The 72,089-nt window shown below is 33.1% G+C and overlaps 5 protein-coding genes and 1 pseudogene across 7 annotated transcripts; 2 read left to right on the plus strand and 4 right to left on the minus strand.

The window, feature by feature from the left end:
* Positions 1 to 1,838: 1,838 nt before the first annotated feature.
* Positions 1,839 to 4,918, plus strand: LOC137834992 (uncharacterized). Of its 2 annotated transcripts, XM_068643284.1 has the most exons (4): positions 1,898 to 2,286; positions 3,011 to 3,048; positions 3,177 to 3,365; positions 3,860 to 4,918. In XM_068643284.1, exons 2-4 carry the CDS (start codon positions 3,037 to 3,039, stop codon positions 4,337 to 4,339), a joined length of 681 nt encoding a protein of 226 aa, XP_068499385.1. In that variant the 5' UTR covers positions 1,898 to 2,286; positions 3,011 to 3,036; the 3' UTR covers positions 4,340 to 4,918. The 2 variants fall into 2 exon arrangements, with proteins under 2 accessions (XP_068499384.1, XP_068499385.1); XM_068643283.1 differs by lacking the exon at positions 3,011 to 3,048 and having other exon boundaries at positions 1,839 to 2,286.
* Positions 4,919 to 21,407: 16,489 nt separating this feature from the next.
* On the plus strand, positions 21,408 to 25,575 carry LOC137834993 (phosphoglycerate kinase 3, cytosolic-like). Its single transcript, XM_068643285.1, has 6 exons — positions 21,408 to 22,116; positions 23,490 to 23,567; positions 23,682 to 23,942; positions 24,228 to 24,545; positions 24,705 to 24,863; positions 25,163 to 25,575. Exons 1-6 carry the CDS (start codon positions 21,709 to 21,711, stop codon positions 25,370 to 25,372), a joined length of 1,434 nt encoding a protein of 477 aa, XP_068499386.1. The 5' UTR covers positions 21,408 to 21,708; the 3' UTR covers positions 25,373 to 25,575.
* A 10,194-nt stretch (positions 25,576 to 35,769) lies between these two features.
* Positions 35,770 to 39,314, minus strand: LOC137834994 (phosphoglycerate kinase, cytosolic). Its single transcript, XM_068643286.1, has 7 exons — positions 38,901 to 39,314; positions 38,606 to 38,811; positions 38,101 to 38,178; positions 37,738 to 37,998; positions 37,325 to 37,642; positions 36,934 to 37,092; positions 35,770 to 36,214 (listed from the first exon to the last, which is right to left on the minus strand). The coding sequence occupies exons 2-7, from the start codon at positions 38,798 to 38,800 to the stop codon at positions 36,020 to 36,022; spliced, it is 1,206 nt and encodes a 401-aa protein (XP_068499387.1). The 5' UTR covers positions 38,801 to 38,811; positions 38,901 to 39,314; the 3' UTR covers positions 35,770 to 36,019.
* Positions 39,315 to 58,401: 19,087 nt separating this feature from the next.
* On the minus strand, positions 58,402 to 67,064 carry LOC137834995 (uncharacterized). 2 transcript variants are annotated; one of them, XR_011084992.1, is made up of 4 exons: positions 66,161 to 66,996; positions 65,500 to 65,745; positions 62,869 to 63,166; positions 58,402 to 58,706 (listed from the first exon to the last, which is right to left on the minus strand). XR_011084992.1 is itself a non-coding variant. In XM_068643287.1 (3 exons), the coding sequence occupies exons 1-3, from the start codon at positions 66,869 to 66,871 to the stop codon at positions 58,575 to 58,577; spliced, it is 1,089 nt and encodes a 362-aa protein (XP_068499388.1). In that variant the 5' UTR covers positions 66,872 to 67,064; the 3' UTR covers positions 58,402 to 58,574. The 2 variants fall into 2 exon arrangements, 1 of the variants encoding a protein (XP_068499388.1); XM_068643287.1 differs by lacking the exon at positions 62,869 to 63,166 and having other exon boundaries at positions 66,161 to 67,064.
* Positions 67,065 to 67,872: 808 nt separating this feature from the next.
* LOC137836177 (G-type lectin S-receptor-like serine/threonine-protein kinase At1g67520) lies at positions 67,873 to 69,323 on the minus strand (annotated as a pseudogene).
* A 996-nt stretch (positions 69,324 to 70,319) lies between these two features.
* On the minus strand, positions 70,320 to 71,132 carry LOC137836178 (uncharacterized). The gene is made up of 3 exons (XM_068645031.1): positions 70,865 to 71,132; positions 70,699 to 70,817; positions 70,320 to 70,601 (listed from the first exon to the last, which is right to left on the minus strand). The coding sequence occupies exons 1-3, from the start codon at positions 71,130 to 71,132 to the stop codon at positions 70,320 to 70,322; spliced, it is 669 nt and encodes a 222-aa protein (XP_068501132.1).
* Between the last annotated feature and the right edge of the window lie 957 nt (positions 71,133 to 72,089).

Consider the following 72,089-nt stretch of genomic DNA (forward strand, 5'->3'; position numbering starts at 1 on the left):
TGCACATGTGCATCATTAGTTAGGTTGGCCTTGTCTATAAATGGGGACTTATATTGTCACTTAAATGTCTAATTGTATGCTTAACTGCCAGTTAGTTAAATTGTTACAGATTACAAATTGATAACTTAAGAGCGAGAGTTGGCTAAGAGAAATTTTTTGAGTTGTAATGTCTATTTTTATGGTGAATTTTATCGTGAATGTAGGCTCAAGTTTGTTCAAATTGAACCATATTATCTTCTTCGTGTGATATTCTATCTTTTTTCACACTCTCATCTTATTATTTTGTATTCACTTGCGAATAATTTTGTTATTGAGAAATTTATTTAATTTTGTTATTGAGAAGTTTATTTACGTGGTAGAAGATCTCACAATGAACTTGTGCATTGATATTCACAATCTTGAATATACAATTTTTCTAGGTTAATTTTCCAATTTGATTCTTGATTCAGTGAATGAGAGTTGATATTTTATGGTACAAAATTCAAAATGTTCTTGAAAATGAGAATTGATATTTTATGGTACAAAATTCAAAATGTTCTTGAAGTGTAATTGATTTTGTAATGCCAAACTCTTTCAATTACATATGGAATTGAATTTAGGATTCTCATTGTTTTTTCTTGAATTGAATTTATAACTTAAATTTATTAAATATAGTTTATTAATTCTTATTACCTACTTGAAATTTGAATTTTAAAAGTTCATATATATATATATATTGTTTTGTGGTTAGAAAATTAGAGAATTAACCATTATTTTTCATACTCCTAAACTTTAGAATAATTAAAACCACATAAAACTCTCGAACCTAATTTGAAATTGAAATAAACCTAATTTTAAAATTGAAATTAAAAGTAAAATTAAACGTGAATGCCTTTTGTAAATTAGATATAACTTAATCCATAACACTATATATTAATTGTAAGATATTATTTGATGTATTTATACAACTATAGTATTTTTTTTATCAACAAAGAATTAAATTAATTAAAGAGATATTAAGGAGTATCCAACCCATTTAAAGAATAAAAAAAATATACCTATTTATATTTCAAACAGATACCACTACCCTTCCTAAAGCTGCCTAACAGAGGAAAGAGTGTTTAATTATTAATCTTCTAATGTGTTTTATTGAAATTCTTCTAGTAGTTTATAGATTTTTCACATTCCAAAAATTACCACATACTATGAAGAACTTTAGTTGCAACTCAACTCATATTAACCTCATAACATTCTTAAAGATCAAAGAGTAAGGATTTTTTTGCACTAACTTTAATACTAGCAGTCATAGCAAACAACTCCAAAACTAGCTTCACCAATCATCAACAAAAAACGAATGGAAACCTTAGATCTAGAAGGAGAAACTACGATACAGTGCCATTGATAACCATTGATATTCTCTTAGAATGAGAAGAACATGTTTTTTTCATACAAAACACAAAACGTAAGATCTCTGTCTCCAAGAAGTAAAATCTTCAAGCATTTTGCTGTTCCACTTGAAGGACAAGGAGTTTTGGTAAGTGAGACTCATAATCAAATGGATAATGGTTGGAGAAAATCCAAAATCACTTAGTTAATTTTAAGAATCTTCAATCAATCTATCGTTGTCGTACGATAACCTATTTTATTTATCTTATATATATATATATATATATATATATATATATATGAGAGATTTATAAAAAAATAATCATATGCAAAGTATATAAAAAATAAAATTACAAAATGTTTGATACAACCATAAATAATAAAAAACTAGGAGATTAAAAAAAATAACTATTTATCTATTTTCTAGTTATTTTTACCCAACAAGCCAACTTAAATCCAATAACTGTTTCAACGCCGCAAAACTAAACAAAGCTGGAAAAATAAGAAAGAGGGAAACGCGCTTTTCAATAATTGGGGAAGCGCGTCCAATTCAAGCATCGTCTTGTTCTTTGTCCCTTTTCTCTCTCTCTCCATTTTTGAGCTGTCACTAAGGTCACCTATAAATTTCAAACTCTTGAAAATTCAATTTTCGTTGCACAGTACAATCCTAGTACATATAGGTTTAAACCGTTTCGTGATTTGAATATTGGTTTTTGTTTTGAATTTTGCAATCGAATTTGGAGGGAGATGGCGGCGCCGAATAGAATCGAACGCGCTCACCAGATGTACCGTGAAGGACGATACGAGGAGGCGTTAGGGTTCTACACAGAGGCAATCGCCTTGGCCAAGACTAACCCACAGAAGATCGCGTTGCATAGCAATCGAGCGGCCTGCTTTCTGAAGCTTCACGATTTCAAAAAGGTTACCTTTCTTTCTCGTTCTCTTTTGAATTTGTTACTGGTGTTTTGGTTCGGGAAGTGGTTTTCTATGTTGTGTAAAGTGAGTGAATTGCTCCAATTCCAGTTTTTATTTTGTTTAATTTCATGTAATTGGAAGTTGTTGAGTTTTGTAATAATTATGGAAGTTCTAAACAATCTTCGTTACGACTCCTGTACTAGGGAGTAACTGTTTGATTGATAAAAAGTGAAGTTGTGTATAAACAGGGTTTGATTATGTAGATGTTTCAGTTTATTAGGTTTGGCTGGGAAAATTGCTTGCGAATTTTAGCAAAAATTATTGGGGGTGTGAATGAAAATTTGTGTAGTTGAATTTGAATATGTTCATTTCATTCTCTTATGTCTCTGTAAAGGATATGCGGTTATTTGTAATTGTAAATCCATTGAATTAAAACGAAATATAGTTTAATTTTGATTTACACTGAAGACTAAGTAGAAATCATTCTAGATGTGATTTTAATGTAATTTTTTAAAAATTAATGAATTTCAACTATATGACACTTCATGACGGAATAACAGTGTGAAAAAAATTACAGCATATTCATTTAGATTTTAACAAATACTGGTTGCTTTGTTGATGTTTATTTTTTGGCCTGAGATTGTACAATCTCATTCTATAGTTGTTGTCCACTTGTTAAAAGTTTTGTAATACATTGGTTTGAATTATTTCTTTTTTAATCTCTGTTTAGGTTCCACCTAATCCTAGTTGAGTCAAATGAAGACATTGGTTATGATTTCAACCTTCTAAAACGACGCCCTTGCTTACCATTTTCCTTCCATTTCCAAGCTTATGCTGCATGCATTCCTGTCTAATACTTTTTCTTTTCGGGATGCAATCAATCCTTGTTATTTCAGGCAGCAGAAGAGTGTACCTCGGTGCTTGAGCTTGATCAAAAGCACAGTGGGGCATTGATGCTGCGGGCTCAAACGCTAGTCACCCTGAAGGAGTACCATTCAGCTCTTTTTGATGTCAACAGACTGTTAGAGTTGAATCCATCTTCAGAGGTTTATCAAAATCTTCAAGCTCGCTTGAAGACACAGTTGGTAGGCACTGTTATCTCTTCTCTTTTTTTTGCAATTTCACTTGCATGGGTAACATGGTTTTGTGGTACCAGGAGAATTACTAATTATGGCTATGGGCATATGGTTCCAACTTCATAATAATAATAATAATGTTAATATGGCTGTTATTGCTGTTATTCTTTTTTTTTTTATACTTTTCTGCTTAGGATTTTCCCTTTTTTTTTCTACACACGCCTTTTTCTACATATGCATTGCACTGTGGTAACATGGTTAGGATTTTCCTAGTTGGAGGGACACTCATGAAGTGTATGTGCAAGTTAAGATTATAGCAGAGTTAGAAAGTGTTCATTTTATGAATGTTGCAAGAGAAAGTGGAAGTAGAGTAAAAAGGAGTAGAGAAAGATGAGTTAGACTAATCTAGTATATTTGGCCTAGAATTTTATTGTTGTATAGACGAAGTATTTTATCAGCTGGTAGTAAGATTTTCTTTTCTCTATATTCTTGCTCAAGGAAAGTCACTTGCTCCAATACCAGAATCAGAAGAGGAGTTTGAAGAACAAGAAGACGAGGAGCCTGAACTGATAATTGAAGGGGAGAAGGAAAATGAAGAGATAGGAGAGAAATATTCTTCGATTTCTAATATTAGGACAGAACAGAAGGATGAACTTGGTAAAGGTATTCTTAGTACTGAATGCGCTGCTCATGAAGCAGACCTCAAGTTTTCAATGAAGCAAGGGAGAAACCAAAACCATGACTCTAAGAAGTTCACAGCCGATGTTATAGCTCCTAAAGCACCAAGCAGGGAATCAAATGAGCGACATTCAAAAGGATGGCAAACAATTCCAAAACCAAAAGGACATTCAGCTCTAGACTATGCTCGGTGGGATAGTGTTGAAGATGATTCTAGTGATGATAATAGTGACAATGAAGAAGAAGAATCTTTGCCTCAATACCGCTTTCGTGTAAGAACAGTTGGTGTCCGTCCTGTAAAGTGACATGTTTCCACTCTCTACATTACCTATAAATGACTGTTTTGATCCCTTGAACATAACAATGGTATTTGACGGGAAAGAATCAGTGGGTTGCAATGGCTCTATCATGTTGTACGCCAGGAAGATCTATGAATCCTATAGAAGTACTGATCTATACTATGAGTTGGTTTGAATGTCAGTGATGATGGGCTATTTGAACTCTGAATTTTACACGGAACCCTCCTTTTGAAGCTGCTAACGTCCTGTTGTGATAGCAAGTTTAAAGGTTCGTGTTTCCATATTGGACGAAAAGTGTGCGGAGTGTTTTTCTGCTGTTGAGGCTCATACAGTGAGTAAAATCCATTCCAGCTGGAGCAGGCTGATTACTTTTCTTGGTGATACTATTTCCACATCTATAAATAATATTCAAATTTCCTGATAATTAATTATTGTACCATTTCGCTATTCTGTAATTTAATACCAAAATAAAGTCATTCTAGGGGGCTCGAACCTGTGCTTTATGCTCTGCCTTTTGTTTTATTGTGTAATATGATTAATTTGTTTCACCAATAGTTTTATATTCATGTCTTCTTATACACTAAATTTTCTGCAAATTCCACACCCCATATACATTTATTTCCTTAGATTTCTCTGTTTCTAGAGTGCAATTTGATTTTATATTCAGTTTGAGCTCGATAATTTTGAGCTGATGATAGAATTTGTTTAAGCATTCTGCAGGACCTTTCCAAGTTTCCACTAACCGTTGGCGAATCTAATTTGGGGCAAAAGGCAGCCTATAAATTCATTATTGTAGTTTTGACCGTTTATGTAGTTGCCTCCTAATGGATTTCACCGATCATGTATTTCTTATCATCGAACGCATGAACGTGAACATGATATGAAAATACTGTTTTGTTTGTTTTGTTCTACATAGATAGCTGTCAGTTCCTACCTACCTATATATATATATATAGGAGAGCCGTACGACCAAGATCATATATCGGACTTGGTCATTAGACCGACCGACACCATATAGCCAATTACACTTAAGCAGAATTAGTGAAGTTAATCAACAATCAAGAGTTAGGTAATACACTTCTAAACATAATCCAACTCTCTAATCTGACCTAATAAGAAAGACCCACCAAAATAATATAAATAGCACAGATCTAAAAACCAGTTACATCATTGTACAGTACTAAACTTACTGAGTACCAAATACTAAATCTGACTAGAGTATCAGAGTGCCTTCTGCAGGTACCATCTGATTCAGGACTACATGGGGATCGAGGAGTGGAATGAGTAGAGGGAAGGAAGGAGATTGTTTGAGTTAATATTTATGGAGGAGGTAAGAAAACAGAGTTCAATATTTTCATGCATTGTATTACAATAGCAGTTTATATATATATTATTTTCGAAGGCGATTGAGATCGAGAGAACTATTGCTCTTCTATTTTCTTGGTTGGTTCGTTTCCCCTTATTCTGCTTGAACCATATCAGAAAACAGAACACGTGTACACAAACACATAAAATTGGGTGACTGTAGTAACACTCAGGTCCTCACTATCAATACGCTCTAATTTTTGTTGGCAGTTACTCAAATTCGAACGTAAATCTATTTGATACAAATCATTCCTATTGTGGATAAATTTTTAAACTACAAGCACATTGCATTGGAATTCAATTATCTGTTTGGTACTAAAGTAAATGTGCCGTTCCTATTTTATACACAGAATAATTCAATAAAACTCCAGTGTCTATGAAACTCTGCTTTGATCTTATATATTTATGTTTGTCGAAATCATATTTGCTTTTCACATGTACTAGTTGTATATGGCGTATTTGGTAGTTTCATTCCATTTTATTAAATTCCTGTATACATCTTGAAAGATTGACGCTTTCAACATGACAATTACTAAGAACCTGAGAATCATAGTACAAAGAGATACCCACCTAAGATTTAAACTTGAAAAAAATAATAAACTGGCTAAAGTATGGTTAGGAAAAAGAAATATATTGCGTACCAAGTTAATGCTCGTTTGAGTAACGCAAGCTTTTATCCATAAATTGTGATGCACATTCTCTCAAATGCATTCGATTAATAAAAGTAAAATATGATAACATCTCAAATTATTTCTAGATCCTCTATTATATACTTAATAACTTTCTATTTTTCCCTTTTGCCAAGTTTATATATAGGATGAAAAATGGGTCAAGTTCAACCTGAACCAACTCTATTCTACTCAACTTTTAGAATATGACTAGTTATATATTTATATTTGTTTTATCTTGATCAAAATTTACAAAGTACCTATATAAAAAGAAGTTTACAATCGTCTCGATCAAGTTAGATGTTCAAATTACACCAACCAAAAGATTAAGATAGTTGTTTTTGGTGAGAATAATTTTTTAAACTTATCTTTGGTGGATGAAGTTAGATGTTCAAATTACACCAACCTAAACATATAAAATTTCTGAATTTTTTTAAATTACACTAGCAAAATTTGGTGATTTCAATTTAGATAATGATAAAGCTTATAATTTGAGTACACAATTGATTAATCAAAGTATGAAATCCAATATTCATAGTTATTAAAACTTAATTTTCATAATTAAAAATACAAAAAAAAAATAAAAGTATACATTTTTAATAAATTTTATTTATAAAATAGAGATGTCAAAATGGTTCTGGCCAACCACATAATCTATTATTCAGGTCAAGTTAAGCTTCAAGGGTTGATTAGTAAAAAGATATATTGTATATAACTAGATCATATGCTTAAAACCTTCTTATTTGAGAAAGAGCTTTTCAACAATGGGTTGTTGAGGTTAATACCCGAGTATCTCATTTCATACTATTTCTTCCTGCACCTCCATATCTTCTTCTCCCACCTCCATACACAACATGAAAATATATTTTTATCCTTATTGTGTCACTCCTATAGAGTAGTTTCTGTATTATGTAATTCGGAAATTTATTTGAAAAAAAACTTCTGGATCACATAATCCAGAAGCTAAATAAGACTTCCAGAGTGTATTCCGAAAAGTAATCATGCATTTGAAAAAAGTCTTTCAAATTATATAATCCAGAAGCTAATTACAAATTTGAAAAATGACTTCCGAATTACGTAATCCAAAATATTATAGAGAGACATTTTTAGAAATTCAAAAATATATGGAGGTGAGAGAAGAAGGTATGGAGGTGCAGGAAGAAACAATCCTGTGTCATTGTCTTTTCTTCTAAATTGGGAGGTGGAGCAAACTTCCTTCGACTGAACTCAATTCGTTTACACTAATAAATGGTAGGAAAATTAGTCAACAAAATCACTATTCATTAATTTGATGGAAGTATGGTCTTAGAAGGAAATTTACTTCCTACACCCCTCCTTTTTGACATGCACTTCCACAATTTTCAAAATGATTATTTTATTCTTCTTTAAAGTGACTTTTGGAATGCCCATTTTGGAAAATTTCCTATAGCACACCTTTGAAATTCATGAAATATATTCTTGAACATGTTTTATGGAACATGACAAAATTTTCAGAACAAGATTTTTGGATTAAATTTCCAGAATGCATGAAATACATTCCAGAACAGAATTTTCAAAACAAACTTTCTACAGAAATGAGTTTTCTAGAACAAGCTTTCAGAACACACATGTCTTCCAAAAAGAGCTTTCTGGAACAAGAATTTTTTTACTCTTCTTCTTTTAACTACAACGTTCTCCTTCTCTTCTTCTTTTTCTCATGCAATGGTGATGATGTAGCAGCGACAACAATGATGGTAACAACGATGGTGGGATGCAGTGAGGGAGAAGCGGATGGAGAGCAATTCGATCATTTCACCCAATTATGGGGTGCAGGTTCAAAAATGGGAGGTGCAGGAAGTAATAATCTCTTAAAAGACTTTACTCTCCTCTCTCCCCTTGTGCAACATTCATTTGACCATGTGAAAAGCATTTTGAATATTTTCTTACTTACTCCTTGTCCTTTTAAGCCACCTTTCACCTATAAATAAAAGCTCATCCCTTTCCATTCTCATAGTTCATTTTCTCGGCTAAACAATAGTGTTAAGAGTTAAGCTTTCTTTTTTTTTCTTTTTCTTTTCCTCCTTTTGTAACGCCATGTTCCAATGCCATAATTTATTCAACCTCCTTATGTCATAGACATTTAAAAAACTACAAAATCAATTGGTGGAGTTCTCCTTGGCTTCATTCTTGTTCTTCAGTTTGGATGAGAATTTGATGGAGAAGGATGCAATAAAAGTGGATTTGTTCGGTGAGAAATGACTGTGAGTTGTGTATGCAAGGAGAAAAGGAAGCTACGAAAATGTTAGGCCAACTCCAAGCTAAATTCCTAAGCTAATTCACTATTTAGAGTGAAAGCAAGAGAAGAAAGATCAAAAAGAGATTGGCTGGAAATAATTCAACGGCAATTTAATGCTTTCAAGTCTAAATTTTACATAGAAAAACACTCTTATTTATAGTTCTTTAGTCACCTAGAATTGTGTCTCAAGCTTCTAAAACCCTCTCCACTCACACAATGACACGTGACACTAATAACTTGTGGAGCAAGCTTCATAATCCTCTCCATTCATATAATGACATTTGGCAAGGATAGCTTACAACGCAAGCTTTGAAATACTCTCCAATGAGAAGTGGACAAGTGACTAAAGAGACTTAGAGAGCAAGACAAAGTGGTGCCTACTTGGAGTTTCACATGTGGCACCTTCTTAGAGTCTTGCAAGCTTCAAAAGTGAACGTCCAATATGGCTTTGGATACAAGGCCCAAGGCCCCAAATTTTATGCTACTTAGCCCAAAATAAATTCCTAAACTACTCTGTACAAATATTTACAAGACTTAGAAGAAAGAATACTGAAGATTAGATGTTTCCTTCGAAGATGTTACATATTCTTTAATCTTATAATGTGGTGACTTGGATGGACCTCCATCAGATCCTCCCTCTTTAAAAGGATATGTCCTCAAATCCGAATGTTGCTCAGGGTGGCTACCTTTATTTACTATATTTTGTAGATTTTCTTCTAGGATCAAATATCTTTTTGTAAAAACAATCAAACAGCAAGTGATATTTGTACAGAAGAATTAACAATAAATGTAAAAGAGGACATTCCTTTCAAGGTCAATGTACCCCTTACATGTTGATAGATAAATATATATGATCCAAGGGATATTTTTATTTTTATCTTTATTTATTTGTTTTTCTACCTTATAAAGTTGCTTAATAGTTTGATTTAGCTATTTTGTTTCAAATAATCTTTCACCAGGTTTTCCTCTAGAGGAGTTTAAATCCATGTTTGGTTCAACTCTAGATAGAGGTTTTTTAATTTTTAGTTGTGTTTGTAGTTGGTTTTCCACTACTTGTGAATGTATTGAAAAACTAACCACAAACTTATTTCCTCTTTGAGTGAAAGTAATTTTATTATAACGACCATGGTAAACAAGTTTATGATCAAATTGTCCATATCATTCTAATAAAATATCACAAGCTTCTTAGGATATAATGTTACTAAAAACATTTATTGCATAACGTCTTATAAAGAGCTTGACTTTCATTTGTTGATCCACAACTAAATTCTCATATTTTTTTTAATCCAAGAAGATTTAGAAAATTGGGAATGGGCCTCTATGTTGAGTTTCAACATTTTAACCACCAAAGTACTTTTAAAATTATAACAACATCTACTATCCATAAGAGAAGAATTTTTAAAAATTTGACAATTTGTTTGAAAAATATTCTCTCTATGGGTAATAATATAACAAGAATAAGTTAAACCAATATGTGAAGTATTGGGTCTAGACTCTTCTTCTTCAAAATCCAAAACTTCATCTTTAATGGATAAAGATGTAGTTTGGTTAAATCTTCACTTTCAGATTCCTTTAAAACCAAACTACTTATTTGGGGCCACTTAGAAGAGTAATTCCCCTAATCATTTATTGATGAGGACCTGAGAGAGAGTGCACTCACTGACCAAACCCAACATTCCAGGAGGATGACTCAGAGCATGACTCAAGATACAGGGCTAGGTCAGGATCTACCTCTAGCCAATGCTTAAGCGCCTAGTCTTCCCCAAAGGATCACAAGGAGTATAGCCCAAGCCATGGGAGCTAAGCATCAACTAGTGTCTTTATTTTTAATTTCAGTAGAATAAGTTTCTTTTAGATTAATTGAGGGGTGTGCTTATCATTTTAGCTTGTGCCTAGGGAAGGAAAGTTGACCTAACTTCTAGAAGAACAAGCCTAAGGTGCTATCTTGACTTAGTCAAACCCTAAAGGTTGCCCCTCACACTTTTACCATCCTACCCTTGTTCATCTTGTTTTCCAAGGCACCCATTCCTATAAATAGGGTGCCTTACTCCATGTATTGGCACATTGAAATTTGAAATAGAAAAGAAACTTTGCACAAATTGTGAGTGAGACTTGTGTTCTCTCAACCTTGGTCTTATCTTGTGAGAATGAGACCTCTTCATGTGGCGGCCCTCATCACTCATCTTGGAGAACCCCCACACTCCAAGTGGCGTGTTCATTCCATTTCCATCTTCATAAGCTTTCTATCATTCATCTTTTCTCTCATTTCCATTACGCCATTTCTCTTTGAGTTTATGTTCTTGTTTTCCTTCCATTTTTTCAATTCGGTCTCCTTCATTATATTTGCTTCCTTTTATGTTCTTTCATTTCCGCAAAGCATCATCATCTTCACCTTATCTTGTGATTTTCCTTTTTGTCTTTGGAAGTGAGCCTTCACACTTACTTAACCAATTGGTTAAGTTCGTGTCCAGTGGGTATCTTCCCTAGGTCTCACCCTATAATTGCTAAAATTCAAATCATAAACAAAGTGTCATCATTAAAATGGAAAAATCTAAAATCAACTCACATAATTTATTATGGATTATTTAGACTCGAGCTCTAACATTGGATCAAATGTAGAGAAGACAAATTCATGCTTCGTTTCTAAACTCTCCTTTTTTTTCAAACTGCCTAAGACTCATTATATTCATCACCCGAGGAAGATGACATGTCTTATAAATATATTTTTAATAGTTGCAACAAGATCTTTGAGCAACATTGTGTTTTGAAACAAAAAACCAAAGTTCTCTTTTTGAGAAAATAAAAGGCTCAAATTTGATCTACTTGCATCTAATTTGGACAAACATTTTTATTTAAATTAAAATTGTGGAGGAAAAGGTTGCATTATGTAAGCATGAGACTTTGGAAGATTTATTGAGAGTTTGAAAACTCCAAATCTCCTTTCTTTATTATGTTCTAAACACACATTAGATAAGTCTGGTGTAGACTATGCCATAAAAATAATAATAGAAACTCATGAACATGTTAAGATTACTTGCCTTTATAGTGGTAAATCTAGACACAAAAGTGTTAGATGTAAACAAAAGAGGAAAGCATCTAGAAAATATGGTACCAAAAGAAATTATTATTCTTGTTTCAGGTATAATAAACAAGAAGTGGAAACAAAGAAGATTAACCTTCAACACTAGATGCTAGACATACACAAAAGAGGAAAGATCTAGAATCCCATAAGCACCTACTTTCTTTAAAGAAATCAGAGATAATATTTATTAGATGATCAACAAATGATATAAGATGAAAGAAAATCATCAATACAATTATCTATGAGTTAAGTTTGGAGAATCATACCTATACACACACATATTAAGGAAACATAGTCTTCATTCTTCACATGACAAACAACTTCAATCTTCAAGAAAGATTGGATGCATCAAATACAACTTAGTGCAATCTTTAATTCCAACCAGCATACTCAAATCTTTGCCTTTGCCTCTGAATAACTATGAGAGGATATGAGATACCCTTAGGTTCAAATTTTTAGAATGTTTAGCTTTAAACTAGAGGGGGGTGAATGGTTTAAATGAGGTTTTCGCAAACTTTTAAAGATAGAATGAAATTCTTTGCAAGAAACCAGATTAGGAATTCAGTTGCCAAGAACAAAGCTCAAAACAATAAAACACCCGAAAAACAATTGGTTGTTTTGCAAAAACAATCGGTTGTTTCGCAAAAACAATCGGTTGTTTATACTAGTAAATAAAACAACAACTGAAATTAAAGAGTTTAAGGAAGAGAGAAATGCACAAACAATTTATACTGGTTCACTCTTAACCCAAGAGCTACATCCAGTTTCCAAGAAACCACACTGAGGAATCCACTAGGTAATCAAATCCAGATTACATACACACACCACCAAAGAAATGACCTTGATCCCCTCAAGAAACACACTTCCTTTGGCTCAGAAAACACACACCAAGAATGTACACAATTCTTTAGAACTAATTACACTGTTACAGAATCAATTGAAATCAATACAGAGTAATCCTATTCCACTTCTCTCTTGAATAACCAAAGCTCAAAAGTTTAAACTCAAATGCTTGAAAGCTCTATGAAAAACTCAAATCTGTTTTTCTTTCTTGTTGTTTGTTATAAAACATTAGCAAACTATTTATTGTGTTTAAATCTTGGTCAAAGCATTTAAAGCAGGAGCGTATTCAGTTATGAAATCAATTAAAGCTCACTTAACTAACAAAACTGTTTCTGTTAGGATTTCAAACAAACAATTGGTTGAAATAGCGAATCAATCCGTTGTTTTGGTTTGACAACAAGTCAACCATCCAAAACAGTTTTCAAACTTTTTCAAAAACACCTAAGTATAAAACAATCGGTTGTTTCGACAAAACAACATGTTGTTTTTCACTTAGTTTGAGAAACACTTTAACTTTAAAGATTTGAAAATACTTAAGCTTTAGATTCAACAAAGAGTGGATTACAAAGATAATCTACCCTAGATCCTATTCTAAAGCACAACAGCAACAACAAGCACCTCCATCTTTCCATCAAACACTAGGATTTGGATTCTTCAAAGCTTGAACACACTTGATTCAACAATCTCCCCCTATTTGATGAAGACAAATCCCTGGTTGCTTGTGTTGCACTTGATTGAATCTGAAGCAGTTCCTGCAAAACAAAGTTTAAGCAAAGTACAAAATCTATGACATTAGGTTAGAGCAGTAAAACAAAACATATGTTCTGTTTAATCAAAACAACAGCCAAAACCAACAGAAATACCATCATATCAGCAACAAAGCAGTAGAATAAAGATCACTTAAACAAAACATAGAGTTTGCAGAAATAAAGACAACACAGTATAAAAATCTCTCCTTATTTGACTTTACAAATAGACTATAAGAAGAGATAAACCATAAATTATTCCAGTTAAAACAGAATATAAAAGCAAAGGCACTTAAACTGATACAGAGCAAAAACAATCGGTTGTTTCGAGCATTCAACCGATTGTTTTTCTTCTGTCATCCTTGCCATACTGAAGCTCAAAGATCTGGTTCTGAACAACTTCAATCTATTCATCCTGGGTCATAAAGTGAGTGTCCATGCTCTGGAATCTGTTGTCAATGCTTTGGAAATTGGTCACACAAAGATCATGGAGATTTCTTTGATTCTCAGCAAACCATCAAGCCTATTCACCATGTATCTTTCAAAAGAAGACATAGAAGGAATCTCATCTCCTTGATGTCCTGCACTTGTTCCAGCTTCAAAGTTAGTTGTAGGATGCTCTTCATTGTGAATATCCATATCAGCAGCTTGCTCTTCTTCATCAAAATTAGCAATTGCAGTCTTGATGAACCACCATGATCACCATCTTTGCTCACCCATCTTCCACTTATTTTTGGTGAATCCCATCTTGCAAGAGAACCATTATTCATTTCTTGTGTTGATTTAACCAACTCTGAGGTCTCATCTTCAAGATTCACTTGAAAATAGAGCAAAAATTTAGAGATTAAAACAACATAGGGATAGTGGTAGTCACTTAACCTCATGGATTTTTGCATATGTTCTTTGATGATATGAATCCATTTGATCTTGATCTTCTTCATGATGCAGTAGATGTACACAAGATCTTCTTCTGTTAAAACAGAATGGTTACTCCCCCTTGGAGTTAGAATCCAAGTAACAATAAGAGCAAGCACCCTTTCATCTAACTTCAAGCCTCCAACAGAACAAGTTCTCACTTGGACTTGTTGATTCTTCAAGAAACTCTTGTAGTATTGGACTTTGTTGAAATCTTCCACTACTCCAAGATTTCCTTCGTTGATCCTTAGACCAACATACTTTAATCCAGTTACTGCAGCCCACACATCATGGGTAATCTCCATGTCTACACCTTTTACATGAGAAACAAGGTTGTTTCCTTCAAACTTAAGATTGGTGTAGAATACCCGAATTAAATAAGGATATATGTTTCCCTTCATCTCCAAGAATCTTCTTAGCAACTGATCTTTGAGAAGCTTTCTCACATTGTCAAGCTTTTGACTTTTCAGCCAATCAAAGGAGACAACTTTGGGGTTGTTGATCACCTTTGTGCTTGTCTCAAAACGATATCTTTCAATGAGCTCATTATCTCCTGAAAACCAGCCCTCAAGTCTCCCTCCAGACCTCACAACTCTTGTTTAGATCCTCTTTGATGTAGGAGGAGTGGACTCCATGATAGCAGAAAAAGGAGGCAAAGGGTCTCACACAAAGAGAGCAAGAGATGTTGCAAGAGATGGCTCAATTGATTGTTTTTGTGAGAGAGAACTACTGCACCAGATTTTATAGAAGTACTGAGCCCTACTGTAATCAATTGATATGAGTGGGTTTCAGTCTTCAAGAAGAAAAGACTGGACCAAGGCTTGCACATAAAACGTCAGAAAAAGCAGAAAACCACATGGTCATCACATGTGATCTTTGACTAGTCATAAAGGCTCTTGAATTTTCAAGATTATGGAATATATTCCTTTATGTCATGTTGTAACTTCCTCCAGAACACAATCAGGCTTTCAACACAACTTTATTGACTCAGGATCCTTTCATAATTGAGATCTGCAACAGAAAGAATGCATAAAAAAATTAAATCAATTCTTTAACAGTGCTGTCAGAGAGGAAACAATCGGTTGTTTCGAGAAAACAATCGGTTGTTTTTCTGCAGCATGTAGACAAATTGAGATTTTCAATTATTGACTGAGAAGGGTTCAAAATCAGATGTAAGTAATCAAAGAAAAGAGAATTTAAACATGAAACAGTAATTACAAATCAAAGGCAGAGAGATAAGGAAGGTCTTATCCTTTTATGAAGTTCCTCCAATGAGACATTTGTTAGTGATTAAGAGGCTTCTTTTAACTTTTTGGAAAGACTTGGACTGGTACACAACATTGATTCAGTTCTAGTTATAATCTTTTCCTTCCAAGAACCTGATCAGATGACTCAGAGACTCATGTTCTTCTAGATTCTCTGCATAAAAAAGAATTCAAGCAACAAGGTTTGGTCCCCTTACAAATGTGGGTCCATTTGATTTATTTTTATCATTTGAAACCTCACAACCTTTGGGAATCCATTTCATAAAGTCTCTGGGAACATAATATTTCCTTATTTTGCAGAATCTGACAGAATGACCTCTTTTCATGCAATAAAAACATGTAACAACCGGTTGTTTCGACTTAACAATCGGTTGTTTTACTGGCAGTTTTGAAAATTTCTTTGAAAAATTATCTTGCTTGTTCTGTGGATTAAAACATAATCCAACTCTTCCAAAAACACAATTTTGAGATGCCAAGACATTCTCAAAGTTGGATTTTCCTTTTGAAAGCTTATCCACATTACTAACAAGATAATGTACTTTCTTTTCAAGATTTTCACAATTTTCACAAACAAGAGAGGCACACATATGAGAAGAGTTTTTGCAATGTTTTTCAAAATCAATTTTTTTATTTTTCCAGCTTTTCTTCAAGTGTCTTAACCCTATTTTCAAGCCAGTTGTTAAGCCCTTTCAAACGGTTGTTTGAGAGAACCAATCGGTTAGCTTCTTCATGAGTTTCTTGAAAAGCTTCAAGCAATTTACTATAATTTTCAGCACTTAGAGAAGCACATGAACTTACATCGCTTGAGCTGCATGACTCATCATCTCCTTCTGCAATCAAGCATATGTTTGGTTTTTTATCTTCACTTGATGAGGAGCTTGATGAGGATACTTCATTCTCATTCCAAGCTATATATGCTCTTCTTTACTTTCCCTTTTTCTCCTTTTGGCTTGATTTCTTTTCATTGCTTTCTTTGTTTGGGCAATCTGCTTTAATGTGCCCTTGTTCACCACAACCAAAGCAAGTATAGTTGTTAGACATGAAATCACTAGTTTTCTTGTTGCCATACCTTTCTTTGTTGGCTTCTTTGTTGCGATTTCTCTTCAAAAATCTACTAAACTTCTTGGAAAGCAAACTAAGGTTTTCTTCTTCACTTTCATCACTTGATTCTTTCTTGCTTTTGTGTTTGGCAGCTTTCAAGGCAATGCTTCTCACATGCTTGTCTTCACTCTCTTGAACATTGAGTTTATTCATTTCTAACTCATGTTCTCTACGCTTACCAAATAATGAAGCCGTTGTCAAGGATGTCAAATCTTTTGACTCAGAAATAGCTGTCACCTAGGTTGCCATGATCTATCAAGACGCTTGAGAATCTTGATATTTAGCTCTTCCTTATCAAAGGTTTTTCCAAGGCTCATAAGGTGGTTGATGATGTGGGTGAACCTTTTTTGTGCTTCAGCAATTGACTCACCTTTAAGCATTCTAAACATTTCATATTCCTGAATTAGAGTATGCTTTCTAGCTCTCTTCACATCATTGATTCCTTCATGAGTCACCTCCAAAGTGTCCCACATCTCCTTGGCCGATGAGCATTGAGAAATCCTAAAAAATTCATCCGAATTCAAGGCAAATGTTATGATGTTCTTAGCAATACAATCAAATTTGGCCTTCTTGTTTTCAGAATCAGTCCATTGAGACCAAGGTTTTTCAATGGAAGATCCATCTTTTTCAAATATTGGAATAAAAGGACCATTTTCAATTGCATCCCAAATTCCCTTGTCAAGAGATTCAACAAAGATTTTCATTCTAACTTTCCAGAATTAGTAATTCAAACCACAGAAAAGAGGTGGTTAATTCAAACCACAGAAAAGAGGTGGTCTGTTGATTGAAGCACCCTCTCCAAAAGGTAGTTTTTAGCCATTGAAAAAAGGTTTTAGGATTAAACTTGAGTATTTTTCAAGTACCAAGCTCTTGATGCCAATTGTTAGAATGTTTGGTTTTAAACTAGAGAGGGGGGGGGGGTGTGAATGGTTTAAAGGAGGTTTTCGCAAACTTTTTAAGATAGAATGAAATTCTTTGCAAGAAACCAAATTAGGAATTCAGTTTGCCAAGAATAAAGCTCAAAATAGTAAAGCACCAGAAAAACAATCGATTGTTTCGCAGAAACAATCGGTTGTTTATACCAGTAAATAAAACAACAACTGAAATTAAAGAGTTTAAGGAAGAGAGAAATGCACAAACAGTTTATACTCGTTCACTCTTAACCCAAGAGCTACATCCAGTTTCCTAGAAACCATTGGGGAATCCACTAGGTAATCAAATCCAGATTACATACACACACCACTAAAGAAATGACCTTGATCCCCTCAAGAAACACACTTCCTTTGGCTCAGAAAACACACACCAAGAATGTTGATCTTGACAACCTCAAGAGCACACAACCCTTCTTGGCTTTACAACACCAGAATGTACACAATTCTTTAGAACTAATTACATTGTTACAGAATCAATTGAAATCAATACAGAGTAATCCTATTCCACTTCTCTCTTGAATAACCAAAGCTCAAAAGTTTAAACTCAAATGCTTGAAAGCTCTATGAAAAACTCAAATCTGTTTTTCTTTCTTGTTGTTTGTTATAAAACATTAGCAAACTATTTATTGTATTTAAATCTTGGTCAAAGCATTTAAAGCAGGAGCGTATTCAGTTATGAAATCAATTAAAGCTCACTTAACTAACAAAACTGTTTCTGTTAGGATTTCAAACAAACAATCGGTTGAAATAGCGAATCAATCCGTTGTTTTGGTTTGACAACAAGTTAACCATCCAAAACAGTTTTCAAACTTTTTCAAAAACACCTAAGTATAAAACAATCGGTTGTTTCGACAAAACAACAAATTGTTTTTCACTTAGTTTGAGAAACACTTTAACTTTAAATATTTGAAAATACTTAAGCTTCAGATTCAACAAAGAGTGGATTACAAAGATAATCTACCCTAGATCCTATTCTAAAGCACAATAGCAACAACAAGCACCTCCATCTTTCCATCAAACACTAGGATTTGGATTCTTCAAAGCTTGAACACACTTGATTCAACACAAATTCCCCATGTTGGCTATAAATATCAGAGAAATCATAGCATAGAGGAAATGAACACCTTTAAAAAATGTTTCAGCTCAACATTTGCCAATAACATAATAAAAGAAAGTTAAAGAGACTTTTAGAGACAAACACACCTTGTTATTCTTAAGTTAGATCCATTTACAAATTTATATTTGAGATCTGATTTCATTTATTACTTGTGAAATGCTAATTTATTAAATGTTTAATGATAAACTAATTTACTTTATGTTACTTTACCTGTCATTGAGTTAGTCCCACTTAGTCTTACCTATTCCAAATGAATAAGCTCATAAGTGAATTGTACAATATGAAGTATGAAACAACTATTGACTTTTTAAGCAATTTCTAAGTTGCTAAGTTATCTTTTTGAAAAGATTTTTGTATATTTCCTTTAGTAAACATATATATTTAGTTATATGGTTTATTTTTAATTTAGTTTTGTAGCATTGAGTAAGGAACATCAATGTATAATAAATACTATATTATGTAGATGCTCTTTTATGTAAATTTTATTATTCACATATGAGCTTATTCATTTGGAATAGGTAAGACTAAGTGGGACTAACTCAATGAGCTTATTATTTATATGATGTCAAAATATTCTCTAGGACACCACAAATTCTCCTTGCACTTTTTCTTTAGGATTCTTCACAAAGATGGCATTTTCATAATCTTTTTTCCCTTAATAAAATTTTTATTTTCTTTTTTCTACTTGTTCTTGCTTCTACATTGTTTTCTTTGTTAATGGAATTGAATGAACACCATGGGACATGTTTCTGCAACCAAATCTTGTTCTTTCGTGGACTTTGACTTTTCCAGCACCTTTTGAGTTGATAAAGATTCACCCATCCCCATAAGGATTAGATCACAAACACACGTTACTATTTCATGAGTTAATATTTAGTTATTTATTTACAATTGATATATAATTCTTTTATTAATTTCAAAACACCACGTTATAAAGTGTGCCATGACAAGTTATTTATTTTAATTTTCTTGACCACTCACTAATTTTATCTCACATAGTATTGTGTATTCTGGATAAATAGATTCAAAAACAGATGTTATAATGGTTCATTAGAGAAGTTTTGGAAGCAACCTTTGGAGTTGCATATTTTATCATTTATTTTGAATCCTTATATATTGTTTGCATAATTTTTATAAAGATTATTTTATGAAAACCCGTCCAGTATCGAAACATTCAGATAAGAAGATTAGAAGCAGGAAAAGGATCTCAGAAGACTCTAATCTCATGGAGAATTAATTGTTGTATGCTCTTCCATTTTTATCTAGTTTTATAAACATTATACAGAGTAATATATAGGCTTTATTTTGGGTCATTGTCTTGGGTCATATTTTGGACCAATTTTCATGGGCCATGTATTGGGCCAATTAGAGTAGGGTGTAAATAGAAAAAGAAAGTTTAACTAGAATTACAATTGGGCCTTCTTGGACCCAATGCAACTCTAGAGCATCTAGGGTACACAAATAAATTATTAGAGTACAAATAGAAAGCATGGAGTGGCAAGGAAGGCATGAAGGTCCACATGTCACCTCCTTAATGAAGAGGATTCCCACCAATGCCAAAAGGACATTTGTCTTCATGGGAATGGAGAGGATTCTCTCCAATTAGAGAGAGTCACTTGTCCTTCTATGAGTGGAGAGTTTTTAGGGTTAAAACTTTCACCTTGACTGCCCATAACACTATAAATACAAGTGTTAGCCCCCTTGTATTAGCTTTGAATAAATTATTGAATTGCTGCCAAAATTTCAGCCTCAACTAGTCTCTTAGCTCACTCTTTGCTAACCTTATTTCTAAGTGTTTTAACAAGGAACCTCTTAGGAGTTGGCCTAACCTCTCCCAAACTTCATTATCATTCTCCATACACTAATACTTCATAATTTCTTTCACTCATTTTAGTCACCCAATTCATCAAGTTACGCACTCCAAAAATACAAAACAAAAGACTCATAACAATGCAAACTAGGATTGCATTATTATTTTTTATTTTATTATAATGGTTTATTTTAGTTGACATGTATTGTTTAACTCAAATACACTAGTGCATGACTCTTACTCATGTTATCTAAATAGTGTATGTTTTGTCCATATCCTTTTTATCTACTCGTAATAACACATCAACCAAATTTTGAGATAAGACGAGTTAACAAATAAATAGGACAACACACAAAATTCAACAATTGAATATGTTATTTAATTGAATTATATACTTAAATTAATCTGATTATCTTAATTGATATTTTATTTTTAGGTAATAAATTAATTATAGTTAATATTAATGATTAAAAAAAACTATTAAAATGTCAAAGATATAAAAATATCAAAAGATTTACCCAATACTAAAATAAGACAAACCATTATATATACTAAAATTCATTTTTATAAATGCAATATAATTAAAAGTAGGAGATAAGGAAAAAAAAAAAAAAAAAAAACTCACATCCAATAACATTAGGAGATTCTTGAGATTGCATTTCACCTCCCTCTTTTTCTCTCTCAATCTATTTTTTTTAATGTATGGTATGATGCTTGTTATCTCTTCAAAAGAATTCCCATTGCACTGTTCGAGAAAAATATGGTTTGTTGTTCATTTGCATGACTCCCGAAAGAGTTTTAAATGTGATTAAGTTAACAAAGTTAAAAAGAAACAAAACAAATAAAGTGAATCTAAATACTTTTTAGCAAACCAAAATAATTGATCCAAACTTGAAATTAAAGTTGAGAAAAATAGGTAGAACTAAAATGCAGTTTTGTCTTCATTGATAACATTAGAAGTAAAGAAGTAAAAAATTGAAGCAGAAGAATTTGCAAAAAGACAAATTGATGGTGTTGTTTGAAGGAGAAAGGTTGTGGTAGGGAGTGGGTGGAATAAAATAGGAGTAAAAAGAAGGAAGATCTTGAACCTCTCCTGAACGATAAGAGAAATCCAAAATCCTCTCACCACACCCAATCGTTCTCTCTTCGTACTCCACGTCCACATCTTTCTCCCTTCACCAAATACAAAATCAACAAATCCCTTCTTTCACACTGCTTTTTCGTCACACTCACTCAAATCAAACACTTTCTCTGCAATGGCCTCAGCCGCAGCCCCCACCACTTTCTCTCTCCTCCACTCCGCCACCCCCGCCGCCTCCTCTTCCTCGCGCGTCCAGCTCTCCTCCTCCCTCCGCGTCCGCCCCCTCACCCGCCGTCTGGGCTTCACGGCCGCGGACCCGCTGCTGGCGGCGAATGTGGCTGCGCGGGTGGCCGCGGTGAAGGTCGGGAGGGGCAGGAGAGGGGTGGTGTCGATGGCCAAGAAGAGCGTGGGCGACCTGTCTGCGGCGGACTTGAAAGGAAAGAAGGTGTTCGTGAGGGCGGACCTCAACGTCCCGCTCGACGACAACCAGAACATCACTGACGACACCAGAATCCGCGCCGCCATTCCCACCATCAAATACCTCATCCAAAACGGCGCCAAAGTCATCCTCTCTAGCCACTTGGTTTGTCTTCTCTCTTTCCTACGTTCGCTTCGGGCATGGTTTGTCTTCTTCTTTTACTCTCCTATAGAAGTTCCTCCTCATCAAAATTTAACGAGTCTCGCAAAATTTGTACACATCTCTTTACTTTTTCACTGTTATTCGGTTAGAATTAGAGAATTCGAGTTCCATCTAGATCAGGGTAACAAGGAGTGACTATAGTGGTGAAACTTCAATTCTGATTGGTTGATCACTCATGTAGTAGTACTTGTCGAAGTTTGTGGTACTATGAAGTTTTAGCAATACATTACGGAAGCTACTTCTATCTGACCAAAAATTTTAATAACTAAAGAAACTTAAGTGGCATCTTGGATCATGTTGTATATTTGCTCCAAGATTTTGAAAAGCATGATGCAATTTCGGTCTCCTTAAGGCTTTTTGGTGTCTTGGTCTCCTTGATTGCAGCTGCATTTGTGATGAGTGCATGCATAAAGGATAAGAAAAGGAGAATTGAGACTAAAATAATAATTTTATATTTTTGTATTTATTTCTACGTTTTTGTAATTAGATACTTTTATGGACTAGTTATATGACTTATTGGATGAGTGTAATTAGTGGATGAATCCAGTAGTTTTGGTCTGAAGTATAAATAGGCTTATGTTGACTTTTGTATTAGATTAAACTCATGTTTTGAATTGAAGCTTATGCTTTGTGACTGATATAGGATTTGATTCTTATCTTTTAATTGTTAATTCAAGGTGACGATTATTTTTCTCGACATATCACATCTTTATCTTCCGATTTCCTTTCGTATTTTCTATTTTGTAATCATTTCGTAGAAATTGCTGGAAACGGTGCATTGCCTCTAATCTTTAATAGGCATTCATCAATTTGTCTCCAATTTCCCACTATAGCAATAATTGTGAGGGAACTGCTCCTGCAAGTTATAACCTTGTTGTGCTCATTTTTTTGAGGGAATTTAAGTGATTTATTTACTTCAAAGAGCTGTTTGTTTTTGAATTTTTTTTTCTAAAATCAGGTTTTAAGCAACTCGGTATGTGGATGAAGGGGGTTTTCGTGGATTCTTTAATTATTGTCAATTATGCTGTATTTGCCTTACCATGTTTTATAATTACGAAGTTCATTTATTTGCTCTGTGTGTTGGGTCTGTGCTTATGAAAGTGGATTTTCTTAAAGAGTATTAGGAGCAAAAGGGTGCTGCATTTAGTAGAGAACAATCCAATTTCCTATCATAATTGTGAAATTTGTAGTCAGAAGAAATGTTTTGGTAATGTAGATGTAGGCTGTCTTGATACAAGTTTAAGAGTACATTTGTGTGAACTATTATGGCTGCACTTGTAAGTTGAATTGTTGTGATTTTTTTATGTAATTTCCAGGGGCGACCAAAGGGTGTCACTCCCAAATACAGCTTGGGGCCTCTTGTACCTCGGCTTTCTGAACTCATTGGTTTCCCGGTATGTTTATGTTGATCATTGAGGAATATGTATAAAGAGATCTTTAAGTGTTGTAATTTTCTTGGTAGTTATGACAATGTTCTTGACTTGTGTTTTGATACGGATAATTTGCAGGTTGTCAAGGCTGAGGATAGTATTGGTCCAGAAGTGGAAAAGTTGGTGGCTTCTCTTCCAGATGGAGGTGTTCTTCTTCTAGAAAATGTGAGGTTTTACAAGGAGGAAGAAAAGAATGATCCTGAGCATGCAAAAAAGCTTGCCTCTCTGGCAGATCTGTTTGTGAATGATGCATTTGGTACTGCTCATAGGGCACATGCATCAACAGAGGGGGTTACTAAATTCTTAAAGCCATCTGTTGCTGGTTTTCTTTTGCAAAAGGTGTGTTTATCACTTTGCTTTTGCTTATCAATTATCATCAGCTAAACCTAAAATTCTGCAAACTCTCAATAAATCTTCTGAAAGTCTCAATCCCACATTACTACCATTTTCATTGAGAATCATGTTATAAAATTATTAAGTTTGATCACTTGATGTAAAATGAAACTTTATATAAAACATCAATTACTCTTCTAGGAGAAGTTATTGTTTTTTTTAAAATTTATATGTATATTTGATCAAAATATGTTGTAATAACTATTTTCATGTGCATTGTTCATTTGTTAGGAACTTGATTACCTTGTTGGGGCAGTATCAAGCCCAAAAAGACCATTTGCCGCCATTGTTGGTGGTTCCAAGGTCTCATCTAAAATTGGAGTGATTGAGTCACTTTTAGAAAAGGTTGACATCCTTCTTCTTGGTGGTGGAATGATCTTCACATTTTACAAGGCACAAGGTCTTTCAGTCGGATCTTCCCTTGTAGAGGAAGATAAATTGGATCTTGCTACAACACTACTTGCAAAAGCCAAGGAAAAGGGGGTGTCTCTCTTGTTACCTAGTGATGTGGTGATTGCAGACAAATTTGCTCCTGATGCAAACAGCAAGGTTTGTTTTCTAATTTCTAAGTTTCTTTAGCTAAAGGTATCGGTCAAAATTAAACCACTTAAAATATTAATAATATTGCAAACACTTATTTGTAATATTGTTCTTTATTCAATCTGAATCATTTGCAGCTAGTACTTACTTTCTTTGTTAACCTTTTAGGTCGTGCCAGCGTCTGCCATCCCTGATGGCTGGATGGGATTGGATATTGGTCCCGATTCTGTTAAGTCATTCAATGAAGCATTGGATACTACCAAAACCATCATATGGAATGGACCAATGGGAGTGTTTGAATTTGACAAGTTTGCTGTTGGGACAGAGGTATGCTGCGAGAACACACTCATAAGGAGTTCTGTTCAAATTAAATGTTACAGCAAACATGTTTGCTGTAAATATAAACAATGTCCACTCAAACTGATACGTATAATCTCAGAGATATGCAGTAGGAGTTATTTTTCGTGATGTGATTCGTACATCTCCGTAAACTATATGCTTTTCATTTATGAAAATAATGTGTCAGATTAGGGGTGATTCAAATGTCTGCTAACAGAATAATCTATTCTGTTTGACTAATAAATGTGTGCACTGTACATAATTTGCATTTTGTACCCTTCTTTCAGGCTATTGCCAAGAAGCTAGCTGATCTCAGTGAAAAGGGGGTCACCACAATTATTGGAGGAGGAGATTCTGTTGCAGCTGTGGAGAAAGTTGGAGTTGCCAATGTCATGAGTCACATATCTACTGGTGGTGGTGCCAGTTTGGAGTTATTGGAAGGGAAAGAGCTTCCTGGAGTCGTTGCTCTTGATGAAGCCACACCAGTCCCTGTGTAAGATAAGTGTCATCATGGAAATTTTTCCCATCCCAGTTGTCAGTGTTGTCAATCCTGTGAAAGAGCATATGTTGTAGGACCATTCCGAGTCTGTTAGTGTAAATTTAATCATGCTTGAGTTATTGGCTTCACTCATAAATTGCGTGTAACTGTAAACACTGGCTGAGAGCCATAAATTCAAAATAAATCCTTGAGTTACTGGCAGCAGCATTTTGCACTTTGATTTGTCTTATATAACACTCGTGAGTGGTGCCATTTGGTCACGTGCACAGTGTAATAAGTCTTAAACAATGACGAGGACTATTGCAGGAACAGAAAATGAAAGGTACGGTGCAAAATTTGCTGCCAGTGTAATCTATTTTAAATTAAAATAAATCTATTAGTTACTGCCAGAAGTTTTTTGCACTTTGCTTCTTTTCTTATGTCGCCCTCCAAAATCCTTGAATATGAACCAAGTTTATGTTGGCATTGTATGCATGCCTTTATTTTAGCTTCCAGAGGCGAAACTGTTTATACCCAATGACGTGACTTCAATCTGTCAACAGAGATTGTCACTAATGAATTCTTGTGAATTTAGACCTTATAGCCAATGTTTATTTCAGTTCATTTAACTCCTACGAAGGGATGGATACGAGAAAATTAGAGAGGATTGTAATGGTTTGTTTGAGTTGATTTCCAAGAAGTGTCTAGGAAAGAAGTTCTGGGAGTTGCACTAGTGTTACTTTTTATAGGTTGACACATGCATGCTCTCAGAACTGTACTATAATTTGATTTAATGTATCTAAACAATCGATTGTGCATGATTTATAATTGATTATCTGGACATTGATATAATTATCTCAGTTTGTGTTTTTTTTGTCTTGCTTATCTTGTTTTAGTTTTGTTGTACCCAATTCTTGAATAAATTTTGATTGCATTTATAAGTGCATTCTATTCTATTTTTAAGTCTGAAAATATTTTCAATTCAAAAAAAGTTTTAAAACCAATTCACTTCCTCTTGGTTTAATCAAATCATTCTCTTTTCCTAACACTTATGTTATAGTTTGATAAATGTCTTACCCTCTTATACTATGAATTTTTTTATATGATTGATAATTTTGTTCTAATTCATGCTTTAGATGACTAGTGTGGATGAACATGTATTATAAAAAAGAACTTCATTTTCTTAAGCATAAATGTACCTACCATCTATAGCTATCATGCTTTAAGTTATGTATAATATATACAAAGCAATGGAAACTAGTTTCACTATAAAAAAAAAAGATTTTCAAGAGAAAAAGTTGATACAACTCCATTCCACAGAGACTTTGAGTCACTTTCTTATTATACAAATTTATGTTGGTGATATAACTTTTGGTGCTACTAGCAAACCTGGACATTGTTAAAAAAAATATAAAAGGGGTTCAATGAAAATGATGGGTGAACTTAAAGATCTAAAAACTTTTGAAGAATTTAAGTTGAATGTGTAAAATTAAAGTGTAGCACATCATAAGGATCTTACAATATATGATTCTCACATACTATACAATCAATTATAATAGAGATAGATACCTATCTTGATCCATGAGAGTTTCTATGTGAGTAGTTTCTTCAATCACTTTTTCTTAATATATTTCTTGTGATTCTTTTCTTGTCACACTCTTTCTTGATGGTCTGCAGTGAGACAACCTCATTTGCAAAGACAAAACCCTATCTCCTTTATGTTTCCCAATCTCCATCAAATTAGTTTTTCATCAAGTATCATAAGATATATATAACCTCTCATATTAACCAATATGTCATTTTATATTATTGAATCACATTCAAGTCCAAGGCCTAAAATCTATTTCACATGAGTCACATTATAATGTTATAAAATTTTCTAACATTCTCCCACTTGACTCGTGTGGAGCTATAATACTTCATGATTTAATAATTACATAAATCATAATGCGCATTAAAATCCTTACATAAATTAGTTCTATAATCATTAATCAAAATTAAGGATACATAAATAATAAGAGACATGGCGATTACATGTCATTTAATCAACATATTTCCTTTCATGTATTACTATATCACCCTTTCTCTTTAATATGACTTTACAAAGAAAAAAATCATAATTGGTTCAAACATAATGTCATATTCAAGAATAACATAATTTGTTTTCCACATCATAATTTGCACGCATATTCATAAAGTGAAAAACAAAGATTTCATAAACATGTATATCAATGAGCTCAAAGTGTCAAATAACCATTAACAACATTCAACATACATTATTAAACATAATGTCCATATTCTCAACATGACTAGTAATTGTTTTGGACGATAACCATTTTGTTAAAGGGTCGACAATCATAATATTAGTGTTAATATGTTCTATTGACACTCTATATTTCTAAACTTCTTCCTTAACGACAAAGTATTTCAATTCCATATGCTCAACACATTTGGAATACTTGTTGTTCTTAGAAAAGAAAACAATTGGTTGCAGACAATAAATCATCAGCGTCTTGGAAATACTGTTAAATACTCCAAGTTTTGAGATAAAAATCCGTAACCAATTAGTTTGAACTATGGCCTTAAAGCATGTCACAAATTCAGCTTCCATAGTGGATGCAGTAAGGATTGACTGCTTCACACTTTTCCATTAAACCATTCATCCGGCTAAAAGATAGAGATAACTAAATGTAGACTTTCTTGTATCCATATAACCAACAAAATCTGAATTTCTATATCCAATCACCTAAAGATGATCATATCTCCCATAAGTAAGCATGCGATTCTTTGTCCCTTGTAAGTATCTTAAGACTTTCTTTGCAACTTTCCAATAATCCAATTCTGGATTACTATGGTATCTACTAAGCATACCAATGACAAAACTAAAATATGACCTTGTACATGCTTGAGCATACATTAAACTCCCAACAACATATGCATAAGGGATATTCTTCATCTGTTTTCATTCCAAATCATTCTTTAGACATTATGAGACTAAATTGTCTCCATTTTGTATTGGAATGAGAGATGTTAAACATTTATTCATTCTAAATCTTTCTAAAACTTTATTAATATATTCTTTTTGAGACAAGCCTATCAATCATTGTGATCTATCACATAATATTTCATTCCTATCATAGTATGTCCCACATATATATTTCATTTCAAAGTTGTTAGAGATAAACTTCTTAGTCTCACTTAATAGATTAAGATTATTAGCTACAAGCAAGATATAGAATCATAAATATAAATTTGCTCCCATTGACCTTCAGATATATACACTGATCAATCATGTTTTTCTTAAATTCAAAGGACATAATAGCATCATTGAACTTTAGATACCATTGTCTGGAATCTTGTTTAAGTCCATATATTATTTTTTTAAGTTTACACACCATGTATTTCTTTCATTCTTCAATGAACCCCACTAGTTGGTCCACATAAACATCATCTTCTAAATTCCCGTTCAAAAAGGCATTGTTAACATCTATCTTGCGCAACTCAAGATCATAATGAGTTACTTATGTCATGATTATTTTGAAGGAATCTTTCTTAGAAACAAGAAAAAATGTTTCCTTATAGTCAATGTCATTCTTTTGAGTAAAACATTTGGCAACAAGTCAGACCTTGTAACATTCAATCACGTTTAGTCTTAAAGACCCATTTACATCTAACTCCCTTGCATCCTTCTAAACATTTCATAAGGTCTCATACATCATTTTGTGTCATTGATTTAGGCTCATCTTTAATTGCATTTAACCATTTATCATAATTATCACCATTAATCGCTTTTAAAAATGAATCTAGATTATTATCAATGCCTAAGTCATTTTTTGACTCTTGTAAATAAACCACATAATCATTCTAAATAGCAGATCTTAACATTATTTATTCTGATTGTTCGACTACATGTTCACTGTTAGTCTCGGGATCATTAATTTGTTCTTCTTCGCCATCATTGTGTGATTCGCAACATGAGGAATGACAATTCTTGAAGTAGAGGTACTAGTTAAAGGAACTTGTACTTTAACTTCCTTAATCTCCACATTTCGTGAAGCTTCACTCCCACTGATTTCACCATTCTCAATGAACCAGACATTTTTAGTTTCAACAATACTTGTACTACGGGTAAGACAGTAAAACATATACTCTTTTGACTTTACTAGATAGCCAATTAAATGTCCATTAATTGTTCTGGCATCTAGTTTCGTTTCTTGTGGATTATATATTCTAATTTATGTCTGAAAACCCAAAACATGAAGTGTCTCAAATTGGATTTTCCGCCTATCCACAATTTGTCTTTTGAACTGCCTTTCTAAGAACCTTGTTCAACAAATACATTGCAGTTTTTAAAGCATACATTCACAATGATTAAGGTTCGATTATGTCTTTCTTACACACCATTTTGTTGTGGTGTATTTGGCATTGTGTATTGAGCACAAATACCTCATTTCTCAAGGAACTTAGCAAATGGACCAGAGTCTTGTCCACTTTCATCATACTTTCCATAATATTCATCACCTTTATTTGACCTAAAAATTTTCACCTTTCTATCTATTTATCTTTCCACTTTATTTATATAAATATCCAAAGCATTCACATACATTTAAATCAGTAAAACCTAAATTTGAAAGTATATCATTCTTTATTGATCTATGCACCCTTTCTTTGGAAATATGTCTCAAACGCTTATGCCACAAGTAAGCAGAAGATTCATTCACTAAAATATGCTTAGTGTCAACATTATGATGCAATGTCATAAGAGTTTCAGCATATAAATTATCAAGATTCAATTTATATAAACCATCATAAAGTGTACTAAATGCAACAATACAAGTACACTTATACAAACTGAAACAATCATTCCCAAACTTAGAATAGTATCCAACAACATCAAGTTTAGACAAAAAAAAAACTAAATTCTAAAAATACTAGGTACATAAAAGTATCAAACAATTTTAAATAAAATCTATTGTCAAGGATTAAATGATAAGTCCCGACAGCTTCTACTGGAACTTTCACTCAATTCCCTATGGAGACAAACTCCTCATTCGGGTTGAAAGGAATCATTGCATTGTATTAGAAACATGAGTTATACATCCAGAATCAATCCACCAAGTATTATGTGGAACTTCAGTTATGTTTGATTCAAAACATACATAAGCATTATGCTCACCTTTCTTTTCGAACCAAATTTTATGTTTTAGGGTAGTACTTCTGTAAATGTCCAGAATTCTCACATAAATGACATTTATCATTTTTTTCTAGATTTTAGTAGAGGATGCATTAAACTTTAGTGGTTTTTTTAGTCTTTCCACATTACCTATGAACTTTCTTTTCAACTTCTTGATTATTTACATAATGAATGAGGTTACTTCTTTGATTCTTAAGTCTGGTCTCTTTTTGAACTATCATACTATGCAATTCATGCACATTCCATTTGTCTTTTATTTTATTATAGTTCATTTGAAAAAGACCATACTCAAACGATAATTAGTTCAAGATGAACTGCACAAGAAAAGCTTTATTCACTGCCATTTCATGATACTTAAGTTTTTCTGCAATATTTGTCATCTTAATGACATGCTCGTGCATAGTACTAGAACTATCAAATTTCATGGTAGTTAAGGTACTCATTAATGTTCTGACAAAGACTCATTAGTAGTTTAAAAGCGTTCTTCCACAAATCTCAAATTCTTTTGCACTTTTAGTTTTGGGAAGAATAAACTTAATATTATTTGCTATGCTCATTTGCATAAACATCACGCTAAGTCTGTTTGACCTTTTCCAAGTCCTATAATGAGCTTTCTCTTTAATGCTACTAGCATTAGTAATATCAACATGTTTCTCAACTTCAAAGGTCAAATCAAGATCCAACACACCTAAGTAAAATTGAACTTGTTCACTACAATCAGGAAAATTCAATCTATTAAAGATCAAAACAAACTTACCATGTAAATGTAAAGACACGGGAACAAATACTTCAATTAACACATGCTTAACATTAATACTTTGAGTCATAAACCAAACATATAATATAGATTCTAATTACAAACAAACATACTATGTATACTAATGTTCTCCTTTGGGTGATACATTAATACACAAAATAAAATAATGCTAATAAGATTAACATTATTTGGAAGGACATATGCATTAACTATAAATACTTATTATCTTTGGATATACATATAAAAATAATAATTCATACTCGCTATCAACAATCATAACCATTAATTATAAGAACAATTAATTAACCTTTGAGTGATCCACAAATGTCTTATAACAATGAACTTCAATTAACCCATAAATCAATCATTTAACATCAATTCTATAGGTAATTGAAATAGAATTAATTACTAATTTGTAATTAAATAAAACATAAATATTTGATCACTTTGGTGATTACAAATCTATCATACAAATAATTTCATAAATAATATATTAATTAAAATAAAATTCATAACTAATTTGAAATTAAAAAAAACAGATATTTGATTGCTTTGACGATTACAAATATATCATACAAATAATTCAAGAAATAATATATTAATTAAAATAAAATTCATCACTATTTTAAAATTAAAAAAACAAATATTTGGTCACTTTGGCGATTACAATGCTATCATACAAATAGTTTTAGAAATAATATCATTCACTAACTTTGGAATTAAAAAAAAAACATAAAGACTTGACCACTTTGGTAACTACAAATCTATTATACAATTACTTTCAGAAATAATATTATTCATCAACAAAATATAAAAATATACATTTATGTCATTACTTTTATTTATCATAATATTTTCATCTTGCATTCAAATAAAGCAAAATCAATTTATAACATAACAGAAATAAAAGGATAAATTAAACTTTAAAATTTATCCTCAAAAGATATTACTTTCTTTGCGATATTCATAATTTTAAAAGTAGGTTTCATAAAATTGTGAAAAACATCATTCATGAATAATCATAAATTTGAACAACCATGCTCTAATACCACACGGAAAATAAGCATATAATGATGAAAAATAATGGACATCTTAAGGATCGTACAATATGATTCTAAGATACCATACATTCAATTATAATAGAGACAAACACTTTCCTTTATCCATGAGAGTCCCTATGTAAATAGTTTCTTCAATCACCTTTTCTCAATCTATCTCTTTAATGAACATAAATTTATTTACACTTATTACTTTAATCATAAATTATTGGAATGTAATAATAAATAATTCCTTTGTTTTAATTAATATTCTTTTAGTTGAGTTTATTTGGGCCTTAATTATTATTTATATTAATTATGTATTTTTAACGCAAGTTGCTTCTTTTGAATCAAAACAGGAAACCGAATCTGAAATGAAGAATTAGATAATTAAATTTGCAAATATCCCAAAAAAGGAACTGAATGCATTTCTGCAAGGATATTCTCTAAAAATCTTGCACTTAAAATTCCTCTCCAAAATCCTTCAAAAATAGAGCAAATATACTTTGATAATATTATTTAAGAAAATATTTTACAATACCTCTCCCAGCAGTTCTGCTGGAATCAATTACAGTCAATGTACAAATCTGAAAAAAAAAATTAGAAACAATATATATGAAAAAGAAACGAGAAAAAAATTTGACACTATTTGGAAATGAAGATATATGTATAATAATTTGGAACAGGAAAATAAATATCTGATAATTGTAAAACAATAACATAAGGCATATTTTTAATCTGATTTTGTACAAGGAGAAGAAGATTATAAAAAAGACCTCAGAGGAAGGAAGAGGGAGCTTTTAGGGATCGCGTTTCAGGAAGTTTCATAGGGTTTTCTTAGTTTCTTTTCTTCTTTTTAATTCTTTTGTTTTGCCTCCGCATGGAAGACTAAGCCTTTTTGGTTGATTTCTTTGTAATTTTCCATTGAGTTCTGAGGTTTTGATCAATAAAAGTTTTGTTTTTTAATTCTTTATAGCACTTGTTTTAATTTCTAATCTCCTAGAAAAAAACTAGTTGTTGTGAGAGGTTGTACTTGAACGCATGATTGAAGTCTTCCTTATCTTAAACTTTGATCTCTTAGTTAGTTTGCATTGTTCTAATTAGTTTCTTGAGCGCATGATTCAAGAGAGAGGAGATAAACATTCCCATGGAGTATACGCAAGGAACAAAGTGGGTATTGATTAAACTAGTAGACGCATGCTTTAATAGTGAGTTTAAGTTGAATCAGATTGACGCATGTTCAATCTAGTTTAGCTCTATGTGAGAATTGAAGGATGATAATCTTTATATGACCTATGCAAAATTCATTGGTGGAAGAACTTGGGGATCAACCGTTTTTTATTTGTTGTTTTAATCTTTTTTATATTTTTTGCAACTACTTTAACTCCTTTTTTATTGTTATTGTTATTGCTAACTTTTATTGCTTGTAGATATATTCTAAATACTAATTTATTGATTTCACTATTGGATTCGTTGGGAGACGATTAGAGGTCATCTGACCACTTCTATGCTATCATCTCTCTAGCGTTAGACAGGTTTACGCTAAAGTCCTCTTAATTTGACATCAAAACAACAAGTATCACTCTTGCAATTATTTTGTTGTCACACTCTCTCTTAATGACATACAATGAAACAACCTCATTTGTAGAGACATGACCCTATTTCCTTTATGTTTCCAGTCTCTATCAAATTAGTTTTTCATCAAGTATATTATTAAATCACATTCAGGTTCAATGCCCAAAATCTATTTCACATTAGTTCATTCTAATGTTACCTAATTTTTTAATAGAATGATATCAAAGAAATGAAGGGGGCTGTGTATCTAACCATTTCACAAATGACTAGACGAGAAATTGATTTAACAATTTTTAAAAGAATTTTTAATGTAATTGGTTTTGCTATAAGCATAAGGAAACTTTAAGGATGCATTGCTTTTGTGATGGTGACTATGCTGGAAACTAGGTGGAGAGTGCCCCCTTTATGAAAGGAAACCAAATTTCAAATTTCCTGAGTCAACAAGAAGAAAGGAACCATTGCACTATTAAATGCAAAAGTGAAATATAATATGAAGTGGAAGTTGTTGCACTCAGCTCCTCTGAGTATCACTCTAATATCTCAGAGTAAATTTATTTCACTACTATGGAATGAAAAGGTTAGTGTGAAGTCTTTCACCCTTGGTTGGTTGGTGATGAAGTGTTATCCTTGTGATCACAAATCACGTATGTGGAGAAGAAGGCATTGAATGATTGAAAAAGACTAATCTATCGACTAGCTGTCACACAGCCTTGAACTAGTGTTCTCTTGTTTCATTATTTTCTGTCAAACACATCCTATGCCACAAAATTGAAGCATCTATCTTTTTCCAAGCCATGGGCCTCCCACATTAAGATATTTACTAAAGGAACTACAAAACAAAAACACATCTCATAATACATGCCCACCACCAAGTTCTAATGCCAATTTCCTGGTTTTGCTTATTCTCTTCAGGATCAATTTTATTCATTGAAATAATTAATCACCCTCTTGTGATTGTAGGAATCGGAATCTAAAACCTCCAACATGGTCCTTTGGAAAATTAATATTGCAAATATAGGTATGAAGTAAACTATATTGTTTTAATAAATTAAAAAATTCCAAATATAAGAATAAAAGAACATGTATATAATCTTTTTGTACCCAATTTTTTTTAAAAAAAACATACATTACTTATTTTATATTTGATCGATGTAAATGTTCTCTATCAACAGAAACAGTACCTACGCAGTTCTTTTTCATCCAAAGTACAATCTCTTCAATGAATTACACATCTGCATTTGACTTATGTCCAACTACGAAAACTTGTAGGCACATAAATTTCAAACTTAACCAACCTCATTCATAAACATATCAAATAAAAAGAATTGCAAGGAAAATAACACCAAGATTGGCCGATCAGAAAACCAAAGGAACAGATCCAAGAATCCTTCGGAAATAATCATTGCTCAAAATCATCTAAGATCAAAGTTCAATCGAACACCATAGACCCCACAATCATGAACATATTCATATTAGTTATCCTCAAATCCAATCCGTTCAAATATTCTGTCAATATAGACAATACCCATACAAGTTTATTTTTTATCCTAAGTACAATCTCTACCATAAATTATAGATTTGCATTTAACTTTAGTCCAATGAAGAGCTATATGCAGATCTATATGGACAACCACATTCTTTTATACAACCACATTACAACTCCCAATACTATTATTTTAATACTTTTTTATATCATTTAATTACAAATTTACTCTTTATTATATATATTTATTTCTAAACCTATCAAGATGTATAGTTGTCACAATATCATTTTCCTATACAGATATATTTCAAATTTAACCAACCATTCAGAAGCATATAAAATAAAAGGACTTCGAGGAAAAGAACACAGATTGGCCGCTGAGGAAAGCAAAAAAACATACGAGCAAAACTCCTCCGAAAATGGACATTGTTCATGAACAAAGCTCAGTACATCACCATAGATGCCACAAAACCATCTTATTTTGAAACGTATCCTCTGCTAAGCCTCTACATGAGCAACAATTATCATTGTACCTCAATCCATCGTTGGCTGAAACTCAACCATAACAATAATTAAAGCATAAACTTCAAAGGAATGAGTGAACCGCTCGATGTATTTGCTCAAGCATCATTAAGAGCAAGGACACCAGGGAGTGGCTTCCCCTCAAGAAGCTCTAAGCTGGCACCACCACCAGTGGAGATGTGGCTCATCTTATCTGCAAGTCCAGCCTTCTCCACAGCAGCCACAGAGTCACCTCCTCCAATGATGGTTGTTACTCCCTTGCCACTCAGCTCTGCCAGTTTCTTAGCTATGGCCTGTGCACAAAAGGATATAGTCACTTATCACAAAAGAGTCCAGTTGCTAGTTATAAAAGTTGAAGTAGCAGATTTTAAGGCTTATTCATCAGTGCATGCAAAACTCCGCAGACTCGTCACTTAATCAAGAAAAAGGTTTTACCAGGACTGCAATAAGGGTTTTATAGATAGAAAAACATATCAAGAAATGATAACTGAAATTCTAGATCATACACTCATGGTCAAATTTAGAAGATAAGGTTTATGGATTTTTACTAGTATCATTCCCTTCTTATATAAGCATTTTGACATTTCACAGTGAACAAGAATTTTCACTTATCACATTCCTTTCATACATATCATTGTGACATTTCACAGTAAACAAGTTTTTCACTGATGGCATTACCTTTTTAAGCATATATTAATATTAAATAAATATAAATATATAGCAATATTAATGCAGGTGCAAAAATAAAAGGCAAAATTTATATTTTTAACGATAAACTCTCAAATATTAATACTATGAAAAAAAATTATATTATACTAATATAATTTTCAAACCTATGTAGCCACATGAAACAAGTACAAGAAAATAGATTGAAACAAGTGTTGACTATTTGCTTGAAAGATACAAAGCACTGTCAATCCATATTGTTGGAGATCACATTTAATTGTTTCACTTATTTGGATTATCCTTTCAAAATTATAATGGATGATTTACTATATTTTATCATTCATACCTCTGTTCCTGCGGCAAACTTCTCAAACTCAAAAACACCCATTGGTCCATTCCAAATGACAGTTTGAGTGGCATCCAATGCTTCACTAAATGTCTTGATAGAATCAGGACCAATATCCAATCCCATCCACCCATCGGGGATGCTTGACGCTGAAACAGTCTGAGAACACATAAATAAAGTTAAAAGGGTATCTCAACACTTGAAACACTACTAGTTATAAGTGCATTGGAATGTGGGAAGTGAGTAATATGAACACTCTAATCGTGGATTTCACACATTTTCCCTAGTCCCTGGTTGATCATTTGTTTAAAGAGAGTCTTCCCATGACAAAGGGAGGGGGTGTAAATTGTTAAGAACACCATACTAAACCAAACTCACAAAAATCTAGTACCTTGCTGTTAGCATCAGCAGCAAACTTGTCTGCTATGACCACATCAGTTGGAAGCAACAAAGAAACCCCTTTAGCCTTGGCCTTCTCAAGAAGTGAAGTTGCAAGGTCTAGTTTATCTTCTTCCACAAGAGATGACCCAACGGAAAGACCCTGGGCCTTGTAAAAGGTAAAGATCATTCCTCCACCAAGCAATAGAACATTAACTTTCTCCAACAAGGATTCAATAACTCCAATCTTAGAAGACACCTTTGACCCACCCACAATAGCAGCAAATGGTCTCTTGGGGTTAGACACGGCTCCAACTAGATAATCAAGCTCCTGAAACAATTAAACAAATAACAGATTAATCAACTGCATAGATTACATTGGTTAGCTAACATATATAATGGAGCTAGCGATTACTTCCTACAAACCTTCTGCATAAGGAATCCTGCAACAGCAGGCTTCAAATATTTGGCCACTCCTTCTGTGGAAGCATGAGCTCTGTGGGCAGTGCCAAATGCATCATTCACATAGACATCAGCAAGAGAAGCCAGCTTCTTTGCAAACTCAGGATCATTCTTCTCTTCCTCTTTGTAGAATCTAACATTCTCTAGAAGTAAAACACCACCTTCTGGAAGTCCTGCAACCAACTTCTCAACTTCCTCACCAATGCAGTCATTTGCAATCTTAACCTATAATCAAGACACAGTGGCACAATAAAGTAACAGTAAATCCAGTTAACAAAAAGGGGAATATCTGAACAAAAAAAATACTAGAACAGTTAGGAGGCAAACCTCAATTCCTAAAAGTTGAGACAACCTTGGCACAAGAGGCTTCAAACTGTATTTGGGTGTAACACCTTTTGGACGTCCCTGGAAACAGAATAGTCAAGGCAAAATCACGTTTCAAGTCACTAATACTCACATCACACTTATATGTTAACTCAATAACTAATACCCCACAACTATATTCATTAGAAAACAATCATTTCAAATTGACATGTTTCACAGATCTCATTAAATAACAAGCATCACTATGCGTAACAATTAAGTTTTTTCCCTTTCAGATTCAAATCCTCAATAAATAAAAAATAAATATATAGACAGTGAAAGACATGGCTTTCCCAGTTACTATCAATTAAACAAACACACATAGCCAATAAAGAATCAACGAAAAACCACAAGAGTAACAAAACCTTAAATCCAACGAAAACACAAACCCAGATTCCAAATCATTCCTACGCTAAAGCAAAACACCCAGACACATAAAAACAATGAAAAATAGTCACAAATACCATACCAAATGACTAGAGAGGATCACTTTGGCACCATAACCAGTCAAGTACTTGATGGTGGGAACAGCAGCACGGACTCTAGTGTCATCGGTGATGTTTAAGTTATCATCCAAAGGCACGTTCAGATCGACCCTAACGAACACCCTTTTCCCCTTCAAATCACCCTCCTTCAACGTTCCCACGCTCCTCTTCGTCGCCATTATCCGAAAATCTGCACAAGCCCAAATCCAAAACCAGTAAGGGATCAGAACCCTGAAGAGGAAACACAGGAAAAAACCAAACTTTGGGGGCGAAACTCACGAAAGGTAAGGTGGAAATATCGGTGTAGTGTAGCAGAGATCAGATTCAGACGAGGTGCGTGTAGGAAGGTTCTAGAAAATTTATAGAGGTTGGTGGCACCCGTGTGTATGGCACGTGTGAGGGGTTGTAGCTTGTTTTGCGCTCTTTAGTGAAACTTTTTTTTTTCTGGGTGGCACTGTGGGCGCAGTGGAACTATAAAAGTGGAATCTGAGGACCAAATGTGGAGATTTGAATGCTAGAAAACATGGCAGTATTTTCAGCCCAACGTTTTTGCCCCTTTTCTGGGTCCATTGTTTGATGAAGATGCTCCAATTACCACTCAATCTTAAAACATTAGGCTTAACTTAAGTCATTTTCTTAATATACAATTTTAATTTAAATATTAGAAATTGTACTGGGTTTAGGGTTAAACCTAATTCAACTTCTGGCTTATTGCACTCATTTATATATATAATAAAATATCTTCATCGACTAAATGTATATCTCTAATATTATATCAAATTTTAATTACATAATTAATATTTTTTAATTTTTTAAAATATTAAAAAAAATTGGTTTATGTCTAACTACTAACAAAAAAAAATATTACATATTTATAAGTGTGAGGTTTGTAAATAAGAGGCACAGTGTTAAGAGTCACGGTTTCATCTTTTATTCCACTTTTCAACGAAGCTTCTTTTCGTTTCCTTACACTACTACTTTTCTAATGGTCACCCACCAGTTTGTATTAAAACTGTTTAATTTTGAAAAATTAAATAACCAAATCTACAGTTAAAATTTTATAAAAACCAAATTTACATCATCGCAAAACTATACAGATCAAAATGTATTTAATGCTAAAAATTATTTATTAAAACTTTAATTTTAAAACTATTATGATATCTAAACGTATAATTTTTAAATCTTATTTATCTTAATTCTCTATGTCTTTTCAATGTTATTAAACATTTTACAAAAAATTAACTTCAATGATAATATTATTAATTTGATTTTGAACTTTGTTTTGTAGGTTTTATCTATATTAATGTGATTTTCAATATAACGTTCATATAATATTTTTGAGTCTGAATATAACATCTTTTTTAAGATATTTTTTTAAGTTTTACTCTTCCATAAAACTTACACTTTCATGATTTTGTATTTATACTTTAATAAGTATTATTTTTATATGATAAAAAGTATTTAAATTTTTATGACTCACGATCTTAAATTTAAAATTTTCTCATCTTACACCACCACAATGTAATAAAGATTTAGTTTAATTACCGTTTTCTCTTTATATTTAGGATTAATATTTAATTTACTAGAATAGTTCTTTAAAAAAATAATTTGGTCCCAAATTTTTTTTAAAAGTATGTAATGTGGTTCTTTTGTTATATTTTCATCAACGACATTAATTGTCAATGATTTGGCACACACAATGTCATTGGTATGTAAACATGAATTGTGTAGTTATGACACATGGTATGTCCACGTAGGCACCATCGTTTAGGATTTTATCTTCTTGGTGGCGGCAGTTCTGGTGGGTCTGCGACAACTACTGTGATGGTGAAGCCAGGGGAGGGAGTGACAACTAGGGTTTCATTGGAAGGATAGTAGATGGAAATGAAATGGGTCATCAGCATCATCACCCAACAATTCAAATGATTGGCAGTGGCCATTTGGAAACACAACCCTTATCAGAAAAAAAAAACTAACAAAACTTACTGAAGTAGGGTTTCATGGTTGATTTGAGATGGAAAGTGAAGATGAAATGAGAAAATGAAGAGTGGAGAAAGGGAGTGAAGAACAAAACCCTAGCCGTAGGGGAAGAGAGAGAAGAGAGTATTTCCTCTCTTTCACAACCACGTACACCCCCATACAACAACAACTATGTTGCTCCCCTCCATTAACTCCACCACCACAGCCGTTGCAGACTCATCACATTCCACCATCGTCGTTGCAGACTCATCCCATTCCACCACCACAGTCACTGCCACGAAGAAGATAAAATCCTAAACGTTGGTGCCTACGGGACATACCATGTGTCCTAATTGTACATGATGTGATGTGCAATTAGATTGTTCCATGATGTGAGTTGATTTTAGAATGTTCCTTTTTAGAGGTGACACTTTACTTATGATTGAGATTTTTAACAAGTATATGGTGAGACCTAGGGAAGATCCCCATTGGACACGAACTTAACCAAGTTGTTAAGTAAGTGTGAAGATTCACTTCCAAAGACAAAGAGGAAAATCAAAATAAGGTGATAGTGATGATGCATTGCGAAAATGGAAAGACATGAAAGGAAACAATCAAGATGGCCATGGTCGAATGCTAATTGGAAGAACAACACAAGAACACAAAGGAAAACCGAATTATAACAAGTATAAAACACAAGAATAAAGTGGCGTAATGGAAATGAAGGAAAAGGATGGAAGAAGAAAGCTTATGGTGTGAACATGAGAAGGGACACGCCACTTGGAGTATGGTTTCCTCCAAGATGAGTGTAGAGGACCGCCACTTGAGAGCTCTCAACTCATTCAAGATAAGACCTAATGCTTAGAGTAACCAAGTCTCACACAATTTGTGCAAAGTTTTCCTTCTTCTATAAAATTCAACATGAAAAATACAAGGAGTATGACACTCTATTTATAGGAATGGGTGGCTTGAAAAACAAGAAAAGCAAGGGCATGATTGGAAGAGAAAGTGGGGCGGCCAAAGGGGTTGACTTAGGTCAAAACCGCCCCTTTGGCTTAGTCTTCTAGAAGGTAGGGCAACCTTCCTAAACCTAGATGCCTTGTCTTGAAAAAGTGGGCTTGGTGCAAGCCCATTTCGCTAAGGATACTCCCTTTTATTCTCTATGAACCACACTCTAGCTTATTATATTATTTGGATCCCCAAAATGAGCCCAAATTATTTACGAGAATGTTTTTGTGGAAAACAAGAAGGAAGAGCTTCTGATATTTTGGTTTGTATTTGGTTCTTCTTCTACTAATGCTTTCTTGAGGTTTCGTGGGGTCTAACTTTGTATACTGAGATGATTAACATATTTGTGAAGTGTTTGTTGGACCTTTAATTATTTGTTGATTTGTATCACTATGTAGACATACCATGTGTCCTAATTGCACAGTCCACACCTGCATACCAATGACACTATATGTTCAAATCATCAACACTTAACGTCGTCGATGGAAATTTAAAAAAAGAGACCAAATTGCATAGTTTTTTTAAAAACCTTGGGTCCTTATTGATTTTTTTATAAAATCACTATAGTAAGTGAATAGTGACCCTAAATGTAGGGACCAAAAAGGTAATTAAACTTAAATATTTTTTCAGCCATATCCATTGCAAGGGTTTGTTAGAATAAAGTAACCCTATTTGATTTTGATTAAGTGTTTTATAAAGAAAGTATAAACACATAATTTTATAAAATATTAGATTTAGATAGACATAAGTATTTCATTTTGTTGACAGACACAAAACATCATGCTTATGTCTTGGTCTGATAAGTTTTTGCTTGGATAGGTGATAGAAACATGTGTTCTTAAGCATTTCCTGATACAATTCTAACATTATAAATGTTTATTCTACATTGCAAATAATGTTTCTTTTAAACATCTTACAAGAGAACTTTGTGAAAACATGTCTATGTCAAAGATATCTTAAAGAACGTACTAAAGTTGTTCTACATCAACAACTTTTCTAGAAAGGCAGAATGTCATATGTTAAGACCAACAATTAATGTTTATGTTTTTGCACTTTACAATTTATATAATTTACATTTCTACAATTTACATTTCTATCATTTACAATACTGAAAATTCTATTTTTGTCATTCTTACACTAGTGCAAAAAGGTCCATTTACGACAATACACTTACAATGCTTTTACGGATAGACATTTTCCTTCAAAATGTGGTGGCATTTTTTAAATTAAATTCATCTAAAAGGGAGACTATTTGGTAAAGTCACCATTTTATACGAAAGCGTTTCGTCTAAAACGACTACTTTACCTCATAGCCGCCCTTTTAGATGAAACGCTTTCGTATAAAACAACGACTTTACCCTATACCCGCCCTTTTAGAATCTTTTTATTACCCTAATTCATAGTGCGCCAGTTACGCTTTCATATTTTCTTGTCTTTTGGCGCTTTGTTTTTCTCTTCTATACTCCCTATGCTTCTTCTTCATCTTAAGGCATTGTCATCTTCGACCATTGTGTAAGTTTCTTTCGGGCTCTCTGCCTCTTCTTCACCATTGCTTTTTATTTATTTATTTTGTTTCTCTTATTTGTTTCTTTTCTCCCATTGTTATGAAGGTTTTTATACCTACTACTGTTTCGCTGCCTTGCACGGTATTCTTTGAAATTTCGTTGTGCCTCCATTTGGTTCTTCGTCGCTGTCATTCATTGTCGTTGTCGATGTCATTAGCTCGTTGTTGTCATTGTCGTTGTCGTTGCTCTTCACCTTTACCGTTGCCTTCACGCACAAGGTTGGTGATGTTTTAATTTTTTTTTAGTGTTATTAATTTGTTTATTTTTTATTTATTATAATTTTTTTTAAAATTTTATATTATGTTATTTTTTAGGTTAGAATAGAATTATTAAATTATTAGATTTTAGATAGATTTATATTATTTAGTATTTATAATTAATTTAATGATTTTTAATTTGTATTGTTAATATTTATTATAATTTATATTTATTATTAATTTATATTATGTTAGTTATTAGGTTAGAATATAATTATTGTTTTGGTATTGAGTATAAGGGTGTTCAACCCTCAACTATTGATACGTGTTTGTATTGAGTTCGAGGGTGCTCGACCCTTGACAAATGTGAGATTTTACACTCATTAGTAAACACCTGAATAACCATTACAGAACATAATGTATCGAAATTGGATTAATTTTGTTTGCATAAGTGGTGAGTACGAAAGAGGACTAGAAGAATTTATACAATTTGCGCAATGTAACGCTAATAATAGTGGTCATGATGGAGTAAAAATTAGGTGTTTGTGCGTTAATTGTTTGAACGAAAGGAGATTGGATGTTAAGAAAATCAGGGAGCACCTTTTATGTGATGGGTTTCATCGATCTTATACAACTTGGACATGGCATGGTAAATTATGAAATTTACCATGTGTTTCCGTATCTGAAGAATATGTGGGGTCCACCATAGATGATGCAGTACATGATGAAGTACATGATGATCGATTAAAGGACATGATTCGTGATGTGGGAGTTGAGTCTTTTGTAGAAGCGCATGGATATGGAAGTATGTCAAGCGATGTAGAGACTCCATTGTATCATGGATCAACTAACTTCACACGGTTGTCGACAGTGTGAAGATTGATGAATTTGAAGGCAATATATGGATGGACTGATAAAAGCTTCACGGAATTGGTTCAGTTATTGAAGGATATTCTTCCAGATGGAAATATCCTACCTAATTGTAATTATTTGGCCAAAAAGATTTTTTGTCCGATGGGTATGAAGTATAAAAAGATACATGTATGTCCTATTGATTGTATATTATACAAGAAAGATTTTGAATTTTTGAAAAGTTGTCCGAGGTGTGGGTTATCACGTTATATGTTGAAACAAAAATATGATGATATTATTGAAGAGATAGAAAAGCATGGACCCCAATGAAGGTTATGTGGTATCTTACCATCATTCCAAGGATGAAGCGGTTGTTTGCAAACCCAAATTATTTTTATAATTCTTTAACATATATGTATCTTAACACTAATTTATGTGAACCTTATTTTGTAATGCAGTTCTTTATGGACAAGCAAGCACTGACTTCGGCCGCCATAGATTATGTGAGACATGCTTGGGCCACATATTTCCTTAATTTTTATAACTCTAGGATAGCTAATCAATAGTGTAGGAATTAGATAAATAGGAATATAGGTAAGAATATATGTTATTAGTGTTTGTAATACATTTTTATCAATATATATAATTTGATTATCTGAATTTATGTATTGTCTCGTTGGGTTATAATTGGACATGTCAATTTAGATGAGAATTAGCATTAAACAGAATGTACTAAAAAAAATTACCATCTACAATGGCGGTTATGACCAAAGTCGTCGTTTTTAGATGCTTCGCAAAGATTTATAAGGGCAACTAATGCAAATAGCCGTCGTTTTACGTCTTTGAATGTGTTGAGATAGGTTGGGTATAAAAGGGCAGCTATGGTAAAAGTCGTCGTTTTACAAAACGACGACTTTTACCATAGTCGCCTTCTTTTTTCTGGGACATAAGACTATATGCTGAACAATAGTAATCACATCAACAAACATATAATCCCTACTCAAACACTTACTATCATGGATGGAGAGATCATCCAAATTTAAGATATGGACCACCTCCACCAAAATAACCAATATGTCCTAATGAGTAACAATAAAATCAATTCCAACATCCACCTAGACAACAAAGATACTTGTCTCCTCCAATGATACATCAACCAATACAAAGTGCTACACTAGTTCAAAAAAAAAGAAAAAAAAAGAATGTGCAATAGCAAGTTAACCTAGGACCATCATTGGAGGAGTTGGTGAAATAAATGGACACAAATAGCATGTAGTTTCAACCGAATATGTGCCATCATACAAGATCTACAAACTCATATTGGATAACTAGCAACCACATTGAATAACCTATAGCAGTAAGGATTTGAAACACTTCTTTCATAGGCCTTAGTGAATCCAAAAGGAAATATGAGTGCTATAAATTTGAGAAATGAAAAAGAATTGAATTAGCAAGATAAAATGGTATCACATGATCAGACGATCTTAGCTTATTAGGTGGTCTTGGACAATTTATAAAGAACAAAACCAACAACAAGTTCTACTTTCACCCCCTCCTAGAATTGTCAAGACGAAGAAAGTGGAAACTAATAAAGATTTACTAGAAATTTTCAAGAAGGTTAAAATTATCATATCAATGTTGGATACCATCAAACAAATTCCTAATAATGTGATCTTGCAACTTTGATGGAGGTTCATCCAAGTCACCACATCATAAACTTAGAAGATCAGAGAAGATGGGACATCATTGAGGAAAACATCTAATCTTTAGTCTTCCTTCTTCAGCCTTGTAAATATTTGTACAAAGTAGTTTAAAAATTTATTTTAGGTCTTGTATTTTGGGCCAAGTAGCATAGGATTTTAGGCCTTGGCCCATATTGAGCGTCCACATATGAAGCTTGCATGACTCTAAGAAGATGCTACAAAAGGTGCCACATGTGAAGTTCCAAGTAGGAACCATTTTTCCTTGCTCTCCAAGTCTCTTTTATCACTTTTTCACTTCTTATTGAAGAGTATTTTGAAGCATAGGTTGCAAGTTATCCTTGCCACATGTCACTATATGAATGGAGAGGATTATGAAGCTTGCTCCACAAGTTACTAGTGTCACATGTCACTGTGTGAGTGGATAGGATTTTAAAAGCTCATGGCACAAGTTTAGATGACTAAAGCATTATAAATAAGAGTGCTTGCCTATGTAAAATTTAGACTTGAATGATATATCAAATTGTTGCAGAAATTCTTCCAACTATTTCATAGCTCGCGGTTCATCTCACCGATCCAAAACATACTTTTGTTGCATCCTTCTTCTTCAATTTCACATCAAAACTGAAGAACATCAATGGAGCCAAGGAGAAATCCATCAAACTTACAAACAAAAGCAAGCTCAACCTTTGGGAGCTTGAAGATGTATTGGTTAAAGTCAATCAATTGATTTTTCTAGTTAATTTTTGTTTCCTTAATATCTAGTATGAAGGCTTTGTTCATAGTGTTAGAATATATGGCCTTAAACGAGAGGGGGTGAATTGTTTAAAAGGGGTTTTCAAAAACTTTTTAAGCTAGAACAAAATCCTTTGAATGAAACTCAATCAAAAATTCAGTTAGCCAAGCTATAAAGCACAAAACAGCAAAGCACCAGAAAAACAATCGGTTGTTTCTACGAAACAATCGGTTGTTTATACCAACAAATCAATAACAACTGAATTTAAATGAGGTTAAGGGAAGAAAGAGATACACAAACAAATTATACTGGTTCACTCTTAAACCAAGAGCTACATCCAGTCCCCAGAATCCACTAGGCAATCCACTAAGCAATCAAATACAGATTACACACAAAACCACCAAAGAAGTGACCTTGAACCCCTCAAGAAACACACTTCCTTTGGCACAGCACACACCAAGAATGTTGATCTTGACAACCTCAAGAGCACACAACACTCCTTGGCTTAGAACACCAGAAAATACAAAGTATTCAGAATGAATTACACTTGTTTACAGAATGAACTGAAATCAATACAGATGTAATCCTATTCCACTCTCTCTTGAGAAAACCAAAGCTGAAAAGTGAATGTTCAAATCTTGAAAGCAATCTCTCTCAAATTGAAAAACTCAAATATGTTTTTCTTGTTTGTTATAAAACATAAACAAATTATTTATAACTTTCAAAGATTGGTCAAAGCATTTAAAACAGGAGCGCATTCAGTTTGAAAAGCATTTAAAGCACACTCAACTAACAAAACAGATTATGTTAGGATTTTCAAACAAACAATCGATTGAAAGCACAAAACAATCGATTGTTTTTGTTTGACAATAAGTCAACCAACCAAAACAATTTTTAACCTTTTCAAAAACACCTAAGAGTAAAACAATCGGTTGTTTCGACAAAACAACAGGTTGTTTTTCACTTAGTTTGAAAAACACTTTAATCTTAAAAGATTTGAAAAAACTTTAGCTTTAGATTCAACAAAGAGTGGATTACACAGATAAACTACCCAGACCCTATCCTAAACACAACAACAACTTCAGCCTTCCATCAAACACTAGGATTTGGATTCTTCAAAGCCTTTGATCACACTTGATTCAACACATAGATAACACCAATTTTTGGAAAAGCGCTCCTGATGACTGCAAAGACCAAGATCAATGTTCATAGAGGCACGCTCAATGGAATTTGGAGATGATATTTCCAGTTCAACATTTTTTAAGCCATGAAACATCCATTAGAAGGCCATTCACTTTTAGTAAAACACATTTTTTTATGATGTTGTAAAATAAAAAATAGTTTTGAATGTACAAAAGTAGATGTAGGAGTAGAAGTAGATATAGATAGTGAATTGTCCATTTTTTTGCAATTTACAAACTTGGAAACAATATTTTTTAGGGTTCTACCTTTGATGATGATTTTTGTGGTATTTGTACTAAAATTAACATTGTTATATCATTTAATTACCCTTCCATTGTAGGTACAGACATTGAATTGCCCATAACATATAACCCAATGTCGTCTTCGATCAAAACAATGTCTACCCCCTCCATAGGGAATAACCCAACATCGTCTAACCCAGTCTAACCTAGTAACGTCTACTATCTTTAAACCGTCTAACATCCCCATAGTGTCTAGTACCCTCAGAGTGTCTAACCCTTCCATAACATCTAATACACATACATCATTTATCCACCCTATATCATCTATTGCCCACATAACGTCTATATTCACATCATCTATTATTCCATTATCTTATAACCATTCATCACATTCTATTAATTTAATATCAGAAAAACAACAATCTTTGGAGCTGAAACCTCTGCCAGACCACTAGAAATATGTTTATTTGGATGATAAGCAGAGGTTACAAACAGTTTATTGAAACAATAAGAAAATGAGCTACTACAAGTTCTTAAGGTGCATAAGAAAGCCATTGGTTGAATGCTAGCTGGCATCCCTAGGATCAATCCAACCATATGTATTCACAAAATTCTTTTGGAGAATAGGTCTAAACCAATGAAACAACCTAAAAAAAGGATTAATCTTCTAAATGTGGTGAAAATAGAAGTGACCAAGCTACTGATGGTTGGGATCATCTACTTAATATCTGATAGTATGTAGGTTTCACCTATGCAAATTGTTCCAAAGAAGCCTGGGTTAGTTGTCATGAAGAACAAAGATAAGGAAATTGTGCCAACAAGGGTAGCCAACTAATCGAGAGTTTATATAGATTACATGAAGTTGAATGAGGCCACTAGAAAAATATCATTTTCCTCTCCCATTGATCAAATCATTGTGAGGTTAGCAGACACATTATTACTTCCTTGATGGATTTTTTTGTTATATGCAGATACACATAACACTTGAGGACTAACATAAGACCATTTTTACCTATCCTTATGGCACTTTTGCCTATACAAGGATGCCATTTATCCTATGAAACACACCTGCTACATTTCAAAAGTGTGTCATGAGTATATTTTCATATGTAATTGAGAGCTACATGGACATATTTATGGATTATATCAACCTCTATGGCTTCATTTGTTGAATGTGTCTGCTAAGGTTGCAATGTGTCTTAGATGATTCTGTATTTTAGGTTTGTGTGTATTCAAAGTTGCCTTTTGCTGCATGACCCATCCTAGATGCCAAACCAAGGTAGTAAGATCAAGCACATAATGAGGATAAATGGTTTTGGAAAAGTTTTTAAAGTTTTCTTAAAAGGTTTGATTCAGTACAAAAATAAATTTGTTTTCCTGAGAAACAATAGGTTTATTTTTGCTATGTTAAAAGGTTTTTTCGAAATTCAGTTAGGGCACCAGAGGTAAAGCTCAGTCTGTTATTTCAGTTAAGCTGAGCTGACAGTTTTGTTAACATTTAACCTGTTGTTTTTAGAATCAATCTGTTATTTTTAAAACTGCTCTGAAACTGTTTTTTGAAAAGTGGTTAGAAACTGTTCTCTATAAAATAAAATGCCCTTCTCACGTGAAGGGATGCTGAGCAATTACAAGTTTTAACAGAGATAAAACATTTCTTGTGTGAGGAAGTGAATTGAAAAGGTTTTGCAAAGGTTTTTCAATAGAAAATAGATGTGTGCTTGTTCTTAAAGAACCTTGTGCTGGATGAAGGTGTTGGTACTGTCTTGGAGCAAATAGAACAACTAGTTTATGTTCTTGCATTGGCTTAGCTTAAATTGGGTATCATTAGCTTAAATTGTCCTCTGCAGTAAAAATTTCAATCTGTTATTTTATATTTTAACGTGTTCTCTCTCTGTTTCAGAATCACAGCTGTGACTAGGAAAGAGAAATATTTACTTTTCTCTCTCTCTGATCTTTGACTGCTTTTACGGTTATTAACCAGCAGGTCTATGACAATTATATGTGGATATTCTAACTGATTGGATATCTTGTAGGTGCAACAGATTTGATTTTCTAAACAGAAATCCGGTTCCAATATATTCTTGCGTCAATCAACACCTGCACCTGCTGTATCACACAAGAATAAAATCTGTAGAAGATCTGATTGAATTGATTTCTTTTAAAACTTGTGATTTTTGAAATCTGATTTAAGCCCTATATAAGTCTGGCACTAATCAATTGTTTTTTCACATCTTCTCATTCCTACTACAAGCTGTCCAGGTTCAAACAAATTACTGTTTTAATTTCCATCTTCAAATGATCATGTGAACTGTTACTAATCCTCCTTCTAGCTGGGATTGTTTTTTTTTTGTGTGAATAGGTGCAGGTAACAACAGATCAAGCATGGCATCCTCATCACACAGAAAGAAGAAACTCAAAGAGCAACCTAACAGTAGCCAAGGCATTCTGGAAAATTGGTTTGCTGGAGATTCTAAAGCTATGACAAGGTTCATACATGAGACAAACAGAAAGCAAGTCAATGTGCCCAAGGTGTTGGAATTCTCATGGTTGCGGGAAGAAAATCTGACTGAAGCAAAAACTCTGCTCAAGCATCAAAAACTGAAAAGCTTCTTGGAAATGACTGGAAATGTCTATCCAGACCTAGTGAAGGTGTTCTACAGCAACCTCATTCAAGATGGCAAGAACCTTGTTTCCCATGTGAAAGGAGTGAAGCTGAAAATTACAAGGGAAATATGGAGCAATGTGGGAGGAATCAAGTATTCAGGAATGAAGGTTAGCAAAGGAAATACTGTTGGAATTCAAGGATTCAACAAGATGCAGTTTTATAGGAGTTGTGTTAGAAATCCTACTTAACCAGTAGCTAGATTTCATGTTGGTAATCTGACTTTAATTCCAAGACTCCTAGCCTACATAATTGCTTGGCAACTTACTCCTAGAGGAAGCAACCATGCTACACTTCATGAAGAGGATTTGATTCTGCTATACTGTATAATGAATCAACTCAAGGAAAATTGGGTAAGTACAATGGTAGAGCATATGCTCAAATCCACAAGGCTTCCCGATTATCGTTTTCTATATGCAATTTTTGTATCAAAACTAATTGAATATTTTGAAGTTGATACTGCAAATGAGAGAAATGACATCATTAAGGCAACAAGTGAAATAGACAACTCCACTCTCTTGAAAATGGGGTTCCAAAAGGAGGAAGACATCTAGATTTTTAGAAGGAATGTTGCAAATAGAGCTGAGAATGAAGCAGCTAATCCAGGAGACGAAGAAGAAGAAAATGTTGATGATGTGCAGCACATGGATGAGTCACCAGTTCACTCTTTCGCAAATGAGGATGTTACTGCTACAAGCCATAATGCATTGGTTGCATATCAGGAACCTGTGCATAGAGGTGAACCTCTATCCATGTTCGAAAGGCAAGTTCTAAGCAGGCTGGATACACTCACATACGACCAAAAGGAATACTATGAGATGACTCAAGCCAGGTTTCAACACTTTGATGACCAAATTGAAGGAGTTCAGGAGCAGCTAGCTGAGCTCTACCACTATAACAAGTGATCTTTTCAAAGTTTTTATCCTTTATGTCTTGTTGAACAATTGGGTTTTCTATTTTTATTTTTTTTTGCATTGGTTTCATTCTGTTTTGGTTTGTAATGGACCTATAAATTGGTTTTAGCTTGAACTGTTATACATGTCTATGGTGTGCTTCTTTTATTCAATGTCCTACTCTGTTTGATGAACCCAAAGGGGGAGAAGGACAGATGAAAGATTGCTCACATAAGTTGATGATTTGGTTCAAGCTGCAGGGAGGTAGCACAAAACTCATATACTGTTATATTCTGTTTTATCTCTAAATGTTGTTGTGCAGTTTGCTTGGAAGCTAGTACAGTGCAGTTTTGATCATCAAGTATGCAAAGCAAAGGGGTTTTTGTCTCCATCAAACAGGGGGAGATTGTTGGTGATGGATGAAGCTCATCTCTACCTTGCATTGGTGTGTTTGATGTAGTCTTTAGCTAGTTTGCTTTAAAGGTTGCAATGTGTCTTAGATGATCCTGTATTTTAGGTTTGTGTGTATTCAAAGTCGCCTTTTGCTGCATGACCCATCCTAGATGCCAAACCAAGGTAGTAAGATCAAGCACATAATGAGGATAAATGGTTTTGGAAAATTTTTTAAAGTTTTCTTAAAAGGATTGATTCAGTACAAAAATAAATATGTTTTCTTGAGAAACAATAGGTTTATTTTTGCTATGTTGAAAGGTTTTTCGAAATTCAGTTAGGGCACCAGAGGTAAAGCTCAGTCTGTTATTTCAGTTAAGCTGAGCTGGCAGTTTTGTTAACATTTAACCTGTTGTTTTTAAAATCAATCTGTTGTTTTTAAAACTGCTCTGTAACTGTTTTTTGAAAAGTGGTTAGAAATTGTTCTCTATAAAATAAAATGCCCTTCTCACGTGAAGGGATGCTGAGCAATCACAAGTTTTAACAGAGATAAAACATTTCTTGTGTGAGGAAGTGAATTGAAAAGGTTTTGCAAAGGTTTTTCAATAGAAAATAGATGTGTGCTTGTTCTTAAAGAACCTTGTGCTGGATGAAGGTGTTGGTACTGTCTTGGAGCAAATAGAACAACTGGTTTATGTTCTTGCAACACAATTTCAGGTGTAATCTTTCCCTTATTCATTCTTGTAATAGGTATAAGTGTTAGTCACTCTTGATAGGGTTTCTTGGAGTGCAAGGTGTGCTGGAATAGTGTTTTTCAGCAGTGTTTGTTGAGGTTCTTGAAGGGTTCAAGAGCTGTTGTGTATGCTGTAATTGATTGTATCTGTTTTAGTGGATTCCACCTTGGAGTAAGGTGAACTGGACGTAGCTCTTGATGAGTGAACTAGTATAAAAACTCTCTTGTGTTTCTCTTCGCATCCCTGCACTTGTTTCTGGTTTTGCTTAATTCTGTCAAGAACGAAATCTATTCATTTGAAATCAAATCTGTTAATTCAGGGCTTAATAAAAATCGTTCTTCTTAATCTGGAAAAGTTCTCTAATCATAAACAAAGCTTTTGAATATAAGTTTGTAATTGAATCAAGAACAATAGGTGTCTTCATAAAATTCATGTAAAAGATTCATTCTCTATAGAGCTTTGTGTTGAATAAATTTGATTGTTCTTTTGGTATAGTGTGTTCTTCAAAACTGTTAAAAGCGAACCAATCTGATTTAGCTATCTTTCACTATCTGATCTTAATCCCAATCTGGTGCAGTTCTGTTTGTGTTAGACTGTTTTGAAGAATCAATCTGTTCATTCTAAAATCAATCTGTTCTTTTACCTCAGATATACTGAAAACAGTTTGTGTTTGAGAAAATTTTATATGTTCAATTCACTCCTCCCCTCTTGAACTTAGACATTAATAGACCCAACATAACCTTGTGCTTAATTATGAAAAATGCCATTTTATGTATAAATAAGTTATAGTCTTAGACCATCTTATTTTTGAAAGAGGTATGGAAGTTAATAAATCCAAAATTGATGTTATTACCTCTTTATCTTACCCATCATCTGTGACGAAGTGCATTTATTTTGTGGGGATGCAGGTTTTTACAAAAGATTTATAAAATATTTTAGCAAAATAGCCTAGTCACCGTCCAGACTCTTGCAAAAATATGTATAATTTGTATTTAATGATTTATGCAAGCAAGCATTTGAAAGAACTGAAAAGCAAACTCATCACTACACCCATTTTTGTAGCCATCTAATTGGGAGATACAACTTAAACTTATGTGTGATGCCTCAAACTATGCATTAGGAGTTGTTCTATCACAAAGGGTAAGTAAATTTCCTCATGTTATTTCTTACACCTCTAGAACTCTTGATGCAACCCAAGTAAATTACACTACAACTGAAAAAGAGTTGTTGGCTATTATGTTTGCTTTGGATAAATTTCAGTCATACTTGCTTGGCTCAAAAATTATTTTTTCATTGACCATTCTACATTGAAGTTTTTTCTTGAAAATATTGATGTCAAGCCAATACTTATAAGATGGATGTTGTTGTTGTTGCAAGAATTCAATCAAGAAATTAAGGAGGAGTGGAACTATGAATCAAGTTGCTGATCACCTGAGCATAATTGAAGGGACAACAAATCCCTTGCCAATTTGTGATAATTTTGCAATGATTATTTGTACTCTTTTAACAATGTAATAGAAACTCCATGGTTTGTTGACATTATGATACAATCCAAGCCAACAAGGCCAACAAGGAGATTATCAAAGACTGACATGACAATTCATACTATGAGAAGTCATCTCAACTCTCAAGTGAAGACCCCACGAAGGATCTACCCGACCTCACCAGAAGAAGAAATGAGCAAAGACCAGAACATCAAATGTTCTTCCTGTTAATCTTCTTAAGAATTAAACAAGTTGTAAATAAATTGGGCTCACTCTAGGGGTCCAAATAACAAGATAGACTAGAGTAGGTTCATATAGTATAATGGGGGGATGTGTTTATCACTTTAGCTTGTTTTTTACCTAGTTTCTAGAAGAACAAGCCTAAGGTGTGGTTTTGACTTAGTAAAACCCTAAAGGCAACCCCATTTTTAGGTTTCCCATCCTACCCTTGCTTCTTGTTTTCCAAGGCACCATCTCCTATAAATAGGGGGCCACTCCTTGTATTTTTTATGTTGAATTTGAATAAAAAAAGTTACTCTGCACAACTTGTGTGAGGTGTTTGTGAGGCTTGTTTCGTCATAACATTAAGTCTCATCTTGAGTGAGTTGAGAGCTCTCAAGTGGAGGTCGTCAACACTTATCTTGGAGGAAAACCACACTCCAAGTGGCGTGATCCATTCTCAATCCATCACATAAGCATATCCTTCCTTCATCTCTTCCATTTTTTTCATTACTCCAATTTATCTTTGTGTTCTTATTTTCCTCCATTGTCAATTCGGTTTCTACCATGCTTTTATGTTTCCTTTCATGTTCATTTAATTTCTGCCCTTCATCATCAATCACCATATACTTGTATTTTTCCTTTGCCCTCTAGAAGTGAACATTCACACTTATTTAACCACTTGGTTAAGTTCATGTCCAATGGGGATCTTCTTTGGGTTCTCACCATATAATTGATAAAATCTCAATCCTAAGTAAAGTGTCATATCTAAAATGGAATCATCCAAAATCAACTCACATCACATTGTAAATTATTTAGTCTCTGATGTTTTACCTCCTCATGCATCTAAAGCCCAACTAGATAAATTGAAATTTGATTCTAAATAATATGTTTGGGATGATCCTTACATATGAAAATTTTGCAATGATAAAAATACTAGAAGACGTGTGCCTAACCATGAGTTTCTGGAATTTTTACATTGTTGTCATGACACATTGGTAGGAGACCATTCTAGACCTCAAAGAACAACAAAGAGAGTGTTAGACAGTTGATTTTTCTGGCCCACAATCTTCATAAATGCATATAGGTTTGTGATTAAGTGTGAGAAATTCAAGAGAGAAGACGATACAATCACGAGGAGGAATGAGATGCCACAACAACCTATAATTTTCCGTGAGATATTTGATGTTTAAAGCATTAGATAGTCTTATTTTATACAAAGTAAACAATTTTGTAGATTAGACGATAACTGTCTAGTGAGTTATTTTTGTTTACATAACATGTATTTTCACATAGATTTTTTCAGAATATGACTTTTCTTTATTTTTATCTTAGATATGTTGTTTTTACGTTCTAGTTTTTTCTATTTTGATAATTGTTTTCATTAGACGATCACCATTTACTATTTTTGTCTAAGTTTTTAAAAAAATGTTTTTCATTGTTGAGTTGTTTTTAACTAAATGTGACTTTTGTTCTCATTAGTCTTAGTTTAGAGTTCATACATAGTATATGAAGTTTATCATGAAAAGTTAGAGTTTAGATCAGATTTGGTAGAATTAACTTTTGTGAGATTCGAGCTTGTTTCTTTCTTGTGTAATTTACTTATGTTTACAAACATTCCAGAACTTGCATTGACTATTCTAAAATTATTTATTTTATATGCACTCTTGAGATGATTTAGGCCATTTTTTATTTTTTTCTACTTAGCCAAATTGTCTTACCTACTTTGTACACCCATTTGACTCTTATAACCTTTTCTTTGATGATTTTTATCTCATTACAATCCTTGAAACTTGGAAAAACCATGATAATCCTGATTTGGAGTTTTGAGTAACTAAGGAATTGTCTTGGAAATTGGGTAAAAAGATAAGTTTGAGGTGTTACTTTGAGCTTATTGAGATAAATATGGAAATATGCTGAAATGAAAGATTAGTTTGGAAAGTAGTTTGGAAAAGATCAAAATCTGAGCAATTGTGGTCTGAAAAGGACATAAAAAGATAGGAAAAATATAAGAAAAATAAGGAAAATAGAAGAAGTGAAGGTGAAATAAGAGAATTTCGGTCTTTGAACAAAAGAGGTAGCCTTTTTCTTATTCTTCCAGATCACCATTTTTTCTCAATTCTTTAAGGTATTAAAAACCTTGAATCCTTTCAATTATCCTAACCTCATCATGGCTACATTACAAGCTATGATAAAGAACTTTTGATCTTAAGTTGCATGTTTCAAGTAATGGAAATTAGAGGCTTTGCAAGCCTATGTCAATGTTTATTTTCATAAAGTGTTGAGCATAAACAGAGAACTTAAACACTTGAGAGAATGAGTGAAACACTTCCTCCTTAAAAGCTGGTCATTTTTTTATGCATTGTCTTATTTGATTGAAATTCTACTTAGCTTTGATATTTGAAATTTTTCTTGACTAGTTTAAGCCTTGGAAACTTTGATTGATGAAATGTTTTTTCTCATAATTTTTATAGTTGTCATAGTTTTCACAGTTTTTATAGTTTTAGTTTTTTATTTTTTTTATAAAAATTGTTTAATTTTCTTTTCTTGTTTTTGCTCAGGAGTGCAAAAGGCCTAAATGTGAGGGTGTGACAACTCTCATTTTCTTTATGTTTTTCTAAACTAATTGTATCTCCTAGAATTTTCTTTTATTTTTATTTCTGGTTTTTAGCATAGATTTGCATTTTCTGTAGAAAATTAGAGTTGTGATAAATCTAGTGTAAAAACTATATTTTTCAACCCAAAATGTTGCATAGACCGTCTAATTCATTGTTTAAGATTTTTGTAGAATATTTGCAAGCTGATCTTTGACCTATGAAACTTTAATAAAGATATTTGGGTCATGAAGATTAGAAAGAGTTGCTTGAAGGATTAAAACCATCAAATCTACTTATAGAAAACATTAGAGGGTCAAAGAGTGCTAGTATAGGATAATGTTATATTAGTTTTAATGGGCCCAATTTCTCTTTTAGCTAAAATCCATCCATTTGTACTGATTCAAAACTCCATAAATAAAAGGCAAATGCTTCATACACCCGATCATTTTTAACCTGCATCCAACATATTTTTTTATTTTCCAAAAATGTCCTTAATTCCGGAAATAAAAATTCAGAATTAAAAATAATATATTCTGGAAAAATAAATCCAGAAGTGATTATTGAGTTTCGGAAATAAAAATCCGAAAACAAAAATTAAAATACCAGAACACATATTTTGGAAAAAAATTTAAGGACAGTTTCGTCTTTTCTGCTGGAATGAGTTCAGTAATATGGTGCAGAAGCAATTGCCTAAGTAAAAAATAGATGAAGAGAAACACACCCTTTTCAGTATTTAGTAATTAGACAACTTCGCTTTTACATTTCAAATTTTACTATTGTTAGTTTTCTATATTTTCAATTTATAGTTTTGTCTATTCAAATTCTTTGTTTTATCTTCTTCTTCCTCTCTTGCGTTTTCTTTTTCTCTTTACACTTTACTTTCCTTATTGCTTTACATTCCACCAATTTAACTTTGAAAGTTGTTTGAATTAAGAAAATGGTATCAGTGAATGCAAAATCATGTTAGAAGATGTTTTGTTCAAGCTATATTCTTTATCAAAATAACTTTAAAATTTTGTTTTCAAATGAAAAACATTTTCCTTTCAACATACAAACAAATTGGTTATTTTTTCTTTATTAATAAGAAATCCAAATTTAGACTTCTTTTATTCGAAGCTGAAGATAATCTATCTTAGTTTCGATACATTTCATATATTAGTATAAACCACTCACTCTTATCAAGGACTACAAATCATTTACAATTCATTTCGGTGTACAAAATGGAAACCTAACCAACTAAAATAACATTTAGAAACAACTACTAAACCTTCTAATAGACGATGGCTACAACAACATCTACATCATTATCTACAATATTACGTATGATAAATTTGTTAGTTTGCAAAATTCTACCCAAAAGTACCAAAAATGATTCTTAATTGATTTTTTTTTATCCGGTGCATAGAAATTAAACTTTTACCAGTAACAATGTGTTAAAGAAATAGCTGAGAAAACTGAAAAGAAAGTAGAACAAAGGGAGAACTATTCAACAAATAAATAAATAAATAAACATGCATCTAACTAAAAAATAACTTATTGATGGAATCCAATAACAAATCTTTGAATACCAGCAAAATCAGCACGTATTTCTAAGTTGCAGAAGCTTCTTCCACTTCTGCTTTTTATGTAATCAACAAGAGCACAGCATTGCTGCTCACCATTTGTCTATTAAGAACAAAATTAAGAAAGAAACATTCAGAAGCAAAATAAGTGATTGACGTAGCATAAAACATGCTTAAGTTGAAAAATTAAATATTTTTGCTTTCTGGGCTACTTTGTCTCATGAAATATCTTGTGTCTTCATTAGCACAATATCATCCACTTTTGGATTTGGATTCTATAAACTAACTGTTAAAATATGTAAGTCCCAGATTACTTGCAACTCCCACTATCTTAGCAACCACAATTAGTTTAAAATCATATTTAGTTTCGAATTGAGGGACAAAGCTTTGATCAAGTTCCTTATATTCTTGCTATTAAGTTTTCAAAATGACAAAATGAACGAGGATAGTTTTTTAAATTTCATTACATATTTATAGTACAGACTATTTAATGTCGGAGACAATTCACGTGCCATTGTTTGATTTGAGAATTTGATAGAAAAGATACAAGGAACTTGGTCGAAATTTCATGATATTACAAAACTTAAAAATGTTCACGGGTTTCAGCATTGTCTACATATAACCCGTGAACAAAATCTTGATTTAAGTTGGGAGTCATTTTCCACATCTTTAATCATAAGATTTTGTCGTACACCTAGTGCTGAAATAATGAAGAATGAAAGAAGCAGTGGGATACTGATTTGCAAATCACACCAACTGGAAACACAAAACTAAGAAGATACAAAGCAAAATAGAACCAATTAATGGTACTGTGTGTTAAGCAAAATAATCATTAAGTTGCTTCTTTATCACTCCACGCAACATGCACGATTTTACCCTTATATAGGAAATGATTACATTTAGTTAAAAGTATACAATGACAACTACCATAAGAGAACTTATACAAGAGACTATTAATTGAGTCATCAACTATTAGACACCTTGACTAGTGAAAATGTCCACAACCATGAGACTCTACATGCTACAAATAGTTCACTGCACTAAAATCTACAAACTCCTTCTTAGATTGCAACTACTTTCTTCTTGAATTACTACCAACAAGCAATGAATAAACTTGTTCTTGGAAATGAGCTTCGTGAAGACACATATGATTTTGGTGTGTTTTAACATATTATCTAGTGTGAAACAAATATAAAAGTCTTGGGTAAATATATTGACATATTTCATTCTTAGTATAATAAGAAAAAAGAATAATTTTAGTACAATAACTTAAATTCTGTTAATTTTGTTTGAACTCCGTAGCTAAGGTAATTGAGCACATGTATAGTCTTTAATAATTGTCACATGTTTTTATTAAAAAGAAAATTAACAATAATATGCAATTAAGCTTGAAGAGAACCTTTTACCCTTTGCTTTTTACTTTGTGAATTTAAAATCCTTAGCGGTTTTCTTCAAGGTTAATTGCATATTAACATTAATTTTTCCTTAGCAAACACACGTGATAATTACTAAAAACCAAACACGTGCTCAATTACAACAACCATTAATGGAGTTCAAACAAAACTAACAAAATTAAAGTTTTTGTAATAAAATTGTTTTTTTTTTCTTATTGTACTAAAAACAAAACATATCAATGTTTGTTGTATTGAACCAACTATTTACCCATAAGTATTTAAGACTAAAAGTATTAGATGAAGCCTGATTGAAGATCTAGACCAAACCGACACAAAGCACTAAACACATGTAGATACTGAGTGCACAAAACAAGACGTATACAAAGGCGAGACACATTCTATATGATGCCATAAAATAACAAGACACTACTCAAGAAACTAGAAGATGATAGTTAAAGAAGTCATTGCTTAACCGCCTAAACCCACATTCTTTAGGTGGTTTCTAGATCGAGTAGCCTCCCATATATCTCCCCTCCCCTACGCACCTTAAAAACACTACCCTTAAAGTCATCTTATCAACCCTTTTCTAAATCCATCACCAGTCTATCTACCTAAGATTGGGGCAACGTGTGCCAAAATGGACACTTCACAAGGCCCCTCTCTGAAACCAATGCTCGTTTATACCATTAACTCGCCCTTTATCAGAACTCCCAACTAACCTAGATGACCGAGGTCAACCACTACCCAACATTGGTGTTGGTCATTTTGATTAATGTTAACAAAGGTGTTCACAAAGGGTTTATACATTATTGATCATTCAAGGATACCAACTTTGATGACCCTAATGCTTTCTATTAGTGGTCTGAAGCATCCCATATTCACTCTTATAAAGTATCATGTGCCTACTGACATAACCATCTCTAGATACTACAAGATACAAGATCTCTCGCCAGTCTCTTAATCCCTCGCCTTAATGAGTAGGTTGAGTTTGCTCGTGACAAGAAACTTGAAGTTGCACACAAGCAAGCTTAACAAGATGTGCTCCTTGAAGCTACATGACATCAAGCAAAGGTTGAAATTCAAGCTAAAGCAGAGATATAAGTTTTGGCCAAGGCTAAGACCGAAGTTGATACAAAGGTTAAACATGATATTGAAGCTCATTTGATGTAGTCCAAGCTCTTGGTTGGAGGAATGAATGGAGATGCAGCGGAATTGAGTGAAGAGGATGGCACCGAACGGATGAGAGGTGCTAGGGCTTGTGAGGTTTGATGGTGCAATGAAGGGGAACACACAGAAGAACGACACAAAACGATATACGAGATTACCAAGTGAAAGAAAAGTTGTGTGAAAAAGATACTTGTGCATTTTGTGAGTTGGGTTGTGTGCTTAACCATTGTAATTCCTTCACTCTGTGAAGTATACCCAATGACCTTTCATTGTTCTCACTGTAGAGAGCGCTCTCTCATATCTTGAAAGGTCTTGATCCCAGGGGGAGATTGGGACCAGTTTTCCTGGAGTGGTGTTGAATACTCATTCCTGGAGAGGTGTTAAAACGCATATGCCTAGAGAGGTGTTGAATATTGTTCTTGGAGAGGTGTTAAAACTTGTTGTACTTGGAGAGGTGTAAGAATATTTGTCCTAGAAAGGTGTTAAAACTCGTGTAGTGAAAAGCTCTCAAGTGGTTTGCTTAAAGGGATTGGACGTAGCAGAAGTTGTCGGGTGAACCATTATAAATCTTGTGCCTACTTCTCTCTAACTTTGACTTGTTAGACATTGTATTTGCTTTGTTTCCAGGTATGCGAGATGAGTTCAGGCTCCATTCAACCACCCCACCCTTCTGGAGTCAATTGTCCAAGACAAGATGTAAGACGAAGAAATAGACAAAGTCTTACACTTGGACATTATCAAGGCATATTGATTAAATGCGAAGATTGTTTGCATCTCAAAGAAGATTCTGACACAAGTGACTATCTTAGTTAGTATGTTAAATTTGGTGTTGTCGAAACAACAGAGAAGATTCAGTGAAAAGGTTGTCCTTCACACAACACTTTGAGTAAAGGTGTCAATAAAAGTCCAACATGTTCAAAAAAGACTCACACAAGGACAACTAAAAGCACACAAGTTACTACGATCTGATTTAGTATGTTTATAAAAGGAAGTCTCCTCATGCAGAAAAAGCTAATGAATGAATGATAAAATAATCCTACGTATAAAAAAGTGAACATACATGTAAACACTACATGCAATAGAAATTCTCATGCTTTGAAGTATTGACATAAATAGCACATCTGCTATACGATTAAGAGAGTGCTCACATTATGAAGTTAGCCCTACAACAAGGAGTTATTACTCATACATCCTCTTATTGAGAGTTTTTCTTGTATTTTTTCAAACATCTCTTGTAGTATAGCCATGGGTTGTTTTTCAGGGGAAGTGAGACTTTGTGTTTTCATGCTTAATCTCAGAAGATTAGTTGATAGTTAAAAAGTGACTTTATCTACTTGTTGTAAGTTAGAAGTAACGGTGACAATACTTGTAATCAAGTTTTTATTAGTAAATCCTTTACAATTGACATAGGAGATATTACTCAAGTTATCTACTTTTAGCCATTGTTCAAGCATTTGCAAAAAATATTGTGAACTTATTTTTAAAACTATCAAATGACCCCCTACTAGCATGTAATGGGCTACTTTGTGAAAAAGTCTTCCAAAATGTTTTATCAACTCTATTCAACCCACTTCTTTCGAGAGCTAATCTTTCCTTCTAGAAAGAGTCATTTCCTATAAAAATGTTGCCACCATCTAACTCATCACATTTGGGAAAAGTCACTTCAAGGACTCATGAAAGGAGCAAACAGAATTGAGCACTCACCTATTAGATGATTGGTTCCTTGAGATGATTGTCATAACAAGATCATCATTAGACAAATCTACTTTTTGAACTATAGTTGTCATTTGATCTTGATTCCCCAATATTGAACAACCCTCCTCCAATGTCCCATTGTTTGCAACATCTGCAAATGTCTTTAGGATCAACCATCATCTTCCTCAACTTCTTCATGTTCTTAAAGATAACCATTCTAGAAGATGATGCCTCCATCTTCTTGCAAGAACTTATCACAAATGCAAAACAAGAGCAAAACTTGCTTTGATACCAATTTGTTGTGCACCTAGTGTCGAAATGATCCCAAAGAACAATGAAATGATGCAATATTGATGATTAATCACACCAAAAGGAAACGCAAGACAAATAATAACACACAAAGTAAGATAGAACTAAATAATAATCATGTGTATTAAGCAAAATAATCATTGAGTTTCTCCTTTACCACTTCACGCCACATGCCCAGTTTTACTTTTATATAGGGCTACAAAACGGTTACATGTTAACTAAAAGTACATAACTACAACTAACTAGCCTAACAAAACGTATACAAAAAAGACTATTAGTTCACCAGACGATGTAACATTGAGTCATTAGATGACCTATTATTAGATGACGTTTATAATTGTTAGATCCTCAACTAGTAAAGGATGTCTACAACTATCAAATGTTACATCCTAGAAATAGTTCAATACACCAAGATCTACATATGTGACGATGGCTATGGTAGCCACCCCTTTGAAAGGTTGACTACCTTGAAAATAAATTTGCAAACTAAGACGAAAAGCTACATCAAAGAAGTGGATATGCTAACAATGAAATACGAGATGGGTATGAAAAGGACAAGATCAATGCCCTAATATTTGGTAAAACAATATAGAGTGACAATAGTTGACAATGTGTCAAAAGAAGGTGGTGACAAGACTTGTTCTTTGCAAGAAAGAAGAAAGACAACCAAGACCTTCCTTGAGCAAGAAAGACAAGCGAGACTTGTTCTTAGGTTGATTCTTCTTTTCTTTCTCTTTTCAATTCTTGGTTCCAATGAGTGCATGATTGACAAAAGAAAATGAGCAAGAACATATCATTCCTACAGGAATTACAAGAAGCATCAAAAGGCAAGTTGTTCCTACTTAACAAAGGAGTCATTCTTCATTTTTCTTTTGTATTCTTTGGACTTTTTAGTTTTTAGGATGTAATTCATGTATTGTATTGTGTAATCGGTAATATTTAGATTAGGCTTAGTTGGACTTTCTCGAGTTCAAGAAGACATCACAAGAGGCAGCCAACAATAAGGCAAGGGAGTGCAAGAAGAAAAGAAGACAAAGCCTTGTTGGAGCCAAAATTGAAGCCCAACTAAAGCTTCTAATTCTTAGACAAGGAGTAGTTTTGGAAAGGCAAAGAAAGCATGATCCTATTATGATGGCAAGAAAAGCATGGGAAACAAGTCCTTGAAATTTGGCCACCTAAAGATCATTTTGGATTTATTTTGAAATATGAATTTCAATTTTGCCTCCTTTTTTTTTTTTAATTTTCGACCACAATTAGCAGGGTTCTAGATCTATCATTTATATTTCATTTAGGCTCATTTGAAAGCATTTTGGAGTAAGAATTTTGGAGGGTATAAATAGTCATCTCCATAACCTGTATTCCAACTTTGGTCATGTATGAGATATTGAATTTGTGAGACACTTGTGAGAGTGCTCTTGTACTTTGAATCTTATCTTGAGCTTCTAAAAGTCAAGGTATGGAGCTTATCATGAAGATGAAGAACTCTCTTCTATCTTCAAGTGGCACTCAACTCTTCTCCATCTCATAAGTCTTCTCCACCTTTCACCTTTCTAAATTGTTGTTTGTCGAATTTTTCTTCTTGTTCTTGTTTCTATTATTCCACCAATAGTATATCTTAACCTATTATGTCATTGTCTTTTGTTAATTGTTTTTCAATTGATATAATGTGTTTGTCTTGAAATCCTATAGTGAATAGAATCATTTATTCAAACTTCTTTTGGCATCTAATTGCACAAAAAGAAGTAAAGATGAGATTCATACTTACTACCTAGATTCACTTACTTCACGAGACTATAAGCTTTCAATACATGTTCGATCCTTATCTTTAATAAAATCCCAAATGCAAGATTTACATTAGAATTAAGGCAACACAGACACAAGCACGCATACTGGAGACTAGCCAAAATATAAATTAAAAAGGAATAAGAATACACATAATAATTTAACTAAAAATAACAAAAGAAAGGAAAGCCCATTATCCAATTTATGCATTGGCCTCGTTGAGAAATTTACTTGAATTCTAGTAAAGTGATATTAAAAATAACTTAATAAAAAATGACTTGTTTTCAAGAATTACATATATGACTGGAACCTTTCTACAAAGGGGATTGCTTATAAAATCAATTCCAAAGTTTCCAACTTCAAATAGATGTGCCAAACGGACAAACTTATTCTGAATCAAAATGCCCCCTCCTCAAGAGGATCACTCACTTGCAATCCAATTAAGCTACGTGGTATCGATTATATTATTTATATGAGTAACATAGAAAACAGACGCACAATAAGAAACAGACATTTGGTAGAAATTTGTAGAAAGAAGAAGATCCATACCTCAAAAGCAAAAAATCCACCAGGTTTCAACATTAAAGCAGCCCCAACACAAAGATGATGAAGAGCATCCATTCCTTCAATGCCTCCATCTAATGCTAATCTCGGTTCATGTCTACCAACTTCAGCTTGTAGACCAGATATGTCTTCACTTGGTATATAAGGTGGGTTACTCACTAGACCAGCTAGCTTTCCTTCCATATCTTTCAATGGTTCAAACCAGGATCCTTCCCTTAAGTCAATTTTGTCCTGCAAAGGACAACAAAGTAGTTCAAATTTGAATCATAAAAATCATAACTGGAAGTGATAAGAGTATTAAAAAAATATATTTTAAACGGGACAAGATGATAAACAACAAAATTGGAGCTTCTAAACATGGAATCAAACATAGCCTAAAACGGTGACTTTCTTTAGTCTTTCAACTCTCTGCTTTTACTTGAAAACAAAACAAACACACAGACCATCACGCAAGATACATGGAATGAAAGGAATATGAAAAATGAAAATAAAAAATATTGGCAAAAAGTCACATCGAAGGTGGAAATATGTCCTCCAAATTTTCAGCAATTTCATATAAAACCAACGGAGTCTGTGTAAACCATGGTGAAAAAAAGGCCAAGAGGAATTGACATCATGGAGATTGAAAAAGGTTAGAATCTCTAACCTGTAAGCAATACCTCTGCACATTGTAAGTTGCAACGGCAACAGCCACAGGGCTTAAATCTGTGGCAATAACTCTCCCTCCTTCACTCCCCAAAACCCCACAAATACCAATAGCAAGGGCACCACTTCCAGTCCCCAAATCAGCCCAAACCCCACTCCTCAAATCCTCATTCTCTGACACCACATCTGACACAAAATCAACGACAAGTTCTGTCTCAGGTCTTGGAATCAAGACCCCTTCCTGGACACTCAATACCAAGTCCCGCCAATGCTCACACCCAACCACATACTGAAAGGGTCTCCTCTCTTGGACCCTTTGCGTCCACAAACAGTAAAGCTCCTCTATGTCAATCCTCATTTTCACCCTATCATCATCCTCCATACCCAGTGAGTGGTCTTCAACAGCATCCTCCATGAGCCACTTGAGCTCCCTGCAGAGCATGTTTGAGTCTGCCCCATTATCTGACTGCACAAAAGTTGACCCAATTGAAAGGGAAACACCTTTGGCCCAATCGTGCCATTTCTTGAGGTCACACAACTTGGTTGAGTAAATGGGTGGTCTCAAAAAGAGGGGAACTTGAGGTTTCACACAAGTGGGGGAAGATGACAGCGCTGAAGAGCAAAAGGGTCTACCCAGAATGCCAAAAGAAGAACAATTAAGGAGTTTGGGGAAGCTATGAGGACGATATACACTGCTTAATGTTAGCTTCATTTCAAGAGAACAAAAATGAAGAAACTTTTGTGTTACTCTACTGCATCATCAGTTATCAACTTCAGCACTTCCATAACCTAACAAAGGAAAAAAACTGAGTAAGGGTTAACGAAAAATTCAAGTTATTTTTCTTGGTATGATTCAAGTTTAGAGTTACCCCCACCTTGTTTTTCACTTGAAATTAAAATCCCCCAACAAATTTCTATTTTTTTAATTTAAATAAAATTTTAAAAAAATGTTTGAAATTACAAAATAAATATGTAAAATATTTTAAATAAACATAAATAATTGAAGTAAAACATATGAATTTAAAATACATTAATTTGATAGTGTAAGTAACGAGATTAAAGAAATGACATCAATATTTAAAAAAAACGAGAATAAAAAAGAAATGTAATATAATGTTATTTAATTATTTGATATTCTCATTTCCGCTTCTTAATTTTCTTGTAAAAGCTTAAAATGTTAAAGTACAAAATTTAAAACATGTTCATGGTCAAAGTTTTAAGTATTTCTATCTACAAAGTTTGGTATGGCAACAATTTGACATATTCTTTTATCACTAATCATTTTTTTTGTCATAATATACTTTCTTATCCACCACAGAAGAGGGTAGGGTTTATAAATTTACAAAATTTGGATCAAGTTTAGTTATTGTTCTATTATTATCTTAATTAGAATTGAAACTTTACAATAATATTTTATATAATAAAGATTTGCGTCAACAGATTATAAAACTATTTGACTAAAATCAGCACAAACAATACCTTTATAGAATGTACTTAACTTAAGAGATTCTAAGCTGCTTGGTTAAAAGATTGAGCTACAAGAAAATGAAACTACATTTTGGATGATTGAACAAAGGAAAATGCTCTCATCAACTCTACCAAATCTACACTGTTCATTTGCTCATATGTTACTAGAAACAATTTATTTTAATTTCAAAAACAGTAAATGATAACGAGAAACACCAAGGTAACCATGAGATTGGAAAAAACTTCTCAAATTCCAACAGTTTCATTATCAATTAAAGAGATATCTTCCTCAGCCAACTTTCTTCCATGGTAAAATGCTGGTCTTCTTTGCAATGGAAATGTTGCAATTTCACTGGTTAACATGGGGATTATCTCTGAAATGTTGGGACGATCAGCTGCACATTCTTCTACACATAGAAGACCAACATCAATGCATCTTATTGCTCCCTCTTGAATGAATAATTTTCTTAAAGTTGGATCTAAGAGGTCTAGTGCATGGCCTTGTTTCCATAGCTCCCAGGCCTAAGCCACAAGAAGAAAACAACATATTACTATAGTAGATGCCAAACAAAACAATAGGGAACTCTCATTATTTAATTTGGTTACATAGTTGCAGCAATCAAACACCCTCAGATAATATACATGTCCAACTAGATTGAGTGGCCAATCAGCATTGTTTCTGGCACTGATAATTCAAGCAGCAAGACTCAAAAAGCATAGACTTCAAAATTCTCTCCATGCCATACTCAGGTGACATGCAACCACTAGTAAAACTTGTGACATAATGTCTGTTAGATTAGAAATAAATTACACAAGCACCTAGTAAAAGTAATAATAGGGTACTTTAAGGTTACTCACCATGTTCCAACAATCCTTTTAGAGTTTATATCTGACTCTAGTGTGAAAATTCTGGCCATGCCAAAATCTGAAATTTTGAGATTCATATTTGAATAAAGTAGAATGTTGTTACTTGCTTTCAGATATCTGTGAACTACTCTTAATCTTGAATACTTATGTAGATAGATCAGTCCTTGAGCAATCCCATCAATTAAGTTCTGAAGTTTTCTCCAATCTAATTTTTCGTTTTGAGTCGAATTTTCCCATTAGTAGGATGAAAATTATTGGTGTTTCACAAGGAAATAAAGTATACGCAGAAAGAAATAATAAGAAAACAAATAAAGCTGATATATGCAAGATCTAGTTTTTGTTTTACTAAGCATGATAAAAAGTAGTCCAAGCTTTTGTTGGGCATATACTCGTAGATTAGCATTCTTTCATCTTCATGAATGCAACAACACAACAACTGAACAAGATTCATGTGTTGGAGTTCAGATATGAAAATCAATTCATTTTTAAACTCAGCGTCTCCTTGTCCTGAACCTTAAGAAACTCTTTTTATTGCTATTTCTTCCCCTGGGGTAATAATCCCTGAAATGATGTTCAACAATTATTATTGATTTCATTTCGGGAAGTAATATTGGACAAAAACATGTTTAGGATTTTAAGTAAATGACCTTATATACAGGTCCAAAGCCCCATTCTCCTAACTTGTTTTTCACTGACAAGTTTTTAGTAGCTACCATGATCGATGCATAACTGAAAATTCTTAAAGAATTCACATTTTTCAATTCATTTTGATGTTCTTCTAAACTTTTCCATCTCTCAGACACCACAAAATTTAACATGCTGCTCCCCATTTGCTTCTCTTCTCTGTTAAGGCAAGATTGGAGTAAAACAATGTTACTTTTATTATGGAAGATAAGTGCTTGAAAGGAAACTGAATGATGGTACTGATCTATTAGCATTGACAAATAAGTACCGATGTGAAGCTTTTCTTCTCCTCATCCATGGACAGAAAATGCCAAGACTAGTTATTAGTGAAGTAGTTCCTACCGGAGCACCAACTTCAAACCACATCTTCATATCTGTATTGTAGTACCAATCACAAAATACTATATAGGTGGTTTTTTTTAGAATTGAGAATATTGAATTATATTTTTTATAGAAAGTATAATACTGCAATGCTTACTGCCACATGAATCTCTTAGTAAATACCTTTAAAAAACAATTAAAAACAATCTTACATTGGTTCTTTTGCTAGGAATGACGCGTTAATATATTTTACACTGCTTATGAAATTGAATCAAATTGACATCAAGATCAAAAGTTTGCATGGTAGGAATCATTAGATTATAAGTTATTAGAAGTTAAACCATTAGAGGACTCATTCTACTCTAACAGAGACTACATGGCAGGAATTTTAGATTAAACACTGAGAGTAGGACAAGATGAAGCAAAACTTTGTATTCATAGCTATATTTTACCTTTTCTGTTTTCACGGTATCATTGTTTCATGAATATAGCGTTCCTAGCTTCTTCATGGATTTTACTTGGGATGTGTATGTATATTACTTTTTCTGTGCAAGGTTATCCCAAAACTAAAGTGAAGATTTAGTCTAATGAATAGACAGAATAAAGGAAACTAGTTTGTCCATCTTAAAACCTTGAGGAGATATATCCCCAGCTTGAATTATGAAGATGTAGTGGCAAACTCTACTTGGAATTGAAATTTAAATTAATTATGAAGATCAAATCAGTTCCCTCAAAGATTAAGAACCTATCTGTTTTTTTACACCTTGCACACGTTCCAATGTAAATTTTATACTGAGATTATCTCATTTACCATCTAATGGTCAAAACTCTATTTCTATTAAATGAGTAAAACACCAGTTTTGAGCTTGAGCTAAATCTCCATTTTCTGTATCCTGCAAGTTTCCATTACTAAACAACACCCTCTGCGAGTGATCATTATGACTTACATAACTAAAGGACTCTTCATCCTTGTTTGAGACAATGTTGTATTCATACATAAGCTGAATATGCCTTGGAACATTGTCTGTTGTTTCACAGAACCCCACTTGTCCAAATATGATCCCTCCCCTCCTTATGACCAACTCTCCTTTCCTTGGTTCCCACTGAAGTGCAAAGAAACCTGAAGATGGGTTATTAGAAGAAAATGATGATACAACAACCATGAATGATTAGTCTTGTGACTAACCCCTAACTTCATACCAGGTAGAACACATCTGAAGGATGATCAAAGCTTTGACACATCACTTTCTTCATATATCCACTAGCATCATATTCTCCAAGGATGAAGTTCCTAGAATCCAAAAGTGTGACAACAACATCTGTTTCGTAGGTAGAGCATAGATGAGTATAGTTATGGGGTTCCTACCTTGACTAGTGATACTCAAAGCACCTGAATGATTACATGTTAGAAGCACCCCAGAACTGTTGTCAATAGGGTCATTTCTGTTGGCAATCCATCTGTGAGTGGGATCAATCTGAAGAGGAGCAAATTTCAAACAGAACTTATGCATTGGCGAGCATAGTGTAGTTGAGTGATCAAATATACTCTCCAATGCATGAGAACAAGTATGCAGACACAACCATGAGAAAATAACCAGCATGGATAATTTAGCATCTTCCACATGAAGAATCATTATGGACATAGGATTTGTTAAAGATGGAAACTAGCAACTATGAGATATATATGTAGAGGACTTTAGCCAAGGATTATTAATGGTGGTGACTGTTTAATACAAACTTGGTAGAACATCGTTGTGGACTTCATCATTGCACTGTAACATAGTAACTAAGACTAATCCTCCACTCTTATCTATGAGAGTAAAAAGGGGTGAAGTTGGAGATTGAAGCAAATCATTGACTTTGTTGTTTAAAGAAGTCATTTGACCCTTGTTGCATTTTTGCATTGTTTTCCCAAACATTTTAAGAGAAAGAGATATTTTTAGGAGAGTACTTTAAGAAAATAATTATTTATTCTAATTCTTATTTTTTTTAATAGGTGGACTATTTTTAGAAGTATTAAAAAAATAAGATTAAAACTAGTTTTCTTAAAGTTAATCTTATTAAAATGTTATATTGAGTTTAAGAGAGATGAATTGATCTATTATTAATTTTTACTAATAAATAATTCTTTGTTCTAATTCTTATGTTTTTAATAGGTAAATTACTTTGAGAAATATTAAAAAAATAAGAACTAAAATAAAAATAGTTTTTTTAAAGTTAATCTCATTAAAATACTATATTGAGTTTAAGAGGAGGGGTACTAAACTATCATCTATTTTCACAATAAGATGATGAAATTTTTTAATGAAATAATTGAAAAAGGGTTTAAAAAATAAGTTTTACAAATTTTTAAACTACAATATTAATGATCTTTTAGAAAACAAGATGTATGAGAGAATATGTCGAATAATGTAATAAAAGAGAAAGAAAGTGAAAGTGAGAAACAAGTTAATTCATTAACTTTCAAGTTTTTCTCTTGCAAGATAAAAAGAAAATAATGAAAATATCCAAAAACTAAGATCTTGAACCGTGTAAGACCTTAGAGCAACAACTTGTGAAACCTTGTCATAAGATCAACTTAATAACCCTAA

Source organism: Phaseolus vulgaris, chromosome 5 (assembly GCF_000499845.2).
Source record: "Phaseolus vulgaris cultivar G19833 chromosome 5, P. vulgaris v2.0, whole genome shotgun sequence".
Lineage (NCBI taxonomy): Eukaryota > Viridiplantae > Streptophyta > Magnoliopsida > Fabales > Fabaceae > Phaseolus > Phaseolus vulgaris.

Excerpts from the sequence above, each read along its gene's own strand:
- LOC137834992 (XM_068643283.1), top strand. The coding sequence starts at position 2,113 with ATGGCGGCGCCGAATAGAATCGAACGCGCTCACCAGATGTACCGTGAA. Across the intron at positions 2,287-3,176 it reads AGCTTCACGATTTCAAAAAG|GCAGCAGAAGAGTGTACCTC; the intron begins GTTACCTTTCTT and ends TTGTTATTTCAG. Across the intron at positions 3,366-3,859 it reads CTCGCTTGAAGACACAGTTG|TCACTTGCTCCAATACCAGA; the intron begins GTAGGCACTGTT and ends GCTCAAGGAAAG.
- LOC137834993 (XM_068643285.1), top strand. The coding sequence starts at position 21,709 with ATGGCCTCAGCCGCAGCCCCCACCACTTTCTCTCTCCTCCACTCCGCC. Across the intron at positions 22,117-23,489 it reads TCATCCTCTCTAGCCACTTG|GGGCGACCAAAGGGTGTCAC; the intron begins GTTTGTCTTCTC and ends TGTAATTTCCAG. Across the intron at positions 23,568-23,681 it reads CTGAACTCATTGGTTTCCCG|GTTGTCAAGGCTGAGGATAG; the intron begins GTATGTTTATGT and ends GATAATTTGCAG.
- LOC137834994 (XM_068643286.1), bottom strand. The coding sequence starts at position 38,800 with ATGGCGACGAAGAGGAGCGTGGGAACGTTGAAGGAGGGTGATTTGAAG. Across the intron at positions 38,179-38,605 it reads TGATCCTCTCTAGTCATTTG|GGACGTCCAAAAGGTGTTAC; the intron begins GTATGGTATTTG and ends TTCTGTTTCCAG. Across the intron at positions 37,999-38,100 it reads CTCAACTTTTAGGAATTGAG|GTTAAGATTGCAAATGACTG; the intron begins GTTTGCCTCCTA and ends TCTTGATTATAG.
- LOC137834995 (XM_068643287.1), bottom strand. The coding sequence starts at position 66,871 with ATGAAGCTAACATTAAGCAGTGTATATCGTCCTCATAGCTTCCCCAAA. Across the intron at positions 65,746-66,160 it reads TGCAGAGGTATTGCTTACAG|GACAAAATTGACTTAAGGGA; the intron begins GTTAGAGATTCT and ends TGTCCTTTGCAG. Across the intron at positions 58,707-65,499 it reads GTGGATTTTTTGCTTTTGAG|ACAAATGGTGAGCAGCAATG; the intron begins GTATGGATCTTC and ends TGTTCTTAATAG.
- LOC137836178 (XM_068645031.1), bottom strand. The coding sequence starts at position 71,132 with ATGATTCTTCATGTGGAAGATGCTAAATTATCCATGCTGGTTATTTTC. Across the intron at positions 70,818-70,864 it reads TTTGAGTATCACTAGTCAAG|ATGTTGTTGTCACACTTTTG; the intron begins GTAGGAACCCCA and ends CCTACGAAACAG. Across the intron at positions 70,602-70,698 it reads CTTCAGATGTGTTCTACCTG|TGGGAACCAAGGAAAGGAGA; the intron begins GTATGAAGTTAG and ends TTTGCACTTCAG.